Source organism: Camellia sinensis, chromosome 1 (genome assembly GCF_055761805.1).
Source record: "Camellia sinensis isolate YWXY chromosome 1, ASM5576180v1, whole genome shotgun sequence".
NCBI classification, from domain to species: domain Eukaryota; kingdom Viridiplantae; phylum Streptophyta; class Magnoliopsida; order Ericales; family Theaceae; genus Camellia; species Camellia sinensis.
The window spans coordinates 208,394,974-208,467,062 of record NC_138961.1 but is presented as its reverse complement, the minus strand read 5'-3'; the positions used below and the strand labels follow the sequence as shown (position 1 = coordinate 208,467,062).

Below are 72,089 nucleotides of genomic sequence, written 5' to 3'. Positions count from 1 at the left end.
TGATGCTTAACTAACAATCTTAAGACAGGCTTTTCTTTTTAAGACTAATTTTCATTGTATTCAAAATTCTGATTTTATTTCAAATCAATATTTTATCTTCAGGTTTTTGTAACTAGAAAATTGTATTAATTTTAATTTGGCTTTCTGATTTTTGTATTGAAACTGGTACACTAAATCCGGTTGCTACACCAACACTGGCTATTATTCAAAACCCTATTCAAGTTCCTGTGGTTCCTATGAATCATGGAAAGAAACTAGAAAAATTTAATGGTATAGAGTTTAAGATATGGCAACAAAAGATGTTATATCTTACAACTCTTAATCCTGCCCAATTTCTCCATGAAGATGCTCCAGTACTTAAAGAGGATGAAAGTGATCGACAAATTATTGCCGCAGTGGATGCTTGGAAGCACTCTGATTTTCTATGCAGTAATTACATCCTGAATGGCCTAGACAATATGTTGTATAATGTTTATAGTCCTCTTAAAATAGCAAAAGAATTGTGAGATTCTTTAGAGAAAAAATACAAGACAAAGGATGCAGACACGAAAAAATTCGTTGTTGGTAAATTTCTGGACTTTGTAATGATTGACTCTAAGACGGTTATTAGCCAAGTGCAAAGTCTCCAACTTATCTTGCATGATATTCATGCAGAAGGTATGTCTCTCAGCGAATCATTCCAAGTTGTTGCAATTGTGGAAAAATTACCACCTGCTTGGAAAGAGTTCAAGAACAGCCTTAAGCATAAGCGCAAAGAGATGACATTGGAAGAACTCATTGTCTGACTGAGCATTGAAGAGGATAACCAGAATGCTGAAAAGAGGAGTGGTAAAAATCCCATTGAGTCTAAGGCTAATGTAGTGGAACAAGTGCACAAACTACTTAACAACAAAAGGAAGTATGCTGGAGATGGTCTTAAATAAGGTGACAACAATGGCAATAAAAAGTTCAAAGAAAAATGCTATAACTGTGGCAAGACTGAACATCGTGCCTCTTATTGCTAACACCCAAGAAGAATCACGAAAGTACAAGCAAAAAGACTATCAATCAAGCCTGTGTGACAGAACTAGATTGCATCTCTGATGGGATAAATGACATCAATCTCTCTGTAGTGGTGTCTGAAGCTAATTTGGTTGAAAATCCCAAGGAGTGGTGGGTCGACACTGGGACAACTAGCCACATTTGCGCGGATAAGATGTTCACTTCATATAGTGAGGCTACCAATGGGGAACAACTGTTCATAGGAAATTCTTCTACTTCTACCGTGGCTAGACAAGGAAAGGTGATTTTGAAAATGACCTTGGGGAAGGACCTTACTCTCAACAACATGCTGCATGCATCAGATATTCGCAAGAATTTAGTTTTGGGGTCTTTGTTGAATAAAAATGATTTTAGACTTGTATTTGAGTTCGATAAATTTATACTAACTAAGAGTGGCATGTATGTGGATAAAAGGTACATGAGCGATGGGCTCTTTAAAATGAATGTAATGACTATTGTACCAATTTTTGCTATTAATAAGATTAACACAGCTTCTGTTTATATTCTTGAGTCTTATTTATGGCCTGGTAGATTAGGACATGTGAATTTTGATCCTTTGCATAAACTTATTGGTTTGGATTATATACCAAAATTTCAAATTGATCCTAATTATAAATGTGAAGTATGTGTAGAAACGAAACTAACTAAGGTGTCATTTAAATCGATAGAAAGAAAAACTAAATCTCTAGAATTAATTCATTATGATGTATGTGATCTTAAATTTGTTCAAACTAGAGGGGGCAAAAAGTATTTCATAACATTTATTGATGATTGCACAAGATATTGTTATGTATACTTAGAAATGAAGACGAAGCCTTAGAAATGTTTAAAAGTTACAAAACCGAAGTTGAAAATCAACTAGGTAAAACTATTAAAATGGTTAGAAGTGATAGGTGTGGTGAATATGATGAATCTTTAAATGAATTTTGTGTACAACATGGCATTATTCATCAAACTACATCACCATATTCTCCTCAGCAAAATGGAAATGCGAAAAGGAAGAATAGAACCCTTAAAAAAATGATGAATGACATGTTACTAAGTTCAGACTTACCACAGAACTTATGGGGGAAAACAATATTATCTGCTAATTATGTTATTAACATAATACCCCACAAGAAAACTAATAACACTCCTTATAAGCTGTAGAAAGGTTGACTGCCTTCCTACAAATATTTTGAAGTGTGGAGGTGTCTAGCAAAGGTAGAAGTTTCTATTCTTAAAAAGACTAAAATAGGACCAAAAACAGTTGATTGCATGTTTATTGGTTATGCACATAATAGTAGTGCATATCGGTTTCTGACTCATAAGTCAAAAATACCTGATATACATGTACATACTATTATAGAGTCTAGGAATGTTGTATTCTTTGAACATGTTTTTCCTCATAAGAAATGACAGGAATTAAATTCACAGAAAATAACTTATGATTCTACACAAAATCAGGATACTATTGACAATCAAGAGCAACAGACTAGTATTGGTCATGACCAACAAGAAATAACTGATGATGAACCAAGACGCAGTAAGAAAGTGAGAACATCAAAATCCTTTGGTCCAAATTTTCTAACATACCTATTAAAAAATGAGCCTCGAAGTTTTAAGGAAGCAATGTCGGGTCTTGAAGCACCATTATGGAAAGAGGCTGTTAATAGTGAAATTGAATCCATCATGTAAAATCACACATGGGAGTTGGTTAGATCTTCCACCCGGTTGTAAACCTCTTAGGTATAAATGGATATTTAAAAAAAAAAAAAAAAAAAAAAAAAAAAGAGCAAACGATTCAATAGACAAGTATAAAACAAGACTTGCGGTAAAAGGTTACAGACAAAAGGAAGGTCTGAACTATTTTGACACTTACTCTCCTGTAACAAGGATCACATCCTTTCACATGCTTATTGCTATAGCAACATTATATAATCTTAAGATACATCAAATAAATGTTAAGACAGTTTTCTTAAATGGGGATTTACATAAAGAAATCTACATAAAACAATCCGAAGGGTTTGTAGTACCAGGAAAGGAAAGAAAGTGTGTCGGCTTGTAAAATCTCTCTATAGATTAAAACAAACTCCTAAGCAATGGCATGAGAAATTTGATCATGCTATGCCAACTCATGGATTTAAGATAAACAAGTATGACAAATGTGTCTATGTTAAAAACACTAACAAAAGGTAAGTCGTAGTTTGTCTTTATGTGGATAACATGTTCATAATTGGTAGAAGTCATAATATGATCAAATCAACCAAGCAAATACTAAACAAAATGTTTGACATGAAAGATATGAGAGTAGCAGATGTTATTCTAGGAATGAAAATTACTAAAATATCTGACGGATATGCATTGTCTATCACATTATATTGAGAAAATACTTGGTAAATACATAAAGGATGATGTAAATGTGGCAAGAATACCTCTAGATGTCAATCTTTATTTGTCAAAAAATAGAGGTGATGGGATGTCCCAGTTAAAATGCTCCCAGATCATTAGAAGCCTAATTTACCTAATGAATTGCACACGTCTTGATATAGCATATGCTGTCAGTAAGTTAAGTAGGTATACTAGTAACCCCGGAGAAGATCACTAGAAAGCAATGATTCAGGTTCTTAGGTATCTAAGATTTACCCGTGATCATGGCTTGAACTTTACTCAATATCCAGTAGTACTCGAAGACTATTGTGATGCCAATTGGATATCGAATACTAAAGATTCAAAATCCACTAGTGTTATGTCTTTACTCTAGGAGGTGCAGCTGTTTCTTGGAAATCCTCGAAGCAAACATGCATTGCACGGTCTACAATAGAATCTGAGCTCATACCTTTAGATAAAGCAAGAGAAGAAGCAGAATGGCATCGCCATTTCTTAGAAGACATTCCAATGTGGCCAAAACCTATGCCATCCATTTGCATTCATTGTGATAGTTATGCAATAGGAAAGGCACAGAATCATATGTATAACAGTAAGTCACGACATATTTATCATCAACATAATACTGTAAGACAATTGCTCTCAAATGGTATAGTCTCAATAGATAATATAAAGTCTAACCATAATATCGCGGATCTGTTAACAAAAGGTTTAGCAAAAGAGCAAGTGTATAATTCATCAAAGGGAATGGGATTAAAGCCTATTACATAAGAGTCATCATAATGGTAACCCTACTTAGATGACTGGAGATCCTAAGAACTAAGTTCAAATGGACAACTAAGTTATATGTGGCTTGCCAGAAATCACCAAGGGATTAAATTCCCTATCTATTCCTATGATGAGAGTGATATCTACAACATGTGTTATATTCAGGAGTTTAAGAGTAAACTTTACTTTTAATGATTACTTATATCTTGATTAAGGAATAAAAATCAAGATGAGTATGAGGCATACTAACAATAAAAATCACTTATATGAGTGTCGAACTAGGGCCTGTTCTATGAGAATAAAGAGGCTAAACTCTCTAGAACACTCATGAATAACCAGGTACGTTCAGGGCCAAAATGAACACAACCGTGACAACCACGATGTGTCAAAAGATATTTTGTGTGAAATCTATTGTCTTGGCTTACACAAACGGCTAAACAATTCAAGGCATCACGTCCATTAGTTAGTTAGTAAGTCCAATAGATTATCACTAGAGAAGATTCAAAGCCAAAAGCTACTTGTCTAGATACACGATATTTTCAATTTATACTCTCTTGACAATTCTGCATATTGTTGCATTTCCGTTGTCATCAAATTTCATACATATGGGGGATTGTTGGAAGTGGTTTGGGAAAAAATAAATTTTTCCTAAACTTTGGTCTATTTTTAAAGTGGGACCCATTCACCAAAGTTGGCGGGTTTATGTGGCAACGTGTTATTTGATGCGTCATGATCCACTTCATACATTTGTTTGCTCAAAACCGTTATCGGGTGAATAAGAAATCGATACCAAAGTGAGCTCCATGGAAATGATGTTTTGGTGAGGTTTCCATAAACGATGAAGGAAAAGGCTTGTCCCACATTGCTCGGGTGGGCAAACATGATATGGGTTTATAAACCTTAAGTTTGCATCTTGGGGAGGGACCCAAGGGGCACCCAAGTTTTATAGTGGGAGAGGTTATGGATAAAGTGAGCTTTGACCCATTGGATCCAAAAACCACAACACACGCGTGTGCCGCCGCCTGGACCGGGCCTGGCCCTGGCCTTGGGCGCGGGTGCGAGGTGTGAGGTTGGGTTCAACTTCTTGTGGTCCAGCCCAACAGTGCTTTTCTTTTTGGGCCAAAAACATTTTATTTTTTCTAAATTAAATTCTTATCGTTTTATAATTTAAATTTCTATTTGAAATTCAAAATAAATTCTGAAATGACCCCAACGTTTCTGAACGTTGGTAGTTTGGTCCAACGCCCCTTTCTAGCTTTCTCTTCTAACCCAAACAGGTTCCATGCTTGTTCAATCCTGTCCCAAACAGTCACCAATTCTTCTATAAATAGGCGGTCCTCCATTTGTTCATTCCATCAATTTTCGTCCTTTTTGTCTACATTTTTCTGCATTTCCTTTGTACGAAAGAGTATATACACTGAGTGTGTTCATTGAACAATTAGTGTGTAGTGCTACTACCAATTGTTGCCAATCATTTTATCTTGGAAGAGAGACATCCAAATTCTGACCGTGGAAAAGACGAATCTGTCTTAAGGAAACAGTATGTAACACTGGACTTGATCATTTTTCTAAAAAAATAATAGTGTAAGTATTGTGGTTTAATTTTTCTGGTTTAATATTTTTTTTTCCTTTCCAGATTCTGTTTTGTTTCTATAATAAAACAGTTTCTATTTTTCTCCATTTTTTTCAGTCTGTTTCGGTGTTTCGTACTTGAACATAATTTCTTCTTTCTTAATCTTTTCTTTGAATGCAGTGAAGCTTAACTAACACTAACTGGGTAAGGAATAGGGGTAGTAGACCAAGGAATCTCTGGCCAAAAAGAATGAACCAACCAGTCCACAATCCTTCCACTAATACTATGACTTAGTCATTTGTTTGTTGCTTTACATCATCAGAACAAAACAGGGTGCCATAGCTGAATGCATCAAAAAGGTTAAGAAAAAAACCCAGTTGTGATCATTTCTCTATCCTCTCCTTTTATCTTGAAGAAGCAACATAGCATTATTAGAAAAAGAGGCACACTTGAAAGCACAAAAAAGGATAAGCTTCATGAATAATTAAAACAACAATAGAAACTACATACTGAATTAGTAGACTCAGGGCCGAATGCATAATCAAAAGAATACTTCCGCTCTTTCGTCCGATTTTGTATGCGATCAAGGTAGTACTTTGATAGGTCAGGATCCAAAATAAGCACCTCCTACAAATGCCATTGTCACACATTACACAAATTTCATTTTCCCAAAGACAAATAATAGCTCTTATTTCACAAAACACCAAAACAAAGTTCATAGACTAGTAGAAAAGTGTTCCAACCTGATCATTGCTCACACGAACTATATCACGACCACGTTCCCTCTCCCTTACCGGCCTACATTTTACCGCAACCTAAAGCCAATAATTCAGGAGATCACAATCAGAGAAAAAACATGAAAATGCAACAAAAATCACATAAAGCAGAAAGAGAAACTCAGGACTAACCGTAAGGGTAGTGGTTTTCTTGGTTACCGGAGCTCTGATGCTTGGCATGTTTGATCACGCATTCGTTGCCGATGAATCACCAAATTAAAGTAAAAATTCGAATCCTGAGCTTCTTCAAATTGCATTATCAGCCAAAAAAAATTCAAAAACAAGACACAAATTTCTTTTACTCCATTCACATCCCGATGCATATATATATATATATATATATATCCACAGACTCGGCTAATAAATCACACAACTCGCACACACAAAAAAAACAAAAAACAAAAAACAAAAAAAAGTCAAAAGCTTCACTTCCTCGACTAAAAACTACAATGAAACCCTAGACCTAAGACTAAGCCCAATGAATTTAACATTCTACGACAACGTAACATCAACATTGTCACGGCAGTCCAAATCTTCGTTTCCTAGAACCACATTGCTCAGATGCGTCAACAAAACGAATCGTTGAACTCAAAATCCCTCATTTTCTTTTTCAGCTGACAAATTCATGAAGCGAGCTCTCAAATGTGAGACAGAGAGCGAGAGAGAGAGAGAGAGAGAGAGAGAGAGAGAGATTAGAATTGGAAACTTGAATGGTTCAGGGGGTCTGGCCTGCTCTGGTCTGGTGCACTGGCTATGGAATTAATAAAAGACATTTACGTTGTATAAATTAATTAAGTAATTAATTAGGCCTCGTTTGGAACAGACTAATTTAAGTAATTTTTTGACTATTTGACTAAAAATATAGGTCAAAAAAACTTGTATGTTTGGGATGATTTTTTGGCTAATTACGAAAAGATGTGCAAAAAATAGAGAGAAAAGATAATCTTTGACTTTTTGGTATGGGATGTTGACTTTTTGGCTAATTTAGTAACTTTTTGGCTAATTGACTAAAATAGCCTCTTGCCAAACGAGGCTTTAGTACTTTTTAAAAAAAATTTGAAGCAAAAGACGAGGAGAAATTATTGATGGATTCTGAGCACCATCCAAGATATTGTGATTAGTTAAAAAAAAAAAAAAAAAAAAAGTATAATTTATAATTTTATATGAAGTAATTGAAGAATAATAAAGAAAATAATATATTATAAGAAAAATGCTTGTGAGCACTAATTAGTACTCCCACTAATTAGGTGACAGTGGGCCCCGCCATTAATGATGTGATGTTTTGGTCTTGAAAAATGTTTGGGAGCACTAATTAGTGCTCCCACTAATTAGGTGGCAGTGGGTCCCGTCATGAATGATGTGATGTTTTGGTCTTGGAGTTGTAATTTTTTTTTTATTTTTTTATTTTTTTAATGCATTAGTGCTATTAGTGGTGATGTTTTTAGTGGGATGAATCATTGTTGTTTGGTCTTAGAGTTGTGTTTTTTTTTGTTTTTTTTTACTTTTTTAATGCATTAGTGCTATTAGTGGTGATATTTTTAGTGGGATGAATCATTGTTGATATTATAATTGATGAAAAATACTAGAGTAATGATTCATCCCCCCTTTTTCCCTACCCCCTTGACCCCCTCTTTCTCTCATTGGTTATCTTTTCTTTTTCTTTTTCTTTTTTTTCCTGCTCCTCCAATCACCCACTGCCACGTGGCAAAGGGGGGTGAGGGGGTGACCCCCAAAAGGGGGTCCCAAGCATTATCATCTCTAACGGTTCACCGAACCTTTATCAGATTTAAAATTTGGTGAAAAAGTCACTTTTTGGAGCTTTAATGGTTTCAGCAAATTGGCATCAAAATGAGAATGGAACAAAAAATTCATCAAAGTGAGAACAGGCTTCAGATTTCACCATTTTACTGTGCATGACCGTTGGGGGAGACCAACCGGTCAACCAGCCGGTTGCGCTGCCAGTTGACCAACCGGTCGATCAGTTTCCTTTCAAATAGGTAGGTTCAAACAGGTCGAAAGGTTCAAACAAGTTTAAAAAAAAATTAGACTTATCGGTCGACCGGCCGGTTGACCAACCGGTCCCTCAATTCTACATATATTTTGTTCGACAGGTTTGATGTTCACCGTTGGAGGAAGCTGTATCAAATTAAAAAAATAATTTATTTTTTACTCAGATTTAGTGAAAATAAATAAATAAATAAATAATTGGAAATGCTCTAACACGGAAAGTTGAGAAGTACCAAATAATTTTTCAGAAACGGGTGAGTCTATGGGAGGAACTTGGGAGAGAGGGAGGTGGAGAGATGATCTGGGCCGTTGATTTGTATTGGTATGGGAATCAGGTAAGAGCGTATTTGGATTTTGTGGGAGAGATTTCCAGCCTTTTTGGTGATTGTTTTTTTTAACTTTTTGTGTCCGAAAATGACGTTTTACCTTTTTAACAACTGAACTAACAAAGCTGAATCTGATGGGTATGCGATGTGCTTTGGTTGTTGATGATACGAAAGTGATCCACCAACGTTGTAAAAAGATGATTACTATAGACTCTATAGCTGTTTTTACCAGTATACATACATTGCTGTTCTTTATCTTATTTTTTTCACTTTTATTTCAAAAATAACCTTATAACCATCACATTATTTATATGTTATGATGTGTTTATTATGTTTCTGGTATTAATACATCCTACCACTTGTTTATATTTTTGATATTGTACTTGACAATTAAATTAACACACTACATTTGATTTCAACATTCCTCTTGTTTCAATGATTGAAGAAAAATATTGTGCTTGGCAATTAAATAACCTTATAAATAGATTTTTATTGTAACATTCCTCTTGTTTCAATTATTGAAGAAAAATATTGAATTACATTTGATTTCATTTTTTTTTAATTATAGGAAACTTTCTGAAAAGATTTAGCAGTGTTCAAAATGGTTATAATTTTTTTACAAAAATAGTTTAACTATTTCAAGTGTTTTTTATTAATATTCTTTAAGGCATTCATCACCAAGATTTTTTTTAATCATTTAGCAAAGTCATTTTCATGACAACTAAACCTGTTTTTGTTCCTTTAATTTTCTTTATTTCTAAGTAAATTACATCAAGTTTTTCCCCCTTACAAAAATTACAATTACCTTCACAGTATTGACCAAATTATATTGATGTCTCCTACATTAATGGCAACTTTAATGGTGTTAATTAAAAGTAATGTTAAGCATCATGAAATGTTTTATAAAAAAAATTTCATCATTTGATTATTATGTGACGTTTTATTTTGTATGTAATCTAAGGGTGAAAAATCTTTATAAAACTTTCATAATATTTCTTTCATGATACCTAACATTACTCGTTAAGGATGAAAAATATTTTATGAAGATGATTATAAAAGATTTTTAACCCTTAGATTATATATCCAATAAGTTATAATATATAATATAAAGATAGAGATTTTTTAATGACTATCCTCATAAAGCATTTTTTATGAAAGTGATACATGAATATATATAGCAAAAAAATCTATTGGGTCATGTTTTTATTTTCAAAAACTTTAAAATGATGAATAAAAAATATGTGAAAAAGTTAAATAATGTTTTAAATTTAACAATATATATATATATATATATATATTCTCTTTTTTTTCCTATTTCTTGTATTCGAAGGACACTTGTTAGCAACAGGCTTGTATCAAATATGTTTTTTTTTTCAGCAATGTTAGGTGGCCACAAATTTTGTGACTCAAATGGCCCGAAACTTCGTTTTAACAGTTTCGGGCCATTTGAGCCACAAAATTTGTGACCCTCAAACATTTTTCTTTCTTTTTTTAACAAAAGCAAAAAAATTGACAACATTACCCACCGCTTGGGAGTGTTTGGTAGATTTTAGGGATGCCATCATTTATGTTTATTGTAGGAGTACAATTTGGATGGGCTCAATCTAGACCGAATTTTTTTTAGTGCTTGAATAAAATATTTTTAAATTCAGTACAAGTTTGGACAAAAATTCAAAAATTTGAATTAAATTTGGACGAGTTTGGACAAAGACATCAAGCAATCTGAACAATTCGAAATCCGAATTTTACATATATAGATATATAAAATTATCAAATATACATATAAATTATTAGTCATTACATGATATTAAAATAATTTCAATTATTAAATCATATTGAATATATATTATATATGCAAGTAATACAAAATCTTATTTTTTTTATTCTCACTTATAAATTGTAAAGACTACTATAACAATATCTCCCTTACATTATATAAATTATTTATTTTGATGTTATTAATAATTTTCTTTAAAAAAAATTGTAAATAGAGTCCAGCTTTAGTAATTTAAATAAATAAATAAATAACTAAAATTCATTTAAAATTTAAATTCAACTCGAGTCGGATTTGAACAAACAATATCAAGTTATAATTCAAACCTCAACGGACTTGGATAATCTCAATATAGCTTAAGCAAATTTAAACAACTTCTCAACCTAACCGAATTCACCTGCACCCCTAGTTTATAATATCACTTTCATTGCAGTTGGATCAGATTAGAGAGACAGTCAGAACAATAAAATAAAAAAAAAGAATCCACGGGGACCATATCACTCCCACCGGCAGGTGTCTTCAAGTGTGATGCAGCTCAAATTGCGAGATACAGCGTTAGGGCCACACACACCACACCTCTAGACAACAAATTTATTTTAGTGTTTGGTTGGTGGACAATTTAATGAGTTTTTTTTTTTTATTTTAATGATTGTGTTGGGAGCACATCAACGTTGACTATACAAAGGTGTATTTCTATCCTGTCTCTTTATTCCCAGATGGGTCCAAACCAAACACGGCACAACCACCATGGCCAGCCCCACATTCCAAGGTTTTGGTTTCTCAAAAATGTTTTTAAGTGAATTTTTTAATCTTTATCTACAAATTTTAGCATAAGACCTTTATTTTATTTTATTTTATGGGTTTTTTTTAAATAAAGAAAAGATTGAAAAAGCTTATTGCCAAACAAACAAGTCTAAGAATTGCTGAGACAATATTGAAATCAAGGTACAACCCAATAAAGGCATGAAATAATTGTAACGTATGGAGTTGTACAACCAATAAATGCATGAATTACTTGTAACATATACGTAGTTGTACATGTATATAATTCTAACATTTTCCTTCCGTTATTTGTTGTGGTGCATACAAGAGACAAGGACAATGACAAGGACAAGAATGTAAAGTAATAAGACATTTTCTGTAGTGTTTAAAGAAAAATAAAAACAAAAATACGTTGATTTTATTTTTGACAATAAATAGCATCAAAACTAATGTTTTGTCCATCACATTAACCCCGCCCTCACAGAATCTCAAAACCAACTTTTGGAGAGTAATATTGCCATTACTAATTTTTATACAATTTTTTTCATAAAATGGTATCATAGTGACATTTGACATTTTTATAATTAAATGTCATTTTAATAAATACTTTTTTAAATAATTTTTTTTAATACAGGCACATCATTATATATACAAGTGCAATGTCCTCAAAGTTGCATTTTTTCTTTCTTTTTTTTTTTCGCTAAAACAACATATTCTATGTTTTTCTGGGTGTATAACATACATGCGTACGGACATATTCTATGTTGCCAAGAGCAGAGCTGGTCAAAAACTAGGCTCAGCCCTAAATGACATTTTTTTTAAATAAAACTCGTTATAGAATTTAAAAATTCATAACTAAATATATAATTTAAAATTCTTTTTAAAACTCAATTCAAATTAATATTTTAATTTTGTTAAGATTTTAAATATTTTAATATTTAAATATGTTACGATTTTTTTAATTTTTTGAATATTTTTAAATATTATGATTTTAATTTTTTAAATTTTAAAATATTTTATAAAAATAAATTCAAACTCTATTTTATAAAAATATTTTTAAATATTTTAATTTTTTTGTTATGTATATGGTTACGATTTGAGTGTAGAGTTATGAAAGTAGTATGGAGTTTCGAGTTATGTATTTGGTTATGAGTTTTAAAAATAATTTATTAATTGAGTTTTGTTTTATGTGTTTGGTTACGATTTGAGTGTAGAGTTGTTTTTAAATTTAAAATATTAAAATTTAAAATTATGTAAATTTTTTGAATATTTAAATTATTTAAATTTTTACGATTTAATTTTTTTGAATATTTATTTTAATTTTTTAGATTATTTAAATTATTTAAATATTTATGATTTAAATTTTTTGAATATTGATTTTGAAAAAAAATTATTTCCTTTGTAGTATTTTCAATTAAAAAATTAATTAATGTTATTTTCTGTTAATAATAAATTTCTTTAATTGAATTTTAAAAAGAGTTTGGTTATGAGTGTTGATCAGAATTTTCAATAGTGTGAAAGTAGTGTGTTTTGTTATGAGTTATAACAGTTTGAATTAAGTTTTAAAAACTCTTTTTAAAACTCATAACCAAATAAATTTTCGTACTTCACATGTCAAATCAAACTTTCAAAACTCAATTCAACACTCTATTCAAAAATCATAACCAAACAAATTTTCTACACTCAAATCATAATTTTAAAACACACAAACTCAAAATACAATTCATACTCTTAAATCATAGTTAGAAAGTCTTACCAAACGAACCTACAATTGTATAGTTTGTTTTTGGTGTTCGTGTTTTTTTTTTTTAGGATAAATTACCAACACCTTTCGAGATTTGACTATAATACGAATTCTCTCATAAAGTTTGAGAAATTACAAATTGTCCCATGAAGTTTATATTTGTATAACAAATGAGAGGGTAATTTGTTATGCAAATATAAACTTCAGAGGGCAATTTATTATATAATATAAATCTTAGGGGGCAGACTGTAATTTTTCAAACTTTAAGACGGAATCCATATTTTAGTCATTTTTCGAAGGGATGTTCATAATTTGCCCCCTTTTTTTATTTTGAGTAAATACATTTACAATAAACAATTTTTATGTACTTTTTCTTGAAAAGACGTGTTTTTGTACATGTTTCTACAAGATTTGTACTATTTTATTTTCTCACGATTATTTCACACAAATTCCTTTTTTTTTTCAATATTTTTATGTTAGGTGTATATAATACTTAAGTAAATTACTTACAATATTAAAATAATTCAGTGCAAAACAAAAGTACGGAATACTTCTAATTCTAATTTTTTGATAAGTAAATCCTAAAAAACCAAACCCAACAATCTGATTACATCTTACAAATTACAACATAACATTTTCATAAATTATTTGTTTTTTTTTTTTTTATGGGAACTTTTGTTCGAATACCAAATTGGTGAAGTCCAATAGTTAATTTCTTTTTAAATATTTTTTTGGAAAAAATAACATTTTGCATTTGTTTTGGTATTGACGTGTTCATGAGCTTTTAATAAAGATTTGAAAACAGTTTAGACACACGTACAATTATCAGCGAAATTGTGAAAATTTTTGGAAAAAAAAATTACGATTATTACATTCCATAATTTATAACAAAACATTTTCGTCAATCAAATTGCAATAAATTTTTTTTTTTTTTTGGGATTCTTTTTTCCAAATTACAAAATTGGTGAAGCCCAATTTGTATATTTTTTTTAGAAAATATTTTTACATAAAAAATGGGTCAAGTTGGCAATATGTGTTCATTTCCCCATATCACCTAAGCACTAATGATATATCCTTCTAATTTTAAAATTCTAATTGAGCTCTAATGATATGACAGAGAATAAAAGAAACAAAAAATAGGAATTGGGCACAGCAGTGACTGTTGTGCCTCATTTGTGGTGCATTATGAATTTATTTTTATAATTTGAACCGTTGATGTTGTAAAGTTTGTTGAGTACTTCATGCCTACCAAAAATCATATTAATCGGATACCAATAACTATATGATTGATAACCAAAAAAATAAACAAGAAGTTTTTCTTTTGAAAAATAGTATAAAAATATGCAATTCGATCATATAGTTATTGATATCCGATTAATATGATTTTTGGTAGGTTTGAAGTACTCAACAAATCCTACAAAATGAACAGTTCAGATCATAAAAATAAGACCATAATGCATTTCAAAATGAGGCACAACAATTAGGCACAGCAGTGACCCCAAGTCTCAAAAAATAAGCCAAAACATCACCATCACTGTGGAGCCCACACACTTAGAGCTCCTTTAGAACTTTCAATTTAGAGCTCCCAAACATTTTTTATCACCTAAGCCTATAGAGCTGACATGCTGCAATAATTTATGATGCATCACTTCACTTGACAGCATGTCAAGTGAAGTCACATGGTGACAGATTGAACAACAATATTGAAGGACAAAAATGTCAATTTACTCTTTTTTACTTTACTTATATTATTTTATAATATATCTTTTCGTAAAAAGTCAAAAAATTCTTCCCAAACATACAAATTTTTTTATATCATATTTTAGCCAAAAAGTTATTAAAAAAGTCTTTTTGCAAACTATGCCTAACTGTAGTAAAGTATCAATCAAATATTATTTTTTTTCATATTTTTAAATGCAAAATTACTAATTAAACCTTGCATAATCTAACTTATCGACAATATCATTTTCAATATGAGTTTGAAAGGCCCTAAATTTTGTTAAAATTTGGGGGCCCAAGCCAGCCTAGCCTTGTTGTTGAGCTTGCCTCTCGTCGGCCCTGGTAAACCCATGCAAGCCTCTACAATGAATTGGTACCAATCACTACTATTTCAATAAATAAACTAAACCAAAAAAGTTTGATCAGATGAACTATTAACACTTCACTAGCATGCTTACTGCCTCACAGATCTTCACATCCTTTTGTTAACTGTTCGATCAAAATGAATAATTTAAAACCTACATGTTTTCATTGTCCACGTGATCTTCTAAGTTTTATAATGAAATGCCAAGTTACTTGGATGTGCTAAAGTATTGCGTTTGTTAAAATTGTTCAACTCACATTCAGGTAGGTAGTTGATTCTTCTTTTCAAAATTTGTTTTCTAAGAAATGATTTCAGGGTAGCAACCAAACACCAAAAAATAAAAGTGAAATGTAATTATTTTACCTGTAAAAGTTTTGTAGAAATACATTTTCAAATGTAGAATATTTTGTGCTGAAACAAACAGAACTAAGTATTTTTATTGTCTTGTCGCAGCCTATCTAGGTAAGAGAAAACAAAGCAAAGACTTACTGTATCTAGAAGATAGCCTCATGCTGTATTTGGTTGGGGGATTTGGAAAGGGAAACGGAAAAGGTGTGTGAAATTATGTGAAATGTAGGCGTATTTTTTTCACATTTCACCTACCTTTTTCATTTCTCTTTCCAAATCTCTCCTCAAATCCCTCAACCAAACACAACATTAATCCATCAAGTCGTAAAACAATAAAAAAGTCAAAATACTCATAAATCATAGTTTTATTTTAGTCACTAATAGATATCATCATGATATAAATGGATTGTATGCATTAGTTCATATATCTGTACATGTAAATTCAAACCTTTATTTTAGTCACTAATAGATATCATCATGATATAAATGGATTGTATGCATTAGTTCATATATCTGTACATGTAAATTCACACCTGTTTCACAAATTCAATATGGATGTGTAAGCAGAAACATGTTTGTCACAGCACTCTGCATCCCATGAGAAGTCCTTTGTCATCGCCTCCATTATCTTCCTATTCCACTGGGATGGGTTGTTCTTCTACACAATCGGACAAGACAACAAACATATCAAATGTTTAAATCCTTTTTCGAACACAAAAGTAAATTATTCTATCAAGGTAAAGCACACACAGACGCAAAGAGTTTGACACAGAAACAAAAGCAACTTCACAGATGCACAGGGGAATACGCACAATTTCATCAATTGCTCGGCTTAAGGATACATTTCCAAATGTATTGTTGATGTACTGTGAGAATTCCGTGCTCTCAAAGTCATAATCTGTGATCTGCCTACTGAGAGAGAATACATAATTAGACACTGGATCTTTCTCTTTTCAATTAGCTAAAAAAATAAAGGAAAGTAGCGAATTATTAAAAACACTTCAAATTCTCTAACAAACCTGAATTGGTTATCAATAAGAGTTGCTGCAACTGGAGCAGCTCCATATCTTAGAGCCTTCAGCTACAGTTTCAAAAATAAAAAACATGAACAATATTTTGTAAAAGATATTTACACATTCAAAAGCAAAACATTATATAACATTTTAAGTAAATAGAGTAAGGATGGATGTGTTCCCAATAATAGCACAAATGCAGGACTTAGAAACATGCAATAAAAGACACTGATAGCACTATTAGGGAAAGCAATCTGATTTAAGCTGAAGGCACTAAAAACAAAAGAGGGACATCAAAAGTCTGCTAAACTGAGAGTAAAGGGTTGTTTGGGATGATCTAAATAAGTGCACTTTTTGGTTTTTTATGAAATATGGGTTGGGTTTGGGTTGGCTTTGAAGTGATGTGACTTAAATAAGATGATGTGACTTAAATAGGATAGTGACTTTTTTACTTTTTGACTTTTTTCAAATATGCCAAACCAAGCCTAAATATATCCAAAAAGGAAAAAGAAAAAGAAAAAGAAAAAGAAAAGAATGAGTTGAAAATGGCCTCGGGATCTAGATAAAGGTAAATATCGAAAACTGAATATCACATCCACTACCCTATGTTCCTGGGATAGAAGGTCTTATTTAGACAGCCTTATATGTAAATGTAGAAAAATTTAATATACCTGTATGTTATGTATTATACTGAGGGGAATGCCAGGATAAGGAGGAATACCAAAATTAGCATGGGTTGAGATAGAAAGGAATCACAGATTGGCTTGCTGTTTAACTGAAATTTTGGCCCTTGATCAAGCGCAATATTGAAACAGTACTTGGGTATAAAAAAAGACAAGGATTTGTTGAGTTCAGTTCTTTTGGATGCATGCAAATATTATATATAAGCATATAAAATTTCTTTGAAGGATCCTTTCAATAGTTCACACATAAACCAGGACCCATGGTCCACAACAGACAGGCGTACAAGAAATTGTTTCAGAGAAAATGTGACAACAGCAACTGAGCAGCTGATTTAGGAAGAATATTTATAGGCTACACATACTGGCACTTGGAGCACTGGATCATCAAAAGATTGGCATAATATAATATCAGATCCTGCAAAGATTAAATGGGACAAGGCTTCATCATATTCATTTAAAAATCTCACGTTATCATCCTGCAAAGTGTGGAAAGTACCAAGAAAGTGTATCAGTAGAGCAAAAGGTAAAAGAAGCATCATGAAACAAATTACTTTCTGACATAGGAATAACAAATATGCGGCCTATATCTTCTTGTTGAAGTATGACAAACAATGGGGGAATTCTTTTGGAAGACCATCTTAAATAATTTTTTAACAGTCATGAACAGAAAGGCAGTGCAATAAAAACTACCATCATGTTATGCAGGCAAACACACCCATTTTGATACTTTAGCAACAAGACCACTCTGTCATAAACAATAGCAGTGAATTGTTTTAACCATGACACTTGACTACCACCAAAAACTTTTATTGTGGATCCAAGATCTTGTCTACTTTCAGGTCAAATGAGAGAGTTTTAAATTTAAAAGGTTGACAAGGATATAGTTCTTCTATAAGTAATCATTAGTAGCTATGAGACTTGCCTTTTGACATATTTTGGAATGTATTATACAACATAAAATCCTGGATTAAAGAAACCTGGCAGATAAACCGAAACAATTCGAACATTTTTATTCCATGCTTTGATACCAAACCAAACCAAACCAAACCAAACCAAGCCTTAAGTTCTATCAAATGGGGTCGACTACATGAATCCTTCTTCTCCAGGCGGCCCTATCAAAGACCATTTCATTAGTCAAATTAAGTAGATCCATATCTCTATTTACAACGCTAGCTAACGTTAATCTAGGCCTACCCCGCCCCCTAGTACTTCCATCTACCATTACAATATCGCATCTCTTCACTACTACCTCTGTTGGTCTATGTTGAATATGACCAAACCACCTCAATCGATTCTCTCTCAAATTATCTTCAATCGGTGCTAAGGAGAAAAATTTAGGTAGCTTATGGTAGAGTTTTCTAAATATGATTTGAGAATAGAGCTGTATTTTGAGTTTGTAAGTTTTGAAAATATGATTTGAGTATGGAAAATTTATTTGGTAGATGAGTTTTGAATTGAATGGAGAATTTTTGATGTGACATATGATATTTAATACAAAAACTTACAACTCATAACCAAACACACAACTCAAAATTCTATTTAAAACTTATAAAAAAAAAATTTTAAATTCTAATTTTTTTTTATTTAAAATATAAAAAATAACAGGTGCCAATTGTTTAAAAAATATATATATATAAAAAATAAATAAATAAAGTATTGTTCCGGTCAATCGGCCGGACGTCCGGGAGGACGACCGGTTAACCCAAATTTTCCTATCTTGGAAAGAGTTTTCAAAAATGGGTGTGGAATTAATTTTTGAAAACTCTAAACAAACAAGACACTCAAAACAAAGGGTGAAAATATGTTTGGAGAAGCTAACCAAACACAGTCTTAATCTTCCACCACAAATATTGCACTTTAAAGGCAAAGCACAAAACACAAAACATTGCTAACAATAGCAATTCATTTCACAGACATAATTTTACTTTTCAACAAATCAGATGACATGAAAAGAAAGAAAAAAAAAATTTAAATTTAAAAATAAAAAAATAATAATAAAAAAAAAAAAGAAAAAAACTCGTGATATTTGGCAAATGCATGTCAAACTGAGTCATCCATGCCTCGGCTTGCAGCATATATTTAATGATGTCTCTGCTTGGTTTTATAATTGCCCAGCCTTGAGGACCACCTTTTCTTAAGCAAGCCTCAAAAATGCTTTTGAAAATCTAGATTGGAAGAGAAGAAATGACAATTCTTAGAATCCATTTCATGATTGTGGCAATACATTTTCGTTTTTCAGTTAGCAAGAAAGGAGACTTAAACTATTTAGCTACCAAAACAGTGCCTTTTTCCAGGTTGCTAAAGTAATGCCTTTTTTATACATCCATGTTTTTCCTATATGAACAGAAGACAAATGGGAACCAAAGAGCACAAGAAATTGAAAGGAGAAATGCTTGCACCTTGAGTTCTTCCTCAAAAGATTCCAGTGCCCTGTTTATGCCTTCAATTTTTCTCATCCCCATAAAGATAAACTGTATAAAATAACTGGACAAATCAAATTCGAGGAAATCATTCGATAGAGGAATGAAGTACAGATGTGAAGTTTCAGTTTAAAAACTCCTAGCTGAATGGCTAATCCATTCCTCCTCATTGTCAAAAATTGTTCATTAGTGTCCCATTAATAACCTTCCCACATCGATGGTTGGATTTTCAATAGAATTAGGATAATCAAACAACCTTTATATTAATAAGGGGAAACTAAGTACTGACAAACCTGAACACCTTTTCTGGAAGCAATACAAACAAGTGCCTTGAGGTTCTCCAGATCAACATCTGACACTTCTGAAAAGATGCAGCCAACCTATAATACATCATTCTTTAAGATCTGCTAAAAGCATGCAGATATATTACAGAAGAGCGGAAAAAATGCATGCATGACAGAAATTAAGCAAAATTAAACATTAATTTGTTCCAGCCATTCTGAGAAGATTAGAGGTGGTTGACGTCTAATCTATAACCAGTTCAACAAATCGAGGAAAAAAATATATGACCATTTTTTGCCGAGTCCACATGCCCTTAAATTTCAAGTTTGATGGGTCTAATCTCTAGATATGCACCTGCACCCAACACTCGTGCCCAAGTCTGTGTAACATAGATTTAAACTATCAAAGCATGGTCAGCTATAAAGCACCGTCCCATTTCTGTATTTGAAATACACATCTGGGTGTAAACAAATAACGTATTATTCATGTCAAAGCTTTCCTGGAAAGAAGATTTGGATTATTGTACAAAATTACCAGAATGTTTCCCCAGCTGACCAAACAGATATCTATTTTACATTCAGATGTTATGTTAATTTATGACATATGAAGCACAGATTGAAAGAGGAACAGGAAGAAGAGGAAAAAGAAAAAGAAAGAAATGATCTAAATAAGTACACTTTTTGACTTTTTATGAAATATGGGTTGGGTTTGAAATGATGTGATAGAGAGGTGATGTGACTTAAATAAGATGATGTGACTTAAATAGGATAGTGGCTTTTTGAATTTTTGACTTTTTTAGATTATGACAAACAAAGCCTTACAGTAATAATAGAAGGATTCTCAGATATCCCCACATGCTGCTGTAGTGCGATTTTGCAAACAGCTTTCCCCTTCATATCATCCACACTGTAGCTTTGTGGAAGAAAGTGATCCATGGAAGGATTCCAGGTGGAGTTGTCAAATCCACAAGGAGCAACCAGCAACTTGTCCCTATATGCAAATCCAAACAAGAAAAATCTTTTAGGATTAAAAGTTCAATTCTTGGAGCTTACATTATAGAATAAAAACGTTAGTGAACCTATTTACTAGTTGAATCAAGAAAATTCTGTTCCATTTCAGTTTATAACAAGATGGGTAGAAAAAAGGACACACGTCATAGAAAATTTAAGCATTGAAATTCAGAAATGGCTTGAAAGAACTACTTACTTGTGAACTGCTAAGGTGGATTCCAGCCCATAACTCAAACTATGAATAATCAGACCTTTTGAATGCATAGATGACATTATTACAACTTTATTGGAGTAAACAATTCCGCCCTGCAAATTTGTAGAAGGAACCCAAAAATATGTGCTGATGTTCACAAGAATGAAGCTAAAGATTCTATTATATTGGGGATACTGCAACATGTAAGCTATATCAATTAACGAAGGGAAAAAAGGGTAAAGAAATATGGCTTTAGAACAATTCTCCCACAAAATAGAGGGCAGTTGATGCAAGGATGTGAAGATTTGGGGTTATGTTATGCCAATCAGTAGCAACTAGCAACTGAGTTTTCTGTGCAGATTACAAATTATACCATGAACAGGGGTGGCGTCAAGTGTTAACAGATAGGGTAAGCTGACCTTATCTATATAGCTGGGTCAACGACCAACCCATGATTAAAAACAATGAACCCACCCCACATGCCCAATGCATTCAACATGAGTTTAGCGGCTTCAGCCCGTTTTCCTTAAAAATAATAATAATATAATAAAAATAAAAAATTGAAGTGGGCAATGGTTACTTTTTAATATTTCCCCATCAGTCTCCTTGACTTCCCCTCTCTCTCAACTGTGTCTAACAAACACGGAGACAACAAACACCGTACATGAAGAAGCGGTGGGCTTCAACTTCAAGACCTCTCTAGCTCTCTCATATCTCTCAAAGGAAACTTCCTTGAGGTTATTACGTGTCAATTCTAAAATATGAAACTTCGTCGAGGACAATTGTAAAATTACACTTATTTGCTTTTTTTTTTTTTTTTTTTTCTTTTGGGTCAAAAACAATTGTTTCAATGTATTAAGATTTTAGAGTATTTGTGTTCAAGTTTTTGCATGACACCATCAAGAGAAAAATTTATAGCTGCCACTGGAACTTGGCAATCACAAACCTAAACAGTTTCAATCTTAGTTATAAAACCCTTCTGAGATTAATGTAATCATTGCATTTGAACTTTAGAATTTACGATATACATCTCAAATTTTATGGAACCATTATTTGAGTTGAAAAAAGGTCTATCATCAATATGATAAAGATTACTTTCTTATGCTCCTTTTTACTGAATTTTAATATCAAATGACCCCATTTATTATGACAGGAACTATTTCATCCAATGAAAAAATACAATTCATTTGGCACATTAATGCAACGGAGCCTTTAGATGTTGACAAGATGTGTCTTAGTGTTTAGATGAGCAATATAACACATGAAAAACGTTGACAAGACGTGTCTTAGTGTTTAGACAAGCAATATAACACATGAAAAACCATGGCCAAAATTTTCATTGAAATATAACCAGTATAAATAGGAAGAAATGCATACCTTTAAGATGTTGACAAGATGTGTCTTAGTGTTATCTTGCAAACGATCATGACGGTGTAGTCTAGAAGGATCAAGTCCACACAGTCCTAGCTTATCAGGTTGCTCAAGACACTAATGTAATAGAATATAAAGAGTGATGATAGTTGATGATGTCAAGACAGCAAGGACCCATAAAAAATTGTAAAAAAAAATCCAGAAAATAATAACCCAAGGAACTTGCCTGAGAATCAAAGTCCTGACATGTCAGCAATATCCTAGTACTGCCTAATCCCTGTATATTGAGACAAGAACATCGTTATGACAACATCATGTTCTTTATAATTAATTGTCAAATTATTACAGATTCTAATAACCCATCTAATGTAGCACATAATGCTTACAACAGTGGATAAACAGACATACGGCTACAAGCTCTCAAGGGCACCTCCCGTTAGCCAAGTTTGGCTAACCTAAAAAAGTGCACTTATTTCATCTTTTTATCTTTTTTGGGTCACATCAATCAACATCTCCTCTCTACTTTTTCTACACATAATACAAAAAAAGTCAAAAAGTGCACTTATTTAGTCTTCCCAAACTTGACCTAAGTCAAAATACTAGAGCTAGGATTTGGACCCCAAAACCTTCCCCAAGGGGTGTAGCAGTTACCACAAAATCTACTTTAAGGTTGGTGATCCTTTTAAAATTTATTTCTAACTCGGTTTGAAATTGAAATAGCTATTCAACAACTATTTGTGCTGGTGCAGTACAAACTGATACTGGTCTGAAAAAAAATGAAAATATATACATAACGCACTTCCTACTATTAGCCAAGCAAGAAAGATTAGAGTAATTGTACATATCCCTTGTGATTAGTCTCAACTAAAGATGGGTTAGACACACCTTGGCATAGCTTTAAAAAAAATAAAAATAACTAAATAAATAAATAAAAACTACAGGGTCAAGATCATGTTCTACGAATTTAAGCAGTAAAACATGAGCTTAATGTAACACAACATCAATAGGCCATATCATATCATTCACCATGATGAAAAGAAACAGTTGCAAGTTGCACCTGTTTAACAAAAACATCCCAGAAAAGTGGCCCGACAATAGCAGTTTGCCAGTTATGTATATGTAACACATCAGGCTGCTTTCCTGATTTGACTATATAATCCAATGAAGCTCGGGAGAAATAAGTGAATCTGACAGCATCAAGTAAACGACCCATTAAAAAAGGACAAACAAAAGAATAGTTAAACAGTAGGTAGAAATAAATATTAACAAAGCACACAAATAGACTTTTTTGTTTCCGTTAGTTGTGGCCAGACAGCAAGACCAGTCGCAGTGGTTTCCCCCATGGAGACAAACAACCCCAACCTCTATGGAATCGAACTTGATATTAAACCTCAGGAAATTACATAGAGATCAAAGAAAAATGAATAAAATCTCAAGTAGCAGCTGGAATGACTAAACTTTCAAACTGAAAAGAAATAAGTTAAACCAGGGAAAATGGTTTACTACTTGACCCTAGTAAAAACTTCAAAACTACAGTCTACAGTTGCTCTAGAACCAGATCAAGACAGAATCAAATTATTTCATCTTCCGATTAAGTATAGCCTTACAATGTTAGAATGTGATGTTGTACAAAGGAACAAAGGAATCCCCTCATACTAACTATATATCTCTAACTGAATATTTCTGGTAACAGTTTTTCTTTTAAAGTATGAAAACATTGTTTCAGGAACCTCTTCAGTGCATTCAGTATCAATCCTCTCATTCATGTCTCATCCATGCTGGCAAAATAATTTCAAAGTTTACCCTTAACAAATTTCTTCTCCAAAAAGAATGTTAACATCCTAATTGGTTCCAAAAGCAAATGCAAGGCCTTTCTGTATTGAACACAGACAATTTATTTTGCAAATAACAAGATTCGAGAACAGGAAGTGCAAGCTAATCAAATTAAACTTGGCATATGACCAACATGACTCCTCCACAAAGTAAAAAGTCCATTAATCAATGAGTGCAACTCAGTTCAGGTGGGATCCACTTGGTGCAAAAATAATAAATAAATAAAGAGTCAAAGCAAAACAAACTAATAAACAAAAAATCAAAGGATCAAAATTAGTTTTGAAAATGCTGATTTAAAGCTGCACTGACCAGTAAATAACCAAACTAAACAACCCAAACAATTGCAGGTTGGTAAGTATAGTTGGTAATAAAGAAAATTAGGGTTTTACAGAAATCTTAATGTTTTGACAAACCTGGAGACAGCATAAAACACTGAGCCAATACATAGCAATTTGTCCAAGGAAAAAGAAAAAATCAAGGAAAATAAACTACAGAAATGACAAAAAGCAATTGGTAAAAGCACCTTATGGTTCTTTTCTGATACTTTTAGAGGATAAAGCTTTGATGGGGGATAAAGCCAAAAAGAAAAGGGGAAAACAACCAAATTACCGTTCAAAGTCATTTGAGTAGCCATATACCCTCTCGAGGCTAAAGAATGATGAATAATAAATAGGTTGTATAAAAGTGATTCCAATGCCATAGACTACACTGTACAACAAAAATAAAAGGTAACATGAGTTTCTAAATGACTTTGCTAATTTAATTTTCTGCTAATACAACTAACAGAAACAAAATAAATAGTTATTCTTGGCAAAGTGCCCAACATAACCTTACATGTTACAACAAATAACCAAACTCACCCGGTCCAAATTCTGTTTACATGCAATTGACCATTGAAATATGAATAGAACTCTGCCTCAATTTCTCTTAACCCTTGAACTTCATCCAGGTTTAGGGTTGCATACCTATTTACAAGGTGCATTTTTGTCTAAGTAACAATTCAGAAATATCTGGTCCCAATCTAATAATATTAAGAAAATGTAAATGAACAACAAACAAATTCAACAGGATTCTTTCATTAATTGCAAACATTTGTGAACCAATAGACACAGTATGAAAGTGGCAAGGTAAGTAGAAGCCTTTACAGTCTGTTCGAGGCATCTAGACACCTAGACAATCAACCTACTGGGATGAGGCTAGGCTCCCACTAAGGTTTTAAAAAGCGGCCGCAACCGTTACATAATGCCTTTACGTAACTATTGTGGTGGTTACCGCCACCCGTTATGGCCGCTATAGCGGTGTGACGGAAATTCACATGTGTAACGGCCGTAACAATCTGTTGCACACCATTACACCCTTTTATAATATTTTGAATAACTTTCTTTCCCAAAAAAAAAAAAAGAGCAAGGTTTCGAAAAGCGGTTGCGGTTGCGGTCGCCGTAATGGTTACGGTAAAGCGGTTGCGGAGTATAAAGGCCATAGCGTAATGGTTGCGGTAACTGAAACCGTGATTTTTTTTTTAATTTTTTGCACAATTTGAAAAAAAAGCTCACCGATACGCATATCTTTTTTTTTTTCTTTCTAGAATCACATTTATTAGGATTTAAAATAGATTTTGATCATTTTTTGTTAATTTTTAAGTATGATCCAATATATTTCATATTTTCAAATCACTATAAAATGAACTTTTTACATTTTATTTCAATAGTTAATGACTTTAAGAATAATTAATTTTAAATGTCTATAAATTATTTTTGACCAATACCCAAGGTTTTAAAAAACGGCCGCAACAGTTACGCAACGGTTGTGGTGGTCATCGCCACCATTTATGGCCGCTATAGCGGTGTGACGGAAATTCACATGTGTGACGAACGTTTCGGTGTTACGTAATAGCCGTAGCAGTATCGTAACGGCCGTAACGTTCCATTACACACCGTTATACCCTTTTATAATATTTTGAATAACTTCATTTCCCAAAAAAAATAAAATAAAAGTTTACAAAAAAAGAAGAAATACTCAAGTGATCCAAATCCAAAGAAAAAATCTTATATGAATTTATTTTCTTTATAATTTTTATTTTATTACATTAGCATGTAAAATAAAAAATATATAAACAGCCTATAAAGCACGGACACGGACTCGGACACGCATATGGACACGGACATGAGATACGGCAATTTCTAAAAAATGGGGACACGGACACGACAGGGGACACGGCAAATTTTTTAATTTTTTTATCAATATTTTTATTTTAATACATATTAATTATTTTATTTATTTATTATATTTTTTAAATAATGTGTTCCAATTAATTTTTTATTTTACATACATGTGTTTATTTTTTTATTTATTAATATGTATAAGTATATTATCTTATAATATGTATTACATATTATCTTATAAGTATATTTATGTTATATAATAACAATTATATAATATATAATAATGATAATATCTAATAATAGTTATTATATAATAGTTGTATATATTATATATGAATCAAGACAAGAAGACAAAAACGGGAGAGAACAGAGAGACAGAGGGAGACGATCGCGAGGGAGAGAGAGAAGGCGGGAGAGAGAGACCTCTGAGAAGGCAAAGGCGAGAGAGAGCTCGTCAAAGTCGAAGGGGGCTCTGGATCGTCGAAGTCAAATGGGCTCTGGATCGTCGAAGTCGAAGTCGAAGTCGAAGGGCTCTGCATAGTTGCCGACCAGGTTTGTACTCATTTTCTCTTTCATTTACTCTTCTCGCCGTGTCCATGGTGTGTCCAGCTTTGGACACGTCTGTCCCCTGCAAAAAAATAAATTAAATTAAGGGGACACACCAGATGCCGTGTCCCGTACGTGTCCCCGTATCCAACACCGCCACGGCTTCCATTTTGGCGTGTCCATACTTCATAGCAACCAGTAATTGTATTTATTTTTATAATCATTTTATTTAATATTTAATTATAAATATTTTTATTTTGTTACTGTAATGTGTTGTCTAAAAAATGTCTTTAAAAAACTCAAAAATATTTTTTGTTTATGGCACAATTTTTATTTTCATAATCATTTCATTTAATACTTAATTGTAAATAATTTTATTTAGTTAGTTGTAAAGTGGTCTAAAAAAATGTCTCAAAAATAATTTTTATTTACGGCATAATTTTTATTTTTATAATCATTTCATTTAATAATTGTGAATATTTTTCATTCAATTAGTTCAGGTATTGGCAAGGTTTCGAAAAGCTATTGTAGTCGCCGTAACGGTTGCGGTGGCGGTGGCGGTGGCGGTTGCGGAGTATAAAAGTTATAACATAACGGTTGCGGTAACCAAAACCGTGATTTTTTTTATTTTTCGCACAATTTGAAAAAAAATTTACCGATATGCATTTTTTTTTTCTAGAATCACATTTATTAGGGTTTAAAATAGATTTTGATCTATTTATGTTAATTTTTAAGTATGATCTAATATATTTCATATTTTAAATCACTATAAAATGAACTTTTTACATTTTATTTCAATAGTTATTGACTTTAAGAATAATTGATTTTAAATGTCTATAAATTATTTTTGACCAATTCCTGAACTAATTGAATAAAAAATATTCATAATTATTAAATGAAATGATTATAAAAATAAAAATTGTGCCATAAACAAAAATTATTTTTAAGACATTTTTTCAGACAACATTTTACAGGTAACTAAATAAAATTATTTACAATTAAGTATTAAATGAAATGATTGTAAAAATAAAAAATGTGCCATAAACAAAAAATATTTTTGAATTTTTTAAAGATATTTTTTAGACAACACATTACAATAACAAAATAAAAAATATTCATAATTAAATATTAAATAAAATGATTATAAAATTAAATACAACTACTATTTATATATTTTTTATTTTACATGCTAATGTAATAAAATAAAAATTATAAAGAAAATAAATTCATATAAGATTTTTTCTTTGGGCTTGAATCACTTAAGTATTTGTTCTTTTTTTGTAAGCTTTTATTTATTTTTATTTTTTTTGGGAGGAGGGGAAGGAAGTTATTTAGAATATTATAAAAAGGGTATAACGGTGTGTAACGGATAATTACGGCCGTTAGGTGACACCGAAACGTCAGTTACACATGTGAATTTCAATCACACCGCTATAGCGGCCGTAGCGGGTGGCGGTAACCAGCACAATCGTTACATAACAGTTGCGGCCGCTTTTTAAAACCTTGGGTATTGGTCAAAAATAATTTATAAATATTTAAAATCAATTATTCTTAAAGTCATTAACTATTGAAATAAAATGTAAAAAGTTCATTTTATAGTGATCTGAAAATATGAAATATATTGGATCATACTTAAAAATTAACAAAAATTGATTATAATCTATTTTAAACCCTAATAAATGTGATTCTAGAAAGAAAAAAAAAATATACATATCGATAAGTTTTTTTTAAATTATGCGAAAAATAAAAAAATCACGATTCCGGTTACCACAACTGTTACCGCAACCGTTACGCTATGGCCTTTATACTTTGCAACCGCAATCGCGCCACCGCAACCGCTTTTCGAAACCTTAGCTCCCACAATGCCTAGACAACAAGTTCATTTGTTTTTAATTTAACTAGACAATTTGAATTATTTATAAAGGATGGAACTACAACATTCTAACTTTTCTATCCGACAAAGGAAAGCTCAAAACCAAGTATATTATATGAGTAAGAGTCGTAGTTACAACTTAGATGTTAACATTAAAGATTGAGAGTACTGGTAGTGCTTCAGTGTCTTTATTCCACTCACTAATCCAAACCATTTGCAATCAAATTGATGGTGCTAAGAATTAGTAATCCCGACAAATATTGCACAAGGATTCACCAAGAAAGAACATTTAAACCGAAAAAGAGAACATGAAGTGGTAGCTAGGTAATGGCCGACTAGACCAGAAGTTTGGTACTCCCACCAAAACATGTCTTAAAATGTGAATTGAGAAACTTCATCATATGGAGGTTTACTATTCCATTCTATTCATTGACTCAGAACTATTTGCCAGTGTTCTAGAAGGCTGTAATGAATGGCATCTAACATTTTGTCTTCTAAATAGGCACAAGAAAATAAGATTTTGAAAAAGAATGAAAATGAAATATAAGGTCCCGTGATTACTTTGGTAAAATAACCTCCACCGAATGACCTTTTCTTTGTAGCGCACGGGATAGCCCTGTAACATACGATGCCAAAGATCCAACAGAGATGACTGGTGCCATTTCAGTGCAAATGTGGACAATGTGAAGACCTTTCCTGAATAGAAGATGATATAGAATATGTTGGAACAGATAATTAAAGAAATAAAGAAAGAAAGAAGAAAACGAGAGAGAACAAGGATGTGATAATAACATCTTGGTACAAAAGCTTGTGATCTCAAAAGAGAAGCAAACATAAGCCATTCCAAATGAGTGTCAAATACCATGTCCTTGAAAAGTTTATACATACAAATGAGACTTATGTGCAAATTGCAATCTTATAACTAGAGAAATGTCAAGGATATTGCAAGATATTCCAATAAATTACTAACACTTGCACTACTAGTAACAACTGTATTCAAAGTCTATGCATATCTTGAATATACTATATGTAAGCTACTGTTCCGCCACCACATACTACGGCTACAGTTTCCTTTTCTCTGGCACTCGAGCTGTTTCACGTAAAAATACCAAAGCATGATGACACACACACACAGATATGCTTCCTCTAGCATGCAATTATAGAATTCAATATAAAATACATCATTTTCTTTAAAGACGGGACCATATTTCAAACATTATCCTCAAAATTTGAAGATAAAATTAGTTACACTACATAGTAGAAAATATTTACTTTTTGCTTTTGTCTGAGAACTGGCAGAGTTCTGCTAGAAGTTCGGCATCTCTTTTATGCAGGATGTCAGAGAAATTATCAGCTACAGTTACTTTTGAATCCATGATCATTTTTCTCAAATCAGATGCCTCCCCAGTGCCTATCATGCCTGTGAGGACCATTGAGTCTAATCTAAGCAGCAACTCCGACCTGATTGATAGTTTATCTGGTGTAGGTGAGAAATTGAAAAAGAAGGTTATTAGTAAATATTCTCGTATTAGAATCTATATACAGTGTACAGAAGTACAATAAATTTTTTAATAGACAAAGTACAGAAGTAAAATGATGGAAGAAACAAATCATGTAACATGGTCCATGAGATCTTGACTGCAAATATGAAAGATATCAGCATATCTGCAACTGCAAGATATAAATACTGCTATGCACTACCAGAACTCATGATGTCTCGCAATGGCTCAATCCAGTTCACTTAGCTAACTTTTATACCAGATGTGTCAGACCATTGGTGAAGACACTGGATGGTGGTGTCATAACGTTGTAGAGGACACTGTATGGGGTGTCATAACCATGTAGAGGACACTGTATGGTGGTGTCATAACGGTGTAGAGGACACTGGATGGCGGTGTCAGACCGATGTAGAAGACAGTTTATGGGGTCATGTCGGACCGTTGTAGCAGACACTGTGTGGTCGTGTCAGACCGATGTAGAAGACAGTTTATGGGGTCATGTCGGACCGATGTAGAAGACAGTTTACGGGGTCATGTCGGACCGTTGTAGCAGACAATGTTGTGACAGTTGTTGTGACAGTTTACAGAGTCTTGCTGGACCCTTGTAGAAACTAACCGGAATCAATGTCGGGACAGTTTACAGAGTCTTGTCGGACCCATAAAAGAGCTAACCGGAATCAATGTCGGGACAGTTTACAGAGTCTTGTCGGACCCATAAAGGAGCTAACCGGAATTAATGTCGGGACAGTTTACAGAGTCTTGTCGGACCCATAAAGAAGCTAACCGGAATCAATGTCGGGACAGTTTACAGAGTCTTGTCGGACCCATGAAGGAGCTAACCGGAATCAATGTCGGGACAGTTTACAGAGTCTTGTCGGACCCCTAAAAAGTCGCACCCTCAAAAGGTGTGCCCAATCTTTCAAAAGGCGTGCCATCAAAAGGCGTGCCCAATCCATAAAAAGACGTGCCATCAAAATGCGTGCCCAATCCATAAAAAGTCGTGCCCGACAGAAAGCGTCGAGCCATCAAAAGGTGAGCCGGAGACGCGGCGAGGCACGTGAGCGACAGAGTGGCGTGTTGGCCGCGTCGTCAGTGTCGATATAAACCAATGCGGAGGCTGTGCTTGAGGCAGAAGCGAAGACAAAAAAACCTGAGAAAAAACTTCTGAAAAACTCTTCATTTTCTGAGAGAGATATTCGTTTTTCTGAGAGATTGCCTCTAAGAGCTGCAAATCTTGAAACACTCCCCTTCCGAACATTATCAGTCTGAAATTGCTATTTCGCTGAAACATTCAGCAACCCAAAAAACATGGCCTCTTCTTCCCGTTCAGCTACCCAGAATATGGCCTCTTCATCCCGTGGTCTACTCACTCTCTTTCCCGACCTCAACGAGTCAACAAGAGAGATAACTGGTGCGGAGGCCCGTGAACCTCAACCAAACACCTCTGGTTTTGCTCCGTTGAACTTTCCGATGCGGTCGGTGGAGCAAAGAATGGCAGTGCAGTCGGATGTGGAGGCCAATCAGTATACATTGAAGTCATGTGTGGAAACCATGACTGCGGTTACAAATTTGTCGAACCGGCTGCAGAGTAGGACAAATGAGGTGCAGCAGTTAAACGCCCAACTGGCTCTGCTCCAACGCATGTATAAGGATGCGCGAGCAGAGTTAAGTGTGCTAAAGGCGGAAAATAAGGAGCTGAAGCGGAAGGCCACCGTGATGTTCTGATTTGGAGGTCCACCGTATGCTGTAGTGGAGGAGCAGGGAGGAGGCAACTTGCTTGGTGGTCTAGGAAGCACGGAGGCAACACCGGCAAGGACCACCCAGAACGGAGGCAAGAAGAAAAGACCGGCGGCTGAGTAGAGAAGAAAAATCCCACTGTGGGTGTGATAGTTTTGTTTTTGTTTGTGTGGGTTTTCTTTTTTTTTTTTTTTTTTTTTTTGATGTAAAAGTGTGATCGGGGTTGATCCCCTGATATGAATAAAATGACAAGGTTGTGGAATGTTGTTGGTGTTATTTTGTGGTGTTGTTTTGTTTAATAAGAAAAATAAAATAAAAGAAAATGATGGATAAAGAAAATAGAGAAAAATATTTGTGGATGGAATAAATTAAGAGAAAGGAGAGATATGATTAAAGTGGGTTTGAAAGTGGGAAAAGATGAGAGAGAGGGAGATAGAGTGGGTGCATGATGATGATGTTGGGTCCATGGAGAGAGAGAGAGAGGGATGTCCAAGAAGCTTGTGCTTTTGATAGTTACACATTACCCAAGCTGTATGTGAAGATGCATGTTACTGTCTTACACTTCTGCAGGCTTGGTATTCTTTGTGGGGCACTTGCAACACGTGACATTGAAAATTGTATTCGAAAATGATGACATCTCCAACATGAAACGTCTTGGAAGCAGCCCAGGCCTTGTAATCAATATTCCCAATGATGGTTCAACCAGCGGAGTCTCCAACCTTGTACACTGCTGCCATTGAAACCTTCAAGCCAGCAAACATGGCTACCAACAACAAAGCCACAGCTCTACACCCCACACCCAAATCCATGGCTAAGAGAGAGAGAGCAAATCGGAAAAAAAAAACAGCAGTGACGAGCAGAAAAGCAGCGCCAGAAACGCCAACGACGACGACGAGTAAGAGTACAACCACTGATATGTGAGAGGCAAGGTGAACGGCGATAGAGGCTAGACGATGATGCGGGTGCCGCCGCCGACATAGCGGAGGAGGGGTGTAAGAAAATGTTGAAGAAGTCAAGGTATGTGTAGAAAATAAGCGGAATAGGTTGAGGTCCGGCGGGCGGCCAAGGCGAGGTTGCCGCCCGCCGGTGAAGCGAGAAATACTAAGGTCTTAACCTTGCTCTGATACCATGTAAAAATTTATGTATTATTGATTGATGTTTATTGATATCTATTACAATGATTCATGATTCCTATATATAGAAGAGGGTGAGTGTGTAGTAGGTAAGGAGTAGGTGAAGTGGAGGTGGTAGTGGTGTAGTGGGTTAGGTTTAGTGGAGTAGGTGAGGTGGTAGTGGTGTAGTGGGTTAGGTTTAGTGGAGTAGGTTTAAGTGGGTGAAGTAGGTGGAGAGTAGGTGGATTTTAACAGATTGCATGCTCAGTCTCAAGCCAACCATGAATCATCTGCTCTTATAAAAGCAATGCATAGTTTCATATGTTGATAATGCACATGAACAAATGGACATTCAAGTCTAACTGTCTAGCCTGTTTCCTAACAGCTTAAGCTTTGGTGAATAATGATTGTCCAACATCAATTCGTTGAGCCTTGAGATGGATGAGATAAGACGGGAGCTTCAAAGAGAAAGACATTTGAGGTAATGTCGCGTCATAAAGTATCGGGGATACATTTGAATCTTCATTTCCCTTGGAAAGCTATCTGGTAAACAAAACTCCTTCCGTGGAAGCTTCTTTGGCATGGGCAGCTCATGGCTATTTTTGATGATTAACAAAACAAGAAAGAGGGGCAGATAATCATAGTGTTGAATGAGTAAAAAGGTGGCAGAATAAGCGGAGCATCTTTTATTTACTTTGCGGTCGCTACGGCTGTCTGAGCAATATTATTATCTAAGAAGCACGGACACTTCTAAGAAGGTAACGTATCCGTGTCGTATACGTGTCGGACACCGACACTCTTTGGACACTTTCCCGACACGTGTCCGACACTCTTTAAAACGTGTCCTATTTTTTAAAGACCCGGACACTCTTTGGACACTTGGAGAATACATGTGTATCTCTTAAACACACGTGTCTATCAATTAGACACATGTGAAACCAATTATAAGTTTGAACAAAACAACTTAAGATACAATAATAAAATAAAAATCATATAAATTCATAAGAATTATTGTCATATTTAATATTTTTATTATCTTTGAACGATATATTCATATATATAACATATAATAAATATATAAAATTATATATTTCATGCGTGTTCCCCGCGTGTCGTATCCTGCATTTTTTGAAAATTAGCGTGTCGGCGTGTCCGTGTCGTGTCACGTGTCCGTATCCATGCTTCTTAGATTATTATATTATGGGTTTTTCAAAATCAGTGGCAGCGCTGTTGGCTACCTGGAGAGTGTAGATAGAAGAAAAAACAAGTTTTGAAGAATTCCTATACTTATTTTGGTGCCCTTTTGGCAAGACAAACGTGTATGGTTCGTTGGAGAGAGTAGGTAGAAGAAAAAACACGTTTTGAAGACTTCCTATACTTTGACTATTTTGGAGCCTTTGGCTAGACAAACTTATATGGTCTTTGGAGGGCACAGAGGCCAGTCACTTCACCAAACTATTTGGATGATATTAGTTCATCACTTGAGAGACATATGTGAAACTTTTAGATAATCCATCATTGCAGACTTTCAACTCTACGGATAATATGAATATTTCTGTCAGTGTATTGCTGCCCCTTTTAGAGATATTGCTTTTGGTTATCAGAAGAAGCAACTTTTTCATTTTTTAATGAGCATTAATTCAAAGAAACTAGACTAAGGTACAAAGTATGTCATTGATATTACAAGCTTGTGAATGTGTACATCAGGCCACATCTGCAAGCCAACAACATGATTCATTGAATTCAATACGTTGCTTGAAATCCAAGGCTAACTCTTGTACATATATATATATATATGCTTGAAAGAGAAGAAGAATCCCACATGTAATGCACGATGCGTGCCCGATATCGCATAGTATGTTACATGCAACAAGACTTAATGCAATTGAAGCTTCTTATATTAGAGGATTTGAACTTGAAAGTTGAAATCTTTACTATTATGCAAACTCAATGTCACGGAGATCTTTGTTTTGTACAATGACAGCCTAAACCATCACTTAAAGTCATCTCCTATGACTCTGAACAACAGATGAAGCCCTGGCACTTTAACTAACGGGTGAGAGCCTCCTTGCAATCCACAGAAAAAGTGAACAGTTTGGAAACAGTGCCAAACCAGTTTCTTATTTCTCTTCCAGATTCTACTTGCTCTATCTACAACTCTATTCTCCTTCTTGGTTTTGCTTCACAAATTTATTTTGAGCATCAATGGAAGTAACCAAGCTAAGGTGTACCGTGATGTTTGAAAGTTTTTAGTCAAGACCCCTATAGTACCATCAGCAAACCAATCACATTGATAATTGCCAGCCCAAGTATATGTATATATCATGGTCAAACAATTATTAACATGTAGTAAATGAGCCACTAAAAATCTTGTGCGAGAAAGATATCAGGTGGCTAACCCAATCATAATCTATTTGGTGTAGCCACATTATAAACAATGATTTCAGGGTACTATCACCTTTTCTAGTGCTGAGCTGCTTTTTTATCTCCAACTGTTTTATCCTATCAAGCAAAACCTTTTTCTCTCTCTTCATGTTGTCCAGCTCCTCCATGGCCATCATGCGTTGTTTGTTTAAGTATAAAATGTCTGAATCCAACTTAAGGCATCAGAATAAATAGGCACCTTGCATATGATGCACAAGACATCAAATGCATAAGATCTCTAAACATTACCAATGAAAGAAATGGGTAAAAATAGTCACCAAAGGACTTACTTTGTTGTGCTTCCCTAAAGAGTTGCCAAATGTCAGTATGTTTCTTTTCCGGTATGCTCCTCATAGACTGCAGCAAAATACTATTGACTGGCTGCTGGAAATAAATACCAAGGTCAGATTTGAAGCAATGAAAACATACCTCAGACATGTCTGAATTATCTTGGCCTTCTAACCTAGAAATTGAAGCAATGAAAGCTTTCATTTAGTAAATTAAAAAAAAAAAAAACAAATGCATAAATTTAAATAAGAAGGAGATGATACTTACGCCATCCGAAAAGATCCACTAGATACACCATTGCCCCCACCATTCTTCCTGCAAATAGTGTCACTATGCTTAGATAATTAAACAGAAGTAAAACGTTAGTTCAAGCACTTATTCTTTGCTACATCAAATGGCTTAGCAATCCAGCGAAAGCATCATCATTACGGACACGTTGTTGCCGGATAAAATAGGGGAATTGGATGAGTATCCATGGAATTGATTTATCAGACATTTGATTCCACAATTTGACGGCAGGATAGTCTGGGCAGATTGGACACTATATCCCACAAATGGGTGATAATTCAATCCAGCATACAATAATACAATAATTTCAAGCATACAATAATACCACCCCAATCAAGTCCCTCTCAAACATGGGATGGGGTAAAATGAATTTTCCTCCAAACACATCCTAAAAGAAATGGGGCACTAAACCATAATAAGGAATGTAAGAGTGGTGGTAAACTAAGAAAGAAAAGCGGCGAACTGTTTTAAAAAATTGGATCTCATGCATAGGCATAAGTTTTTTCATCTCTGTAATAGGTCCAGTAAAAGGAGGAGAAAACAGATGTGAAATTGATTTCTAGGGAATGGGCTACCATTTGCCATCCCTAGTGCTAGGAGTTTTGTGCTATTTGTTTTGACTTTTATCCTTTTCTTTGTATGAGGACTTATTGTCCTCTTTCCTTCCTGTTGCTTTTTTAATAAAATTCTTTGTTGATGCTCAAAAAGGAGAAAACATACATGAAATTGATGGACTGAGTATGGAAAGTTTCTTTAGTTTCTATAAGCACAACAAAGGCAACACTAATTTCTCTAACAGATTTCATTGACAGAGAAGGAAACATGAAGAATGTAATTTAAAGGAAAAACATGGCAATCTAAAGAAGACGTGGCAACCCAAGGGTAAAACAGCACGTGGAGAAAAAGAGCACATGTGGAAAAGCAAGAGCAGTTAGGAGCAGTTGTGCTAGAAAGGCTGTGAGGTGACAAGTGGGAAGATCTCATGAACTTGGTGAAGTGGCAGTTGTAAGGGGTTATAAAGTGCCCACGATCAAGGAATGAAGAAGAAAATTAGCAGTTGTGGCCAGCAGTTGGCAATCAGATTTTTGCCAAATTCTCAAATGGACTAGACCTATAATTTAAAGATAATTGTAATTGTTAGTGAGAGGGTGATTTATGATCAGGAGTTGGGCCGAAGTAACGGCCGAGCAGATTGAAAGCCCAACGGTGCATGGGGCCGAGATGATTGACCATCCGCCGCCAAGAAGTGGGCTGCCAGAACTTGAGCCGGGCAGAACTTGGGCCAAGTGTGAGCCGCCCCGGCCCAAGAAGAAGCTCGGCTAGATAGTGCTTGGTTGGACCGAGCTGCCTGATCAGGTGATGGCTGAAGCCAGACAAGCTGAGTGACCGGCGCGCGGAAAGGCGTGGTCAACCGAGGAGACTGTTTGACCGGCAGGAAGGCCGACCAAAGGAGGAACCCGGGCTAGGCACTGCCGGGATGCCGCCTAGCCCGATTCTCCATGTGTTTATCCGGTTAGGCACTTGGGTATGAAGCATGGCATGGCCGTGGTAGAGCAGCTCGACTGCCGAGCTCCAGCTGTGAAGTCAGGCAGTTGAGATTAGGTGATGATCGGCAAGGTTTACGCTGACAGATGGGATAGCAGAGCCACGTGTCAGGAGATGACTGGGAGTGGATATGGGGCTCAGAAGGTATATAAGCATGTATGCGCCCCCCATACACGATATACGAACATCTCTGTAAGGAATTCTTACACTCAAACGCTCTCTCCCTTCTCTCTATCCATCCTAAGGTGTGTGCTAACTTGACCATCGGAGGGTTTTTCCGGCCACACACCGCCGGGTAGCTCACCGTTACTTGCTCGCAGGTGATCGGACATCGACGGAGCTCGGAAGAAAGGAGTACGGGCTTGCCGGAATATTTGCTCCCCGTACAATTGGCGCCGTCTGTGGGAAAGCTTGACAGACAAAACCTTGTCTTCCAGGTTCATCTGATCGCCGCCCATGGCGAACAACGACGAGTTTCCGTTGTCCGCCATCGACGGAGCCACCCCGGAGTATACCCGAAGGAGAGAGGGACCTCCTGCTGTCCACCCAATGGCTGACTTGGGAACGCCCACTGGCGGACAGTCAGGAGACGCGCGGGACAAGCGCGGACGAAGTCATGAACATTCACGGAGTCCAGACGGTCACCGGCGGAGGAGAGACTCGCATGCCAGGCGACTGGAAAGCAAGTTGAGGGATCAAGATGCTGTCATCCGGCGAATGGCGGCGGAGATGGAAGATCTCAAGCGGCATGTCAAAGGGAAGGGTGTAGTTGGAGTGGGAGACCACAGTGAGCGCACCCCATCCCGCCGTTCAGGCGGTCAGAGTCAACGACATACTCAGTCCATATCCATTACCAGAAGTTACCAGGTTGGTGATTCCGACGTGCATGCAGAAAAGTCTAGCGCGCAAGACAGCACCTACAAACCCTCATGTCCGGCGACGACGTCGAGGTACTCTTACTCCGCTCAGTCAGAGGATTTACGGGCGGTCTTAAAGGAGCGGGCCCGCCGGCGCGAAGCTCAGAGAATACCTGCTTTCCAGCGGCTATCCTACGGGGTTCACGCCAGCGAGGAGGTCGGAATGCCTCCACCCCGCCAAGCAGTGCCACTCCTTGAAGATATGGACTTGGCCAGGCTGAGTGCCACTCCTTTTTCCATGGAAATTGAAACAACACCACTTCCGGCAGGCTTCCACCAACCTAAGTTCACACTCTACGACGGAAAAACCGATCCTTACATGCATGTGAGTCACTTCCGACAGGTTATGGCCGGACATAGGCGAAATGACGGACTTATGTGCCTAATCTTCCCGTCAAGTTTGGGCGAGCTCAGTGTTGTCAAAGTCGCGCCTAGGCGCACGCCTAGGCGCAAGGCGAGTCGAGGCGCACCATCTGCGCCTGTACAGGTACCAGGCGAGGCGGCTTGAGCCAGGCGAGCGCCTTAGCCGCGCCTTGAGCCAGGCGAGAGAGGCGCAAGGCCCTCGCCTAGGCGCGACTGAGCGTTTAATCTGTAGATCAGATCGAACGACTCAGATTCGACTCAGATGAAGCTTTCGAATGGACGAAAATCACAGAGGATCAGAACTCATTACCATATCAGTCGAATAGGACTCAGATTAACCCTAATCGAAGTCGTCTCTCTTCCTCTTTCGAGCTACTGGAGCTACGACTGCGACACGAGCTGCGACACGAGCTGGACTTCGATTGCGACACTGGATCAACTTCGGCTGAGCAGGTTCGACTCCTTCTTCTTCGTCTTCGACACTGATCCCCTTCTCCTTCTTCTTCGTCTTCGACAGGTCGTCGTTCGACTTCGAAATTCATTTTTTTTTTTTTTTTTTTTTTCCTTTTCTTCTTTCTCCTTCGGCTTCGCAGGTTCAGTGTCTGATCCTCTCTTCTTTTTTTCTTTTTTTTCCTTTTCTTTTTTTTTTCAATTATTTGAGTTTATATTTTTTCAACACTGGTTCAACCCATGATTATTACATAAATAAATAAATTAATTCATACATACATAAATAAAAAAATAGATACATTACATTACATTCATTATGATTATATTAAAATTGATTCATCATTATACTGAAATTAATTAATTGATCATTAATTAAAAAAATAGAAAATTGATTCATGAGTTAATTAATTCATACATTCATTACAGTACATACATTGAATCATAACATTAATTAATTCATAAATTGATTCATAAGTTAATTAAAAAAATAGAAAATTGATTAATTAATTAGAAAAGATTAATGTGTCGTGATTAATAAGAATTTAATGTGTTGTATGTGTTGTGATTAATGTGATTAATAAGAATTTAATTGATTAATAAAGATTAATCAATTTATTGTGTTGTGATTAATGTGTTGTGATTAAAAAAATAGAAAATTCAAAATTGGTTGATTAATTAATTGATAAATTGATTCATAAGTTAATCAATTTATTAATGTGATGAATTAATAAATTGGTCAAAGTTTTTCTTGAAAAAATAATGTAACATAGGAATTAATGTAATGGAATGTAATGTTCATTAATTAATTAATTGATCATTAATTAAAAAAATAGAAAATTGATTCATGAGTTAATTAATTCATACATTCATTACAGTACATACATTGAATCATAACATTAATTAATTCATAAATTGATTCATAAGTTAATTAAAAAAATAAAAAATTGATTAATTAATTACAAAAGATTAATGTGTTGTGATTAATAAGAATTTAATGTGTTGTATGTGTTGTGATTAATGTGATTAATAAGAATTTAATAAGAATTTAATTAATTAATAAAGATTAATCAATTTATCAATTAATCAATTTATTGTGTTGTGATTAATGTGTTGTGATTAAAAAAATAGAAAATTGGTTGATTAATTAATTGATAAATTGATTCATAAGTTAATCAATTTATTAATGTGATGAATTAATAAATTGGTCAAAGTTTTTCTTGAAAAAATAATGTAACATAGGAATGAATGTAATGGAATGTAATGTACATTAATTAATTAATTCATCATTAATTAAAAAAATAGAAAATTGATTCATACATTACATACATTAATTAATTCATCACATAACATACATTACATTCATTATACTGAAATTGTTTTTCTGTTATTTATTTTTTGTGTTGTGTAGTAAGTACTATTACTAAGTAGAAAATGACATCGGAAAGTAATAGAAAAGATCCGGCGTGGCAATATGCCCATTTGGTGGAGGAGAATAATTTAAACAAGTTTGAGTGTAATTTTTGTGGTAAAGTATCAAATGGAGGTGTTTATCGGGTGAAACAACACCTTGCGGGAGGTTATAGGAATGTTACTGCTTGCCCGAAGTGTCCTTCTCATGTAAGAGAAGAGATTAGAGAGTTCATGTCCAAAAAAAAGACACAAAAAGAAGAAATGAACATGTTGCCTGATTTTGATGACATGGACATGGAAGATGAAGATGAAGATGATGATGTTGTTGAGATCAATGTCAATCAACACCGCAAGTTGACAAGTAGTAGCCAAGGTTCATCCAAATCCAAATCCAAATCAAAAATGCCAAAGAGAAAAGGGCCTATGGATGTTTACTTCACACCCAATCCTGAATCAGTGGTGACAAATCGAAGAGACCAAGCAAAAGGGAAACAAACAAAAATTGATGCAAATGACCCTTACAAAAAAGAAATGAGAGCTCGGGCACTGCAAAGATTTGCAAGGTGGATGTATGATGCTGGTATCCCTTTCAATGCAGTAAATTATGAGAGTTTTGGACCAATGATTGAAGCCATTGGCCAATATGGTCCTGGTATGAAGCCACCGACTTACCATGAAGTGCGGGTTACCCAACTCAAAAAAGAAGTGAAACATACTGAAGATTTGATGAAGTATCATAAAGAGGATTGTGCAAAATACGGGTGTTCCATAATGGCTGATGGTTGGACTGATAAGAGAGGAAGGACATTGATTAATTTTTTAGTTAATTGTCCAAGAGGAACTATGTTTGTTGAGTCGGTTGATGCTTCTAGCTATTCCAAGGATGGGCAAAAGTTATTTGAATTACTAGACAAGTTTGTGGAGAAAGTTGGAAAAGAGAATGTCGTGCAAGTTATCACTGATAGCGCTGCAGCTAATGTGTTGGCGGGTAAGAATATTTCCTCATTCCTTATATCAAAATTGTTTACTCATAATTTGTTTTGTATTTAAAATTTAAAAACTTGAAAATAATAATTCTTCATTATTGTTACATTATAGGGAGGTTTTTGGAAGCTAAGTATGAACAGTTGTATTGGACACCATGTGCTGCTCATTGTTTGGACTTGATGTTAGAAGACATTTTCAAGATACCTAGACTGAAAAAGACATTTGAAAGGGGTATTGCAGTACATGGCTACATTTACAATCGGCCTACGTTGCTAAACATGATGAGGCGCTATACAAATTTGAAGAATTTGATCAAGCCTGCAAAAACTAGATTTGCAACCGCTTTTTTGACTTTGTCTAGGATGCATCAACAAAAAAACAATTTGAGAAAGATGGTCACCTCCGAAGACTGGACCTTAAGCAAATGGGCAAAGGAGCCACAAGGTAAAAGAATGGCACAAACTTTGTTGATGCCTTCATTTTGGAATACTGTTGTGTTTGCCCTTAAGGTCTCGGGTCCTCTTGTCAAAGTGCTTAGATTGGTTGATACTGAGAAGAAACCTCCCATGGGATACATTTATGAGGCAATGGATAGGGCAAAAGAATGCATTGCAAGTTCATTTGATCATAAAGAAGAGAAGTATAATGAAATCTTCGAAATCATTGACAAAAGATGGGATGTCCAATTGCATCGACCTTTACATGCAGCTGCGCATTTTCTTAACCCAGAATTCTTTTATCCAAAAGCGTTAGAGGTGCAAAGAGATCATGAAGTGATGAATGGGTTTTATGAATGCATGCAAAGGTTGGTCCCGGATGTCACTGTTCAAGATTTGATCACTAATGAGATGAGTATTTATATGAAGGCTGAGAGTCTTTTTGGCAAGGCTGTTGCGATTAGGCAAAGAAATACAAGAGCACCAGGTAATATATTATAGACTCATAGAGTTTATTTTGAGTTATACTTTTAGTAAAACTTAATACTTGGTAACAATTATTTCTAACTAGTGGATTATCGCAGCTGATTGGTGGGCATCATATGGTTCTTATACTCCAAACTTGCAAACTTTTGCTATAAAAGTCCTTAGCCTAACATGTAGTTCATCGGGTTGTGAACGAAATTGGAGTGTATTCGAACATGTGAGTATTTAACATTCTAACTAATTTTTTGTTGAATTCAAATTTTTTTTTTCTCATTATATAGAATTTAATATGTTTTTAATACTTGCAGCTTCATAGCAAGAAAAGAAATAGATTGGAACAACAACGCCTCAATGATTTAGTGTATGTCAAATACAATAGAACATTGAGATTTAGGTATGACATGCGCAACACTCTTGATCCCATATCTTTGCAAAATATTGATGAAAGTAATGAGTGGTTGCTTGGGAGGATGGATGGAGAATCAGATGAAGATAATGAGCCTGTGTTTGATGATGATGATGGCTTGACGTGGGCTACTGTTGCTAGAGCTTCTGGAGTAGAAGAAAGTAGCCATGCAAGTAGAGCAACAAGTTCACGCTCAAAGGCACAACCGAGGATATCTAAACCATCAACATTGACTCCACTTCAATTAATAGATGAAGAGGAAGCGGGCTCAGATGACACAGAGGAGGAAGATGTTGAGGGATACAAATCAACTGATGGAGAAGAAGATGATAGTTTGCTTGCCATTGATGTTGAGGATGATGATTGACTGACACCGACCTAACCTACCCTTTCTTTTGATATTGATGTTTTTAAGTGTTAAGTTAAGACATATATTAATATTTGTTGGATATTTATGTTTTGGATGTTTAGTGTTTATGTTTTTATTTTATTGAATGTGGATTATTTGATCTTTGAAAATTGGAATGTTATGTAATATGCACTTTCATGGCTTTAAGAATTATTCTATATTTTGTCTTGAATCTTGATTACTTTTTATTTTTTAAAAAATTGTCTTACTACTATGAATGATTAGTCTATATTAATTTTTCTATTTTTTACGAATACTGTGCGCCTTACTTCAATAAAGCCCGCGCCTCGCCTTGCGCCTTGCGCCTAGGCTCCAAGAGACCTTCGGCGCCTTAGTGCGCCTTGAGCCTTTAAAAACACTGGGCGAGCTGGGCTTAAAGTGGTTCGAGCGGTTGCCGGAAGGGAGCATACAAAGGTGGCATCAGTTGGCCGAGGCGTTTGTTACACGCTTCAAAACCAACACAAAAACACCAAAGGAAGTCGATCACTTGCTAAGTGTCAAGATGGAACCGTGCGACACACTGAAGGCGTACAATTCAAGGTATTGGGAAACCTTCAACGAGATCTTGGATTGCCCGATCAACCTTGCAATCACGCAATATAAGCGTGGTCTCCCGGTCGGACATAGACTGCGAGACTCGCTTACCATGCACCAGCCGACCTCCATGGGCCAGCTCATGCAGCGCATCAATGAGCACATCCGAGTAGAGGATGACGCGTCAGCTTCTACCGTGAAGGCCACTCCGGTAGTAACGGACAAGAAGATAGCAGGCAAAGTGCACGCAGTTGGGCAAGAGTCCAGCCGCTCAAGTGACCGAGCAGAGGAATCGGACCGTGGTTCAAATCATAAGAACCGGGGTAGAGGACGTCGGAATGACCGGGATGATTACCCCCGAGATGACGTAGCGGACGCAAACAGAAGGATGAAGGCAAGGACTGGCATAACCACGGTCTTCAAGATTCCAATCTATCGCATACTTAGTGAAATCCGAGACGAGGAGTATGTCCGGTTTCCTGCTAAGTTGGGCGATGGACAAAAGGGCTACAATCCGCGGTATCGTTGCACATTCCACCGGGAGAGAGGCCACCGGACTGAGGATTGTTTGCCTTTGAGGCAACACTTAGAAGAGCTGGTTGCGGCCGGGCATCTAGACCTTTACATTGATGGCGGCGTGAAGCCGGATCAGGCTCCAGTCGATCCCAGGGGACAGGATGACCGAGACGCACCACCACAGGGAGTTATTAATGTCATCCACGGCATTGTGGAACCGGGGCGTGTTTGCGAACTCCGGGGCATGATACAGAAGGCAGAACATATGAGGGAAGTTTTGTCGGTATAGCCTGCCATAAAAAGGGGGAAGACTGAAAAAAGGATGTGATCAGTTTCACCTCAAGGGATTTAGAGCGTATCCAGACGCCGCACAACGATGCTCTTGTAGTAACACTACGCGTCAAAGAATTTGATGTTAGACGGATCTTGATCGATCAGGGAAGCTCGGTCGAGATCATGTATTATGATGCGTTCAAGCAGCTCAAACTCCGTGAGACAGACTTGGCTCCGGCTACTTCGCCATTGGTTGGATTCAACTCGCAACCGGAGTGGCCTTTGGGAAAGATAATCCTGCCGGTCAAAGCGGGATCCGTGGTCAAGCAAGTTGAGTTTTGGGTGCTACAAGTGCCTTCGACGTACAACCTTATCCTTGGAAGGGGATGGCTACACGCCATGCAAGCCGTGGCATCAACTTTTCACCAAGTAATGAGATTCCCCTCGGCTATGGGGGCAATCGAGGAGATTTGGGGCGATCAAGTCATGTCCAAGCAATGCTTCGTGGCGGTCAACGGAAGCCGGGCTGCCAAAGGATTCGTTCAAATGATTAAGGGACCGGAGGACCAGGGTGTCTTGGATGACGTGGGCACCAAGGCCGAAGATAAGGCTGTTGAGGAATTGGTTGAGGTGCGGATTGATACCGAGCAGCCGGACAAATTCTTCTTGCCCGGTTCAAGTCTCACGGCCTTAGAGAGGACTGAGATGATTGAGTTTTTGATGGCGAATATCGAAGTCTTTGCATGGTCGCCTTACGACATGCCTGGCCTCGACCCAAGTTTTATCTGCCATCACCTCAATGTCTTCCCTGGAGCAAAGCCAGTCATCCAGCGAACAAGGAGATCGGCACTGCATCACGCCGAGGTAGTTGCGGAGGAGGTGAAGAACCTGCTTGAGGCACGAGCAATCCAGGAAGTGCACTACCCTCAGTGGATTTCCAACACAGTGGTGGTGCCGAAGAAGAATGGAAAGTGGCAAGTTTGTGTCGACTATAAGACGGTCAACCGAGCTTGTCCCAAAGATAGTTTCCCTTTGCCGCGCATCGACCAGCTCGTGGACTTGACGGCTGGACACAATAGGCTTAGTTTCCTGGATGCCTACCGCGGATACCACCAGATCGCCATGCATGGTCCTGACCGAGAGATCACCTCTTTCACGACTCCAAGGGGACTCTTCTGCTACCGAGTCATGCCTTTTGGTTTGAAGAACGCCGGGGCAACCTTTCAGAGGATGGTGACTAAAATGTTTGCTCCTTTGCTTGGCCGGACAATGGAGGCTTATATCGATGATATGGTGGTAAAAAGCCGACATGAGGCAAACCATTTGTCCGACTTAGCCGAGATGTTTGCCATTCTAAAGAAGCACAAGCTGCGCTTGAATGCCTCAAAGTGTGCCTTTGGCGTGGGATCCGGAAAATTTTTGGGATTCCTAGTCACAAACCAAGGCATCGAAGCAGACCCTACTCAGATCAGAGCCGTGTAAGAGTTGAAGCAGCCCAGCTCGGCTAAGGACGTGCAGCATCTGGCCGGTATGGCCGCCGCGCTTAATCGATTTATAAGCCGGTCATCAGATCGCTGCCGCCCTTTCTTTCAAGCATTGAAGTCAAAGTTCTCATGGGATGACGAGTGTGACCGAGCTTTGGCCGAGCTTAAGGACTATTTGTCTTCTCCGCCGCTGTTGGTTACACCAGAGCCGGGTGAGGAACTCTACCTTTACCTTGCCGTCTCCCAGCACGCAGTCAGTGCAGTGCTAGTCCGGGCTGAAGGAATCAAGCACCTCCCAATTTTTTATGTCAGCAAAACTTTGTTACCGGCAGAATCGAGATACTTGCCGTTAGAGAAGCTTGCCCTGGCCTTGATGATGGCTTCAAGAAAATTGGCGCATTATTTCCACGCCCATACCATCATCGTACTGACCGAGTTTCCCCTCAAGGCTTTGTTTGAACGCGCGGACTTTTCAGGCCGAATTCTTAAGTGGGCAGTCGAGTTGGGACAGTTTGATGTGAAGTTCCAGCCACGCACCGCTATCAAAGCCCAGACCTTGGCAGATTTTGTCGCCGAGTTCTCACCTGGCACTCATCCGGTATGCCCAGTCGACATTACCGAGGCAGATGATGAGATGCACGCAATGCCAACCGAGGTACAACCAGTTGGAGGAGGTAGCGCCGCGGAGTTAGCGCGCACCATCGAAGTTCCCTCAGTTTGCACAGTCATACCACCCGGTGCTGCGATGACGGAGTTGTGTATCACCAACCCATCCACTCTGTCCGGTCCCACATCAACACGGGGGGAAGAAATTGAACCACCCCGCTCAGAACCTGATGATTCGCCTACGGACTTGAGCATTACGAATCAACTTGCTGAGTCCGATGCCGAATCATCAAGGGGGGAAGGAATGGATCCACACAGCTCAGAACCTGCGGCCGGCTTCACACCGCAACCTGATGATTCGCCCACGGACTTGAGCATTACAGAAAAACTTGCTGAGTCCGGTGTCTAATCACCAAGGGGCACTGAATTTGAACCGGTCAACACCGCACTTGACACCGCACAGCCGAGCAATTGTGATCCCATTGCCCTTCGCAACTCTCAGGACCCATCCGACTGCTGGAAGCTTTTTGTGGGGGACATGTGGAAGCTTTTTGTTGATGGAGCGTCCAACCGTCATGGTGCCGGCCTAGGTATCGTTCTTATCTCGCCGGATGGCCTAACCATTGAACATTCTATCACGCTTGGCTTCCCAGCATCTAACAACGAGGCTGAGTACGCGGCACTTCTCGCCGGGCTCAAGAGCGCCATTCAAATGAAGGCTGCCGAGCTCCTAGTATACAGTGATTCCCAACTTGTGGTTAACCAAGTCTCTGGGATTTATGAAGCAAAGGACGACAGGATGGCGAAGTACCAAGCTCTGGTCAGGGAATATATCAAGCAGTTTGAGGCAATTAAAGTCCAACAGATTGGCCGGGAAGAAAACAGCCGAGCTGATGAACTGGCCGGTCTCGCTTCCATGGTGGATAATACTTTTCCAAACCCTCTTTTGATTGACTTTCTTCCGCGGCCAAGCATTGAACACGCCGGGCAGACAGATGTACTCTGCGCCGCGCTCGGTCCTTCCTGGATGGACCCCTTGATCTTGTTCCTCAGAGACCGGACTCTTCCAACTGACAAGAAAGAAGCACACAAAATCCGGGTAAAGTCAGAGCGGTTTTGGCTCTCTCTATCTGGCGCGTTATATAAGAAGTCCTTCACTGGTCTTTATTTAAAGTGCGTGCACCCGAATAGTGTGGAGGCCTTCTTGTACGAAATTCATGAAGGCATTTGTGGCAGCCACATAGGAGGCAGGTCCTTGGCCTACCGTGCTATTTCGCAGGGATACTGGTGGCCGTGCATGCAGGCCGACGCACAAAAATATGTCCGCAAGTGCGAAAAATGCCAGAAATTCGCCCATCAGATCCACCAGCCTGCCAGGGAACTTCTTCCCCTCACCAGTCCTTGGCCCTTCGCCATGTGGGGGCTAGATATAGTGGGACCACTGCCAACAGCACCGGGCAACCGGAAATTCTTCATCGCGGCCACAGATTACTTCACAAAGTGGGTTGAAGCTGAGCCCTTGGCAACCATTAAAGAGAAAGACGTGAAGCGGTTTGTCTGGCAGAACGTGGTCACGCGGTTCGGCGTCCCCAAGATCTTGATCTTTGACAACGGCACCCAATTTGATGGTCGCCTATTCAGAGGATTTTGTGAAGATTTAAAGATAGAATTCTACAACTCCACCCCGGCTTACCCGCAGTCCAACGGTCAAGCCGAGGCATCAAACAAGACCATACTGGATGGGTTGAAGAAACGGCTGGAAAAGGCCAAGGGAAAATGAGCTGAGGAATTACCCAGCGTCCTTTGGGCATACCGAACAACCCCGCGACGTTCCACCGGGGAAACTCCATTTGCTTTGGCTTACGGCATAGAGGCGGTCATACCTTTGGAAGTTGGAATGCCCACCCTTAGAAGCGAGAGTTTTGAGCCCGAGCTGAACGCCAAGGCTATTGCCTTGGAGCTGGACCTAGTGGAAGAGCGGCGGGAGAAGGCCCTCATCCATATGGCCGCCTACCAACAAGAGCTCTCAAAGAAGTATAACAAGACGGTGCACCCCAGACCGTTCAAAGTTGGTGATTGGGTTTTGAGAAAGATTATGGGCAACACCCTGGTGCCAGGAGAAGGCAAACTAGGGGCAAATTGGGAAGGACCCTACAAGATCACCGGTCTGGCGGGCAAGGGGGCTTACCACTTGGAGGATTTAGAGGGAAGAGCAATACCCCGGCCATGGAATGCGGCCAATTTGAAACTGTATTATTTTTAAGCTTTTGCTTTCTTTTCTTGTGCAAAGAAATTTTTGTGGCGCACTACAGCATGTAATTCTTTTTGTCAATTTATAGAAGTAATTTTGCTTTAAGCACTTCGACTGTTGTTTTAGTGTTAAAGACCGAGATGAGGTACTCCGGTTGGAAGAGTTGGTGTTTTGTCCAACTTCGGATTCCCAACCGAAATGATGTACTCCGGCTGGAAGAGTTGGTGTTTTGTCCAACTTCGGATTCCCAACCGAGATGATGTACTCCAGTTGGAAGAGTTGGTGTTTTGTCCAACTTCGGATTCCCAACCGAGATGATGTACTCCGGTTGGTAGAGTTAGTGTTTTGTCCAACTTTGAATTCCCAACCGAGATGATGTACTCCGGTCGGAAGAGTTTGTGTTTTGGCCAACTTTAGATTCCCAACCGAGATGATCTAATCCGGTTGGAAGTGTTGATGATTTGTTCAACTTTGTTACTACCAACCAAGATGGTTATTTCGGTTTATGAATTTGTTGTTTTGTTCTGCTTAAGTGCTTCAACCGAGGTAGGAATTCCGGTTGACGAGGTGTTTCGTTCAAACAATGATTTATGCCGAGATGTTTTGCTGAAGATAGATTGGATGACAACCATGCAAACACTTGGTAAAATTTGAATTTTTCATTGATAAGAAAATCACTACAAAAGGTGGGGACAGAGCCCGGTTACATCAAAAGCGTTGAAAGCAAAAATGCAAAAGAGAAAAGAAAACTAAACTAAGGAGGAGAGATTGGTGAACTCGTCCTCGCCAGCATCAGCATCAAGGTTGATGGCTTGACTTGCTTCTTGGGCGCCGGGCTCATCATTGCCGGGCTGCTCTTGCACCTCGGCCTCCTCTGCCTCGGAATCTGTCTCGCCGCCTCCCTCTTCAAGTCCTTCCTCGGCCTCAGCTTGCAAAGCGCTGAAGACGTCGTTTGCATAAGGCACGAGGTAGACCGGTAGCGAAGCTGGATGAGGGTTGGCAAATACGTCGGTGTCAGAGCCCTGGCCGAGGTGTTCGCAGGCAGACTTCCAACCGGCCTTGAAGTAGATGTCTTGTGTTGCAAAGACCTGCTTCTTGTAGCTCTGCTCGGCCTCGTTAAAACCGGCGTTGTTGGCAGCCCGGCAAGCCTTCTTCTTGGACTTCTTCAGGGTGTCCACCTCGGTTTGGAGCTCGTTTTGTTTTTTCTCGGCCGCATTCAGCTGACCGAGCAGTCTGTTATTGTCGGCGTTGGCCATCTCAAAGGATGACTTAGCCCGGCCTAGCTCGGCTTGAAGGCTCTCGACCTGGCTGGCTGTGTCGTTCGCCTTCTGCCGGAGTCTGTGGATGCGCTCCATGACTAGGTGCTGCTTTTGGATGGCCTGCAAAATTAGAATTTGATCAGAGAAGAAACCGTGCAAACACTTGCGAAAATTGAAACAGAGGATTGAACCTATTACCTTGGTCATGGACTTCACGGCGGATTTGACCAGCCGGGTGTCAGGGACATGGTCGCTTCCAACCACATCGCTGGGAAGCAGCAAAGCCTTGGAGAGATCGAAAGCGAGTAAGTGCTCCTTGTCTCCCTTGATCGAAGCATTTGCCGGGATCTCTTTTCCCCGGTGCTTCAGCTGCGGCCGCCATGCTGGGATGGAGCTGACCCTGTCGACCGGTTGCTCGGTTGCCAGCTCGGTGATGAGCTCGGCAGAAGGATCGGCCCGTGGTCTTTTGCCCGCCCGGCGTGTTTCTTGGCCAGACTGCCCGGCAGCTGGAGAAGCTAGCGCAACCACGGCGGCGCTCGATTGACCGGCAACCGGGGAGCGAGCGACGACACTTGGTATCTCGGCTAAGGTCACGGTTAGAAGGTTTTTGATTCGACTTCTTTTGGCCATTTCTTGCTCGTCTGTTAACCGGATTAACGGGACGCCGGGTAGGGTTGGATCTGGAGGTGGCGAAGGAGCTCTGAGGAAATCAGTTACTCTACTCCGGCGCGGAGCAGAATATCTGTAAGTCGGGGTGTAGCCGAGTAAGTCATTGCAATCTCGGTGGGAATACCGAAGCACGGTCCGAATTGCCTCAACGTTGGGAAATTGATAATTGGCTTGCAAGGCTTGGATTGCTGCAAAAGAAACAGGAAAACCGGTTAGTTACAGAGTAAAGAGTTAGGCTGACCGAGCAAGTTTGAGTGGCTTACATGAAGAACCGAAATCCTTGTTTATAAACCAGCCCGGCACCTCGGCTGTTTCGTAATTGCCCGACACCCAGAAAAAATCGTCGTCGTGAAGATCTTTATCCGGGGTACCGGTTACAATTTTTTCCTTGCCCGGCCTTATCTTCAGGTAATAAGCTAGGCCGTCCCCGGTGTGGCCCATTGTGTATTGCCTCAGTATCTCAGCTAGACCTAAGTTGGTGCCTAGCCGATTGTTCAATTCGTGAACGCCGTTTATTATCCGGTAAGTGTTGGTGGACACTTGGGTTGGTGCTAGCCCGGTTCGGCGCAAGAACTCGGTTATCAGTGGATTACGTGGGAAACGAAGGCCCCCTTCAACAATGGATAGCACGGTGAAGGGGCATTCCTCCCTACCCCAAGGCGTTGTCTCCTCTTCTGCCAGCTTGAGATGGACGTCGGCCGGGATGCCGTACTCCTCTCTGAAAGCGGCTAGCACGGCCGGAGTATCCACTAGAAAGCGGAATTTCCCCATTTGTGGCCGGCTTACTATAGCCCGGTTGAAGGGTTTGGCTCTGTGGTAATTGGTTGCTGCTCGGTCCTGAGAGCCTCAGGAATGACAGTGGTCCCCTTGGACTCTGCAGGAAAATGATGGCAAGGTAAGTGTGAGCGCGGTCGCGCAAAAGGTGCTGGACTTTAGCTCGGTCATTTAGAGCGCCAAACCACCTCGGTTATCTATTCTAACTAAGGAGCCCGGTCGCCCAAGCAGACCAGATCTTAGCCCGGTTGAGCGACCAAGCCCCCTTATTATCTCGGTTTTTGCTGGGGATGTGACGAACTTGTTATTTGCTCGGTTAAGCTGGTTTTTTGGATCAAAAAAGGACCAGGAGCCCGGTTCGCCCCAGTTCTTCAGTGTTCTTCATGAATATGAAGAACACCAAGAACAGTGGGAAGTTTGGGACGGATTCTATGGCCTATGCCCTAAGAGCTACGTTTTGTACCCTAATGTGTGTAATATGAAGCAAAATAGCAACAAAATAAGGGTAGAATGACTTACCAGTGAAGGTCAGGACCGAATCCCTCAAACACGAAGGATGGCAGAAGAGGACAAGTCAAGAATGCTGGAGCTCTGAGGTCGAATATCGGAGTGGCAGTAGGAGTTGGAGTTTGGGGGGGGGTCTTGTATGTATAGGTAGAGGGGAGTCCGCCCAAATTCAAAATTCTGGCAAAAACGGCGGGTTGGCTGCCCGATGACCAATGGCAGCCCGCCACGTGTCCCCATTTATGGCTACGTCAGGATTGAAGCGACGGGTTGAAAAGATGAAGAGCCAACCGAGCTACTTTCGACGAAGAGGATGTCAGCCGAGGAATCTAACCGGGCAAGTTTACAGACAGTTTGTTAACCAGTCCGATTGCCTTCTGGCCTCTTGGAGACCGGAGAAGTGTTATCTCGGTCGAAGAGAATAATCCCAGTCACGTTTTCGCGGACGGAATTAAGGGGCAATTGAGAGGGTGATTTATGATCAGGAGTTGGGCCGAAGTAACGGCCGAGCAGATTGAGAGCCCAACGGTGCATGGGGCCGAGATGATTGACCATCCGCCGCCAAGAAGTGGGCTGCCAGAACTTGAGCCGGGCAGAACTTGGGCCAAGTGTGAGCCGCCCCGGCCCAAGAAGGAGCTCGGCTAGATAGTGCTTTGTTAGACCGAGCTGCCTGATCAGGTGATGGCTGAAGCCAGACAAGCTGAGTGACCGGCGCCCGAAAAGGCGTGGTCAACCGAGGAGACTGTTTGACCGGCAGGAAGGCCGACCAAAGGAGGAACCCGGGCTAGGCACTGCCGGGATGCCGCCTAGCCCGATTCTCCATGTGTTTATCCGGTTAGGCACTTGGGTATGAAGCATGGCATGGCCGTGGTAGAGCAGCTCGGCTGCCGAGCTCCAGCTGTGAAGTCAGGCAGTTGAGATTAGGTGATGATCAGCAAGGTTTACGCTGACAGATGGGATAGCAGAGCCACGTGTCAGGAGATGACTGGGAGTGGATATAGGGCTCAGAAGGTATATAAGCATGTCTGCGCCCCCCATACGCGATATACGAACATCTCTGTAAGGAATTCTTACACTCAAACGCTCTCTCCCTTCTCTCTATCCATCCTAAGGTGTGTGCTAACTTGACCATCGGAGGGTTTTTCCGGCCACACACCGCCGGGTAGCTCACCGTTACTTGCTCGCAGGTGATCGGACATCGACGGAGCTCGGAAGAAAGGAGTACGGGCTTGCCGGAATATTTGCTCCCCGTACAGTTAGAATTGAAAGTAAGTCATTGAATCTGTTAAGGCATTAAAACCTCTCACAATTGCTCGGTTTTTGTTCGGTGAATTTGTGTTGAGGCACTATCGATCACAGCCTAGCAAAATTTTTGCTGACAGCTAGCTATGTTATTTAAGTAATAATATAGAAACAGTGACAGTGAAAGGTATGTCCAATTGTCTACAGATAAGCCGATTACAATTCATGTCTCGGAGGCCAAAATGCAAGCAGTCCAATTCAGGTATAAAAAATAAAAATAAATAAAAAATTCAACAGATTTCAGTTTTAAATTGGTCAAAACCTAGAGCAAATGATAAGCCAATATCAATAAAAATCATCTACGCACACACAACAGAATCAGAATTCATTACTATGGGGCAAGTTTTCAGAATGGAGAAGGAAAACAAATTCACAGAATCACGAGTGAAGCTGTTTCGTAGTGATGAAGATAAGCAAACAATTCAGTAGACTAGTATATTATAGAAGATACATTCGCAAGTGTAAATGAGTGCGTTGCGAGTAAAATTTACCCCAAGCAACAAACCCTGGCACGAAGTTTAAGAGGATTGGAGTTGGATGTAGTGAAGTTGAGAAAAGCTGGAGCAGAGGGAATCGTTGCGTTTAGGAAGATCTCCATTACTGCTGCCTTCTAGAGAGAGAAATATAGGAAGATCTCCATCACCGTCGGAGAGAGAAGTGAGAGGATGAGAAAGAAATGGTTGCTCTCTCTCTCTCTCAGTCCGTAAACACAGCCATTGAAAAGATCACGGGGTTTCTCTGCTGTGCCTTCTTTCTTTCTTGATTGCTTCTCGTTACTGGAGATGGACTTTTCGCCTACATTATCTATTTTGCACAAATTTACTCCAATACAGTACTCTGCAGCAGTACCATAGGTACCATAGGCCTGTTACATATGCTAGCAACGTTGACCGGATGATTAAAAACACAACAATGATTCATCCTATTAAAAACATCACCACTAATAACATTAACGCATTAAAAAAAAAAAAAAAAAAAGGGTAATGCTAGGGATACCAAATTTTTTACCAAACAAATGACCAAATGTCTCATATGGGTGTGGGGTCCGCAATTTTGTGGGCCCCACACCCATGTGAGACATTTGGTCATTTATTTGGTAGAAAATTTGGGACCTCTAGCATTTTCCAACACAACTCCAAGACCAAAATATCACATCATTAATGGCAGGACCTACTGCCACCTAATTAGTGGGAGCACTAATTAGTGCTCCCAAGCATTTTTCTTAAAAACAGAGCAATCCCATATATCACTAATTTGTTATAAAGTAGGTGAGACCGACTATCACATTAGAGCCACCACTAATTAATAATAGTATAAAATATTTTTCTTAAAAACATTAGGCTGTTTGATATAACTGTGAAAAGGTGGGTATAGATTATAGTTTAACCGATTATAATTTAGGGGGATGCATCAATAAATCCCAAATTAATAACTTATGCACTGTTTAGTCCTAAAAGTTTTCTTATAGACTGAAAGGTTCCATTACAATGTTAATAACATCAGATACAATGTTAATAACATCAGAGTCATGTTACAAACATTGGATTTCAAACATCTAATGTTCATCAAATTTCAATAATGTTTGAAAATATAGGATGAAAAACATCTAATGTTCATCAGATTTCAATAAATTTTGAAATTATAGAATGAAATATCAGATCATTTACATCATTCACATCATGTTGATGTAAAAATGGGACTAAATGGAGCATAAGAAAACTTTTAGAACTAAATGGTTCAACGTTTCAAAAACTAGGACTTATGGGTAAATTTTCCTATAATTTATAATTGTAAACTTAAGTTGTTAACTTATTTGATATAATTGTGGAATTATGAATTTAAATAATAGAATAGTATTTAGTTAATAAGTTGTAAATGAATTTTTTAGCTGTATAATTGTCATTTTTGACTTTATATGGTATAAAAATAGTAATTATTTTGTCATTTTTTTTAATTTTAATTTTAAAAAAGTTGTTTTATTAATAAAAATTAATATAATTAGTATTAAAAAATTATTATTTTCATTAATAATATCAATTAGTATAAAATTATTTTATTTTTTCTTTATAAATTAATTAGTATCAATTAATGGTTTAATTAGCATCAATCCTTTTTTTTTTCTTCTTTTTCTTCATTTCTTTTTTTCTTTTTCTCCTTATTTTGTCATTTTAAATTCATTAGTGTCAATTAATGCCTTTATTAGTATTAATGTTGTGATGTCATTACATTATTTTTCTTTATATTAATTTCAATTAATTATTTAATAGAAGTTATAATATTCAAATTTTTTTCATTTAATAAAAGTTATTTCATTTTGTATTTCATTTTTTTCTTTAACCTTAATTTTTTTTTTAAATTGTGATTCTATTTTTATTAATTTTTTTTCATTACAATTAATAATATAACAATTGTTATTTTTTAATTTAGTGATATTTCATTTTTTCGTTTTTTTTAGTGATATTTCATTTTTTTCATTTTTAGTAATTCATTTATTCATTTGACAAATCCTTTCATTTTTTTCAATTTATATAATTTTTTTTTAGTGATATTTCATTTTTTCATTTTTAGTAATTCATTTATTCATTTGACAAATTCTTTCATTTTTTTCAATTTATATCATTTTTTTAGTGATATTTCATTTTTTCATTATAAATTAATTAGTGTCAATTAATGGCTTAATTAGCATTAATTAATACTAAAATTGTTAATTAGTATCAATTAATATAAAATTTATTTTATTAATGGCTAAAATGCTTAATTATTATTATGATTTTTTAATTAAAAGAACACTGAAAACCTCAACAACAAAAAAACACACTGAAAACCTCAACAACAAAAAAAAATACTGAAATCCATCGCCAGAGAGAGAGACTAGCAGTGACTAACCAACGCCGAACGACTATGGACAGTTGATCGTCACCGTCGATCGTCACGCAGTCGATTCTGATTCTAGGGTTTCAGATTGCGATCGTCACGCAGTCAATGGTTAGGGTTTCGATCGCGAAGCTAGGGTTTCGATCGCTAAGAGAGAGAGAGAGAGAGAGAGATCTGGTTCGCCTCTCGCCGGAAATCGCAAAGCTAGGGTTTCAATCGCTAAGAGAGAGAGAGCACCGGAAATCGCCTCTCTCTTTCTCTCTTAGAGAATGAACAGTGATGCTTGGTGGTTTATATAATGGCAATTTGGTAATACTTCAAATTAGTAAAGCACATTTAAGGCTCCGTTTGGCAAGAGTTTTTTGGCTATTTTAGCCACAAAAGACAAAATAGGCTATTTTAGCCACAACAAACAAAACATCACATCCAACCCATAATCATTACACTATTCTCTCACAAAAAAAGTCAAAAAGTCCTTCTCAAACCAAACTTTTTAACCCATGCTAAAATAGCCAAAAAAGCCAAAAAGCCAACTCACTTCCCAAACGGAAGCTAAGTAATTTTGTCCCTCAATTTGTAGCTTCTCACTTAAGCTAAATGAGTTAAGCACCCCAGAGGGCACTCAGCCAAAAAACACTTTTTTGGCTTAATTAAAGCTATAAAAAGAGATTTTAAGTTTTACTAAAGACACAAAAACAACTTAAAATAATCTAAAAGCTGAGTTAAGCAGCTTTTAAGCTCTACCAAACACCACCATTGGGAATTCTATTTCCACACACTACTTTCTCTCTTTTTACATATTTAATGATTTTTTTATTATATTTTTATCTTAAAATTAAATTATCAAAATATCCCTTTTCCAAAACCCTAACTCTAACTCTCTCAAACCATTAGTTTCTACCATCACCATCCATGGCCACCGCCTCTCCCCTCTTCCACTCTTCTCGTCGCCTTTTCCCCACCACTGCGACCCTCATTTGCCTAAAAAAAAGATTAGTGCACCACTGCGATCTCTCTCTGCCTTCATTGCCCATGTCTTCATCTCTCCCCTCCACCAAGCAAATCGCCATCACCTCCACTTTCTGCACCCTTCGCGACTGTGAGAGAGAGAAAAGAGAGAGGGGTCGATCTCAAGGGAAGAGGATTAAAGTCGCGATGGTGCCACCAGTAACCACCCTACTTTGCGATTAAGAAAGAGAGAGGAAATCAGAGATCGATTTTGACGATGAAGGTTACAGAAGTGGCATCGACGGATGGAGGGAGAGGTAGGAGTAATGACTGGAAGTAAAAGAGAGGCGAAAAGGTGCCGATGACGGTGGCAACAGCGATGGCGGCTTGTTAGGGTTAGGGTTTGGAGGATGAAGAAGGTAAGGGTATTTTTGGTATGGTAGGATGTGTATTGAGCGAATGTTGATAATTTAAATTTGGGTTATTCTACTTACACCACTACTTTACCTTTTACACCCTCCATATGAGTTTTTTTTTCTCTCCAATTTTATCCATGTGTGAAATTACCTTTAAGGACAAAACACTAAAATTAAATATATTTTATTATCTCCTTACAGCCCTTGGTCTTCAATCCCTACTCCTCTTTTTCTTTTCTTAATTTTTCTTTTCTCTTGCACATCTCTTTTCAAAAAGTGAGAATCATAGTATTTTGATTATTAAAGAAAGCAATGGATGAAGAAACAGTGGTGAAAAACCATCAAAAAAGTGCAATGGTGAGTTTTTTTATTTATTTGGTAGGTTTTTGTTTCGTTTTTTTGGACTGGTGTTCAACTTTCATCCGGTGGTTTGAAATCGAACAAAATAAAATAGTCCGGCATCACATTGCCGTGCAAAAAATATAAGTCTGGTAACCAGCTATTGAATAAAAGATACATTTCCGGTAACCCCAAACCAATTTTTTTTAATTTGTCCGGCTTTTCATTACCATGTATTTTCAGTTTCAATTTTTTTATTTTTTTTATTTTTTTGCCTAAAAAGATTATACTTATACTTATTGTGTCACAACCCAACCCCAGGGGCTTAGGGTTGGAATCGCAACTTACTAACTTATTTTATTTGTAGCAAATTAAACTGCGCAAGCAGAAATAAAAATAAGTAAACGGAAAATTTACTTCATTTTACTATTTAAGAAAAAGAAAATACATCTATACGGCTTTAGTTATTTTATTAATCAGTGACCGGCCCCGAGTAGAATAAAAAGGAAGCAAAAATTAAAAAAAAAATAAAAATAAAAATAAAAATAAGTGGTTCAACAGCAATCCATGTGCGGGTTTCATTTTGTGGGGTTATGAGTTTTCCCTACATCTCGTCACCTGAAAGGGTAACAGCTATAAGTACACAGCAGAGTGAGAAATATTATGCCAAGAGTACAAAATAACCATGGATAGTTAGTTAAGCCAAAACATTTACATAACTCAATTTGGTAAATAAATTATTTAAGTAGCAGAAACTGAAATACCGAATAAATAGCCATAAGCATACTACAGAACAAAACAGAATAGAACATAGGTCACTGAAGTGACAATCAGAACAGAGGTTAATGGATCCATGACAAACAGAGGACCACGAAGTGGTCAAACAGAGGTCAATGGTTATTTAAGTCCCCCAATGTGTGGGACTCCCGTGGTGGTTCTTACAAAACATAGTTGTTTATAATGTCATAGTCAAATATTCTTTAAAATTTAAACAAACATATCTATGGGTTTTATTTTTAACAAATGGAGTCCATAAAATAATCCACGTAACTGAAATATTAATATAGTTTATAATAATTTATAAAACATAACTTGTATAAAATAAACTATGGTAAGTTAAAATATACGTAAAATATATCATGGTAACTCAAGGTATAATATAACTCACCTTAAGATTAAGTCTTACTATTTCCTTTCTATTTTTCCTATATTTTCGAAACAGTTCTTTCTCCTTTCGATCCTCTTTATTTCATTCTCTTGTTTCCCTCAGTTCTTTACCTCTGTCGTAGTTCTCCCCCCCCCCCAAAAAAAAATTTCTTATATACATGCAAATTCATGAGGCCTCCATAAGGTGATTCATTGCCCCTAAAGATAGGTGACACAGATAGCATCCAACCATCTCTCCTCACAGATTATAATCTAAGATTATAATCTTACTAATTAACGGTGAGTAATTGATGAGCCTTATCTCCTCAGCAGACTTATTATTATTATTATTTATTCTAACTTTTAAATTTATTTATTTACTATTTTTTTACTCTAATTTGATTCAACTAGTATTATAATTTTATATTTGTGTTAATTTAGTCTCAAATAATAATCCCTAATTAATCCCATATTTGATAACCCAATGCCAAATTAGATTTATATATTTATTTATTATTATTTATTTATTTATTTAATAATATATCATCACATACAACCATAATTATATTTAAGTATAAATATTTATGTGGTATTTAATTCGTTTAATTATATTTATACATGTTAATCTTTTCACATAAATTAGCGATTAACTTAGCCCTAAATAAATTTCCTGGTCACATATTTGATAACCGCAATGACAAATAAATTTACATAACACGTATAGCTTATTTATTTTATTTCTTCTATAAATTTTACTTTATCGCATACAATCACAAAATTAATTCTTCTATTTCACTATTGTAGATTATTATTTTTATTATTATTAATAGTTGTCGTTGGTTGTGGTATTAATTAAATATTTTGGAGTGTCACATTTCTCCCCTCCTAAATAGAAGTTTGTCCCCAAGCATGCCGTACCTTAATTTTCGAAGAGGTGTAGGTATTTGGTTTGCATTTGACTCTCTGTTTCCTACGTAGCTTCTTCGATACGATGATTTCTCCATAGGACCTTTACCAACGGTATGGTCTTGTTTCGGAGAACTTGATCATGATGATCGAGAATCTACACTGGTTGCTCTTCATAAGAGAGATCTTCTTGAACTTCCAGGTTCTCATAGTCGACGACATGTTCTGGATCTCGGAGGTACCGTCGAAGCATTGAAACGTGAAACACATTGTGGACATTGGATAGTTCAGGAGGTAGTACAAGGCGATAGACTACAGGACCAATCCTCTCCAGTATCTCAAATGGCCCGATGTAACGTGGGTTTAGCTTTCCTCGCTTCCCGAATCGGATCACTCCTCTTGTGGGTGAGATTTTGAGGAACACATGATCCCCTACTTGAAATTCCAAGTCCCATCTCCGAGTATCTATATAACTTTTCTGGCGGCTCTGAGTAGTGCGAATTCGTTGTTGGATGAGTTGGATTTTCTCATTTGTGACTTGCACGATCTCAAGGCCTAACAATTTCCTGTCCCCGACCTCTGTTTAGCACAGAGGTGATCAACATCTCCTTCCATACAGAGCTTCGTACGGCGTCATTCCAATGCTTGCCAGATAGCTGTTGTTATAGGCGAATTCCACTAAAGGTAGGTGCTCATCCCAGTTACCTTTGAGGTCCAACACGCATACACGTAACATATCTTCCAACGTCTAGATTGTTCTTTCGGATTGTCCATCGATTTGTGGATGATAAGCCGTGCTGAACTTTAGTGTAGTTCCCAAAGCTTCTTGCAATTTATTCCAGAAGTGAGACGCGAAGTGAGGGTCACGGTTAGACACGATCGAAACTGGGATACCATGCAAACGAATAATCTCCTTGATATATAAAGTGGCAAACTTATTCAGAGGGTACATGATTTTGATTGGTAGAAAATGCGCTAACTTCGTTAATCGGTCTACTATGACCCATATTGCATCATTCTTCGAAAAGGACTGTGGTAGCCCAACCACGAAGTCCATAGTAATGTGCTCCCGTTTTCATTCAGGAATAGGGAGTGGTTGCAGCAGTCCTGCAGGTTGCTGATGTTCCGTTTTAACACGCTGACAATGCAGAATTTGGAAACATGTCTTGTTATATCTCTTTTCATTCCGGTCCATCAGTAGTGTTCCTTCAGATCATGGTACATCTTTCTGTTGCCAGGGTGGACAGCAAATCTTGAGTTATGAGCCTCCTCCAATATATTCTTCTTGAGTTCCGGGATGTCGGGTACGCAAATTCGATTCCGAAATTTCAATATCCCATTGCTTATAATAAAATCAAGATCAGGCGTGTTTCCTTGTTCCTCGTACCTTTTCTTCAAAAGTTTATCTTCCCATTGGCGCGCTTTAATTTCTTCAATTAATGTAGACTCCACGGTTACGTTGGCGAGTAGCCCATTGGTCTTGCGGGAAACAAGAGTACATGCCAAACTTCTCGTCGTCTTTAGGCTCAGTGCGTCTGTCACCACGTTAGCTTTGCCCGGATGGTGATGGATCTCTACATCATAGTCTTTCATAAATTCTAGCCACCACCATTGCCTCATATATAGTTCCTTCTATGTGAACAGATATTTAAAACTCTTGTGATCAGTGTAAATCTCGCAAGTTGTACCGTACAAATAATGATGCCAGATTTTGAGAGCAAAGATCACTGCAGCCAATTCCAAATCATGAGTCGGGTAGTTCTTCTCATGAGTCTTTAGTTGTCGCGACGCATAAGCAATGACTTTTTTGTTTTGCATGAGAACGCAGCCCAAACCATTGTATGAGGCATCATTATAGATTACAAACCCATCTACTCCGGTAGGGAGTGCTAGTATAGGAGCTGACACAAGTCGACTTTTTAATTCTTGAAAGCCACGCTCCTGTTTATCAGTCCATTCAAAGGGTGTGTTCTTCTGAGTTAGCTGGGTCAAGGGCGATGCTATTTTTGAGAAATCTTGCACGAAGCGTCGATAATAGCCAGCTAGACCCAAGAAACTTCAAATTTCTAATACATTAGTAGGTCGTGGCCAGTCCACAATTGTTGAAACTTTTTGGAGGTCAACCGAGATGCCATCTTTATTAATGACGTGACCGAGAAAGTGTACACTAGTGATCCAAAATTCGTATTTCTTCAACTTTGCATAAATTTTGTGATCACGTAGTGTTTGTAGAACCATTCGCAAGTGCTGCTCATGAGCCTCTAGTGACTTGGAATATATGAGGATGTCGTTAATGAAGATGATGACGAACTCGTCAAGATAAGGTTTGAACACTCGGTTCATAAGGTCCATGAAGGCTACTGGGGCATTTGTGATGCCAAAAGGCATGACAAGAAACTCGTAGTGCTCATAACAGGTTCTGAAGGCAGTCTTTTCGATGCTTTCCACTTTAACTTTTAGTTGATGGTAACCAGAACGTAAGTCGATTTTGGAAAATACTTAGGTGCCTTGAAGTTGATCGAATAAGTCATCGATTCGCGGCTGAGGATACCGATTATTGATGGTGACCTTGTTCAGCTCCTGGTAATCGACGCATAATCTCATCGTGCCATCATTTTTCTTCATGAACAATACTGGAGCTCCTCAAGGTGAGGTACTAGGTCGAATAAAATCTTTGCCCAATAGCTTCTGGAGTTGAGTCTTTAGCTCTTTCAATTCTGTCATCGATAGGGGTGGGCGCGGGTCGATTGCGGCCACAAAACCTCCAATCTACCATTCGTCCACTAGATTGGCGGATTGGAGAAAATCAATCCGCATCCGTCCGCCAATTCGGCGGATATGGATTGAGCGGATTGGCGGTTTGGCGGATGGATGCGAATCGGTTTGGCGGTTTGAAATTTTATAAATTTTCAATATAGTTTAACTTGTGCACTTCCTCAAAAAAAAAAAAAAAAAGTATTACAGTCGATGACTTAAAAAAGTATTACAATTACTGCATGCGTCATTCAAAGAAAGAAAATTTGAAACTTTAGAATATCACAATCACTACATGCCTCATCCACATATTACAATCACAGCATGCCTTATCCACATAAAGTATTATAATATGTGGTTCTTAAAATATAAAAACAATTCAAACCACCAAAACCATGAACAGAGTAGTAGCAGAGATTGTATGTCTCTATATTGTTACATTTATATATGGTTTTGAAAACAAAAACCAACCAGCATATATCATCTTTTCTATTTATTACTTTTGGAGTTAGATTTAAAAACCAATATTCAAGTTGAAAACTTTTTTTCAACAGAATATTTAAACTCTTTTTCAATTGAAAACACAAAAAAATATTTAAACAAATTGAAAACACAAAGTCTTATAAATTACTAAGGGTGCTCGCGGTTTGGCGGTTCAGTTGCGGCCAAAGGAACCTCAAATCCGCCATCCGTCCGCCAAATTGGCGGATTGGAAAAAACCAATCCACAACCGTCCGCTTGTCATCACGCATCCATCCAAAATGCGGTGGATTGGTTCGGTTCGGTCAATTTTGGCGGATCGGTATATCCGCTGCTCACCCCTAGTCATCGACATGTGATAAGGAGCTTTTGATATTGGTTGTGTGCCAGGTTGGGTTTCAATGGTGAATTCAATCTCCCAATCAACTGGAATACCGGGTAGATCTTCAAGAAAAACATCCGGGAATTCTCGAACCACGGGGATTGCATCAACGATGGGGGCCTCTTTTTGTGTATCAATCACATAACAAATATAACTACCACAACCCTTTCTTAGAAGTCGTTAAGCTGTCATGGAGGATATAATACAGGGAGGGTTAGAAACTCCAGCCCCATCAAAGACAAGTTCAGGTCGGTTTGGTAATCTGAGAGAGACCTTTTTGGCTTTACAAACGATAGAGGCGTGGTTGGCAGCCAGCCAATCCATACCTATGATTATATCAAAGTTCCCAATGCGGAGGAGAATCAAGTTTACATATAAGGTTTTTCCTTTTAAGAATATAGCACAAGATTTATACACATTAGTACTACAGGCAGACTTATCGGAAGGAAAAGACACAGACAATATATATCCTAATGGTTTGGGTGTTGATTCTAACTTGGCAGCAAAGTGTGGTGCAACAAAAGAATGAGTTGACCCAGAGTCAATGAAGACATGAGCTGAATGACCACAGACAGAAAGTGTACCCGACACAACATTTTCGGTAACTTCTGGTTTTCCAAGTACCAAGGCGAAAGCCCGACCTTGGCGTTTTTGGTCCTTCTTCTCTCCTCCAGGTCCTGCAGGTCTCCTGACAGGGCCAGAGGGGCTGGCTGTAGGATTAGTCAGCTTTGGACAATCCCTCAGCAAGTGGCCAACTTGTCCGCATTTATAACATGCTCCCGTGTCTCGATGGCATTGTCCCCAATGAGCCTTCCCACAAGTGGGGCAAATTGGAACAGTGCCACCTCGAGGGTTGGTAGAACCTTGATGGCCTGAGTTGGTTGTGCCCATATTTACCTTTTTGGAAGGCGTAACACCGGGTCTTCTATTGCCTCTTTCCCAGAATCGCTTCTTGTGGCTTGGTTCCTCGGAACGCGAGGCTTTAATCCCTTTTTCTGCAATGTACGCCCGGTCCACCACTTTTGCATAGGTTGGCAGTTTCAAGACCTCGAGCCTGTCTTTAATTCCAGCATCCAATCCTACTTCAAAATTTCTTACTTTTCGAGTTTCGGTGGGGATGACGTACGTTGCAAACCGAGCAAGTTGTGTGAACTTGCTCTCATACTCGGCCACCGTCATGGTTCCTTGTTTTAGATGTATGAATTCGGATGCCTTCTGTTCCCGCAATGAATCTGGAAAGAATTTTTCGTAGAATACTTCCAAGAATCTTGCCCAAGTCGTAATTTCTTTTTTGGCCAGAATGAGAAGCCATCATTCATGTGCATTGTCTTTGAAAGTGAAAGTGACAAAAGTTACCTTTTGTCTTTCGGTGCAGGGTAGGGTGCGAAAAATCTTTTCCATGTCTTTAACCCAAGCGTCTGCTACCATTGGGTCTGGGTCACCGGTAAATGTGGTAGGTTTCAGATCCTGGAACTGTTTTATGGTAACTGACTCTTCTCGCCGTTCTGGCATCCCATTATTGATGTTAGTCTACAAAGCTTGCAAAAAGCTAGTAACCGCTCTTTCTATTATTCTTTCCATCGATTCAGTGCCACTGACTGATGACTCACTTCCGTTACCATTATTGGCCATTCTACAAAGTAATAAACGAGGCATTACATTCACAACGCAACATATATATATATATATATATAAGCATGTGTAGCGCAATCTATATTTATATAAAATGCCAACTTTACACTTTTTTTTTTTTTTACAATTCATATTACATTAGTCAAATATGTTAGTGTCCCATCCCTGTGGTAACAAAAACAAAAAGTCAACAAAAAAAGGATTAGAACACATCAGGGTCAGCATACAAAAGATTTTTTGCTACCCAAATTCAGAGTGGTGGGTCAAATGGGCCAAAAACCATGGGAAATAGTGCTACATAAAAAGCTCAAATTCCTATCCCAATTAGACTACACCAAAACACATCCATGCTACTTGGACTGTGAAAATAGAGATGGACTGTATGTGTCCCAAAAATGGTCGGTCGACAATCCAGCCAAGTGTCTCAACATATAACAGGTCATTATTAAAGTCAACATTTTGAACATTAATTATTTCTAGCGGGTTAGGGACTATGGTGAAAATATAATCCTCAGGGTACACGTTTCCCTTTCTGGCCACAAACTCTGAGGGTAGAGGGCTTATAATATAAAGCATGCGGTCTTGTCCAGGGGCGACGCCAAGGACACGAGATGGTCCAAGAAAACGTCTGCGTGTATCGACAAGGCTATGTCTTCATAATAAATGTGGGATGTCGGTGGGATCAACCGGGATATAAACTGGCCGACCCATCAACCGGGCAAGGCCTGGGTGCAATCCCCTGACTATGTCCTCTGAGTCTCCCCAACCTTCAGGTGAAGCAGGGGTGAGGACGGGGGCGAGGTGCTTGACTAAGATTTCGTCTAAATTGATGGCCTGGAGCTCATCCCAAAATGCATCATCAAAATAAATCGCTGACATTCCTACAACACCAGAATAACATGAGATTTTACACAGAAAAACTAACGTCGCAGGTAAATATTTATTATTATTTTGTTTTATTTTATTTTTATTTTACTATATTTTCTTAGCTATATAGTTTTATTTATAGATTTATTTGTAGCTTTTTAAACTTCCTGATCAAATTAAAATAGTTTTTCTTTTTTTTTTTCGAACCGTTGCTCTGATACCACCTTTGTCACGACCCAAACCCAGGGGCTTAGGGTTGTAATCGCAACTTACTAACTTATTTTATTTGTAGCAAATTAAACTGCACAAGCGAAAATAAAAATAAGTAAACAGAAAATTTACTTCATTTCACTATTTAAGAAAAAGAAAATACATCTATAGGGCTTTAGTTATTTTATTAATCAATGATCGGCCCCGAGTAGAACAAAAAGGGAGCAAAAATTAAAAAAAAGGAAGATAAAAAAAGTGGTTCAACAGCAATCCACGTGCGGGTTCCATTTTGTGGGGTTATGAGTTTTTCCCTATATCTCGTCACCTGAAAGGGTAACAGTTATAAGCACACAACAGAGTGAGAAATATTATGTCAAGAGTATAGGGAATACAAAATAACCATGGATAGTTAGTTAAGCCAAAACATTTACATAATTCAATTTGGTAAATAAATCATTTTAGTAGCAGAAACTGAAATACCGAATAAATAACCATAAGCATGCTACAGAACAGAACATAGGTCACTGAAGTGACAATCAAAACAGAGGTCAATGGATCCATGACAAACAGAGGACCATAAAGTGGTCAAAGAGAGGTCAATGGTTATTTAAGTCCCCCAAGGTGTGGGACTCCCGTGGTGGTTCTTACAAAACATAGTTGTTTATAAGATCATAATCAAATATTCTTTAAAATTTAAACAAACATATCCATGGGTTTCACTTTTAACAAATGGAGTCCATAAAATAATTCACGTAACTGAAATATTAATATAGTTTATAATAATTTATAAAACATAACTTGTATAAAATAAACTATGGTAAGTTAAAACATACATAAAATATATCATGGTAACTCAAGGTATAATATAACTCACCTTAAGATTAAGTCTTACTATTTCCTTTCTATTTTTCCTATATTTTTGAAACAGTTCTTTCTCCTTTCGATCCTCTTTATTTCATTCTCTTGTTTCCCTCAGTTCTTTACCTCTGTCGTAGTTCTTCCCCCCCCCCCCTCCAATTTCTTATATACATGCAAATTCATGAGGCCTCCATAAGGTGATTCATTGCCCCTAAAGATAGGTGACACAGATAGCATCCAACCATCTCTCCTCACAGATTATAATCTAAGATTATAAGCTTACTAATTAACGGTGAGTAATTGATGAGCCTTATCTCCTTAGCAGACTTATTATTATTATTTATTCTAACTTTTAAATTTATTTATTTACTATTTTTTTACTCTAATTTGATTTAACTAGTATTAAAATTTTATATTTGTGTTAATTTAGCCTCAAATAATAATCTCTAATTAATCCCATATTTGATAACCCAATGCCAAATTAGATTTATATATTTATTTACTATTATTTATTTATTTAATAATATATCATCACATACAATCATAATTATATCTAAGTATAAATATTTATGTGGTATTTAATTCGTTTAACTATATTTATACATGTTAATCTTTTCACATAAATTAGTGATTAACTTAGCCCTAAATAAATTTTCTTGTCACATATTTGATAACCGCAATGACAAATAAATTTACATAACACGTATAGCTTATTTATTTTATTTCTTCTATAAATTTTACTTGATTGCATACAATCACAAAATTAATTCTTCTATTTTACTATTGCAGATTATTATTTATTTTTTTTATTAATAGTCGTGGTTGGTTGTGGTATTAATTAAATATTTTGGGGTGTCACACATTGCAACAACACAAGTACTGCAATATTAGTGGACTCTAGTCATGAATTCATTACAGACAAGATTTGTTAAGTTTTTTTTTATGAATACGATTTTTTCTTAATTTTAATTTGTGTTGAGTTTTATTAATAATTTGACATATAAATGTATTTATTATCTTTAGATTTTTAGTAGTCGTGAAGCATTAATTAAATGGGCTTCTGATATTGGGAAGAATACTGGATTTGTCATTATCATAAAGACATCAAATGCGGGAGGCAGTAGCAGAAAATCAAGACTTACACTTGCTTGTAAAAGAAGTGGTTACTACAAAGGCAACAAGAAGATCAAGGGGAACGATTGAAGTTGACAGGTTCTAAAAAGTGTGTATGTCTATTTCTATTAAGGGGGAAAACTACCTACAAATTATCAAGACGAATTGTGATATCATGTTTGATTGATGGATGCAAACAATGACAGATTTTATGAATACTTTATGGATATTCGTACACTTGATGTTTTTATGAATAATTTTATGGATACTTTTTATGTATGATTTATGGATGTGTTTTTTATTTATGAATTTTTTTATGGAGCTTCAAGGAAAAATTAAATATTTCAATGTACAGCAACAAGGGCCTAGACAATTTTATTGTAGTTTGGCAACATGACACTAGAGTAATCCCATTTGTATAACAATGTATCACTGAACATGCACTTTACAGGTGGCCCAAATTAATTTCTTTTGATCATCTAATTGGAAGGCAACATAATGCTGGGGAAAAAAAATATTATCCAGTGGCAATGAAGTGATTCAAATTAATTAGCGTTGTATTACCGAACAAGCCCGCCACAAATTAAAAGATCATTGTTTGGAAGAAAGTATCTCTGTAAATGTATAGCAACAAAATGATGGAGTGATCTATTTTTTTCATGTGACGATCACCTCCTTAATTAAGAAAAATTAATTATAATGATTATCGTTAATTGTGTGATTAGTGTTGATCATGAGATTACGTGTTAAATATGATTTATGTGCCACATGTGATATGTGTGCCATGTGTGACATTTGTAAATGGTGTTGTCATTGAGAACAGACGGGTATAGCTATGGATTAAAATTCGTTAATTTTAACAAGTTATAATTTCGAATTTGATAGGAATTAGAGCCTAATTCACTTTGATATAATTTAATTTATAGTAATTAAGATTAATTGTGATGAGGATTAATTAAGTTGAGTGAGTTTAATTTATATTAATTATGTGATTTATTATTAACCTAAGTTAACCTAATAAAAAGAATTAAAAAAAAAAAAAGGAAATCCTACTCATCAATTGAGATTTGGAGGAGCCTGCTATACTAACATGTAGAGAGAGAGAGAGAGAGAGAGAGAGAGAGAGAGATAGACTTGGTGAGAGCATTCAACAAGAGAAGACAAGAAAGAGAAGAACACCAAGAGGAAGAAAAACTGAAGAAAAGAGAGGATTCAACTCCATTCTTTAACTCTAGGTAAGAAATCTTTTCTTGTATCTCACCAATTTGAAGAATCATAATGAGACTTATAGAATTCTAGCTCATTTAAGGAAAATATGAGTAGAATTGAGGCTTAGTTCATATAATTAGAGAATTGATACATGCATGGCTTATGATGGACAAAATGAGAGAAGTAACTTAAGATAGCTTCATGCATGGCATGATTTTCATGGAAATTGTTTTCATACATTTAAACTCTTGCATGGTTCCATTGATAGAGAACTTTCATGAAACTTTGAAGCTTGGGGCTCACTTGTGTAGTTTGTGACATTGTGATGAATTTCAAGAGTTTAGATTTGTTGTTTTCATGGATTTGAGCCCCAAGTTGGAGCCATGAATTTTGTTTAATGTTTGTTATGTTTAAAAGGATGTGATCTTGAAAGTTTTGGGACTTGATTTGCATGAAAATGTGACTGAAATTTGCTAAAGAAATGCATTGCCATTGTAGGACAGCTTTTGTGCTCAAACTAACCCAGCACCGCATGTTTGGCTTGGGGCCTCACACATGCGGAAAACAGGGCAGAATTGTGTTACACACTGAAATAAATACAGGTGCGGAGGGCACGTGCGGCACTGGTCCCGCATGTGTGGCCCTTTTGGGCGACCCCAGTTTGTTTTTTGCTCCTCTTTTCCACATTCCGAGCCTTCGTTTACATGGTTTTAAAGTGTTTTTTCATGTGCATTACATCTCATGAGTGAACGAATGAAAGTTAGAACCAAATAAGTGAACAACGAACATAAATTGACCAAATGAACAACAAAGCGAATAGAAATAGAATGATTGAATCTGGCATGCATGTAATTGAGTTATTGTGCCTGAATTTGTTTGCTTAGGTCGGACGCTGCGTCTTTAGTGCATATTAGCATGTGTTTCATGGAGCCTACTGTGAGTGACAATGTTGTAAAACTATATTCAATTATAATTATTTTCTGAATGATTAACTGTACTGTTTTCTAAAATAATATTGTCTACTGAATGAATGTTTGTCTATTTTATGAACTGTACTCGTGGCATTCATAGCAACTGACTGTTACTGTTATTGCTACTGTTACTGTTATTGCTACTGTTACAGAGATCTCTGTCGGTTCCAATGTTGGAACTACTGTTTACTGTTATGATGGTCATCAATTGACTGTTTAGTCTTTTAAGACCTACTGTAGTGTTCTGCTATTGAATGTACAACGTATGACTGCTATGATTCCTATATGACAAATTTGATATGGAATATGAGATATCGATCATACAAATGATCTATTGATACAACTGACTGTTTCAAATACTGAAAGGACATTCATTCTTAACCCCTTTACGCATTTGTTATTCACTGGGCTTTAACTCACTGTTTATATATATATATATATATATGTATGTAGGTGATCAGGCACTTGAGCGGAGTTAGCAGCGTCGAGCCGGTTTCGTTTTGTCAAGCTAACTTACTGTGCCTCACCGCGAGGCTCTTAGCCGTCATTGTCAAGGCTTTGGGAAGTCTAATTCCACCCTTTTGCACGTCACATAATGTCAAAGTGAATGTTTTACATTCTGTTTTTGGCTTGGGGTTTAATTTCCTAACATATCTTGGATGTTTTGGACATAAGCTTTTACGTATATGATGAACATAGACTTGGACTTATGTGTACATTGCTATATGTATATATGGAAGTTGTTTATTCATTTATGTCCTCACAACTCTTTGGACATCATGACTTAATTTTTACAGGCTTCTGCCGGCCCCTTTTATTGTTTAATTGTTATTTCTGTTAAGCTGGCATTTGGTAATCACAGATTACTGGCCGGTTACAATGCTAAACCCTTAGGGACGGGTTTGGGTCGTGACATTTCGGCAGCATAACATCGGAATAATGTAAATTGTTTAGCACTGTATTACCAAAATTAGTGGTGTAAAGAGATGAAATAGTTAATTTAGGATTAGTTTTGGTAATATATTGGGGGTGTAATGAGATTTACATTTTTTTTTAGTGATGTAATGAGATGGAGGGTGAAAAGAGGTTAAATAGTAGT

At 37.1% G+C, this 72,089-nt stretch overlaps 4 protein-coding genes across 29 annotated transcripts in view; 1 reads left to right on the top strand and 3 right to left on the bottom strand.

Annotated features, from left to right (window-relative positions):
- LOC114277191 (P-loop containing nucleoside triphosphate hydrolases superfamily protein) overlaps positions 1–7,669 on the bottom strand; it is a 19,844-nt gene extending 12,175 nt beyond the window's left edge. Inside the window, exons 1-4 of one of the 4 annotated variants that reach the window (XM_082894058.1) lie at positions 6,658–6,935; positions 6,493–6,564; positions 6,260–6,376; positions 2,617–2,686 (exon numbers count right to left, since the gene is read on the bottom strand). Coding sequence is in view for 1 of the 4 variants with exons in the window: in XM_028219072.2 (XP_028074873.2) it covers positions 6,260–6,376; positions 6,493–6,564; positions 6,658–6,705 (237 nt within the window). In the remaining 3 variants the exon portion in view is untranslated. Of the gene's footprint in view, positions 1–2,616; positions 2,687–6,259; positions 6,377–6,492; positions 6,565–6,657 lie in introns of those variants that run through there. The other 3 variants (XM_028219072.2, XM_082894048.1, XM_028219073.2) reach the window with 3 other exon arrangements.
- Positions 7,670–14,841: 7,172 nt separating this feature from the next.
- LOC114277189 (UDP-Glycosyltransferase superfamily protein) lies at positions 14,842–54,769 on the bottom strand. 23 transcript variants are annotated; one of them, XM_082893933.1, is made up of 21 exons: positions 54,377–54,729; positions 36,283–36,330; positions 36,157–36,190; positions 36,018–36,084; positions 35,762–35,890; positions 30,228–30,432; positions 29,517–29,651; positions 25,235–25,339; positions 24,984–25,082; positions 23,599–23,728; positions 22,768–22,818; positions 22,548–22,658; positions 21,174–21,283; positions 20,789–20,957; positions 19,979–20,065; positions 19,665–19,736; positions 17,628–17,741; positions 16,589–16,650; positions 16,382–16,481; positions 16,103–16,227; positions 14,842–15,217 (listed from the first exon to the last, which is right to left on the bottom strand). In XM_082893933.1, exons 1-20 carry the CDS (start codon positions 54,481–54,483, stop codon positions 16,108–16,110), a joined length of 2,055 nt encoding a protein of 684 aa, XP_082750059.1. In that variant the 5' UTR covers positions 54,484–54,729; the 3' UTR covers positions 14,842–15,217; positions 16,103–16,107. The 23 variants fall into 23 exon arrangements, 21 of the variants coding, with proteins under 21 accessions (XP_082750059.1, XP_082750073.1, XP_082750089.1 ...); XM_082893947.1 differs by having other exon boundaries at positions 16,382–16,478; XM_082893963.1 differs by lacking the exon at positions 17,628–17,741.
- Positions 39,897–43,885, top strand: LOC145801955 (uncharacterized). Its single transcript, XM_082893913.1, has 4 exons — positions 39,897–41,976; positions 42,087–42,899; positions 42,997–43,115; positions 43,207–43,885. Exons 1-4 carry the CDS (start codon positions 41,010–41,012, stop codon positions 43,669–43,671), a joined length of 2,364 nt encoding a protein of 787 aa, XP_082750039.1. The 5' UTR covers positions 39,897–41,009; the 3' UTR covers positions 43,672–43,885.
- Positions 49,398–54,377, bottom strand: LOC145801986 (uncharacterized). The gene is made up of 2 exons (XM_082894039.1): positions 50,835–54,377; positions 49,398–50,756 (listed from the first exon to the last, which is right to left on the bottom strand). Exons 1-2 carry the CDS (start codon positions 51,264–51,266, stop codon positions 50,127–50,129), a joined length of 1,062 nt encoding a protein of 353 aa, XP_082750165.1. The 5' UTR covers positions 51,267–54,377; the 3' UTR covers positions 49,398–50,126.
- Positions 54,770–72,089: the final 17,320 nt, after the last annotated feature.

Bases quoted from the DNA above. Each gene is read 5' to 3' on its own strand.
- LOC145801986 (XM_082894039.1), bottom strand. From the start codon at position 51,266: ATGGCCAAAAGAAGTCGAATCAAAAACCTTCTAACCGTGACCTTAGCC. The intron at 50,757-50,834 runs GTAATAGGTTCA...CTAATTTTGCAG, and splicing joins CCGTGAAGTCCATGACCAAG to GCCATCCAAAAGCAGCACCT.
- LOC145801955 (XM_082893913.1), top strand. From the start codon at position 41,010: ATGACATCGGAAAGTAATAGAAAAGATCCGGCGTGGCAATATGCCCAT. The intron at 42,900-42,996 runs GTAATATATTAT...GGATTATCGCAG, and splicing joins AAGAAATACAAGAGCACCAG to CTGATTGGTGGGCATCATAT. The intron at 43,116-43,206 runs GTGAGTATTTAA...TAATACTTGCAG, and splicing joins ATTGGAGTGTATTCGAACAT to CTTCATAGCAAGAAAAGAAA.
- LOC114277189 (XM_082893923.1), bottom strand. From the start codon at position 54,483: ATGGAGATCTTCCTAAACGCAACGATTCCCTCTGCTCCAGCTTTTCTC. The intron at 25,083-25,234 runs GTGAGTTTGGTT...TTTGTTGTACAG, and splicing joins GTAAACAGAATTTGGACCGG to TGTAGTCTATGGCATTGGAA. The intron at 21,284-22,547 runs GTATGCATTTCT...ACAAATTTGCAG, and splicing joins ATCTTGTCAACATCTTAAAG to GGCGGAATTGTTTACTCCAA.